This window comes from Amblyomma mixtum, chromosome 6, assembly GCF_055824585.1.
Source record: "Amblyomma mixtum isolate Tamu chromosome 6, ASM5582458v1, whole genome shotgun sequence".
Classification (NCBI taxonomy): Eukaryota; Metazoa; Arthropoda; class Arachnida; order Ixodida; family Ixodidae; genus Amblyomma; species Amblyomma mixtum.
Window position 1 is genome coordinate 11,620,760 of NC_143017.1, and position 62,590 is coordinate 11,683,349.

General features: G+C 51.4%; 2 protein-coding genes and 1 pseudogene across 3 annotated transcripts; 1 reads left to right on the forward strand and 2 right to left on the reverse strand.

The window, feature by feature from the left end:
- Window positions 1-34,771: 34,771 nt before the first annotated feature.
- On the reverse strand, window positions 34,772-39,617 carry LOC149338216 (uncharacterized; annotated as a pseudogene).
- A 1,003-nt stretch (window positions 39,618-40,620) lies between these two features.
- On the forward strand, window positions 40,621-49,577 carry LOC149338217 (uncharacterized). Of its 2 annotated transcripts, XM_089550288.1 has the most exons (6): window positions 40,621-40,813; window positions 45,421-45,491; window positions 45,635-45,731; window positions 46,101-46,195; window positions 47,757-47,979; window positions 49,459-49,577. In XM_089550288.1, exons 1-6 carry the CDS (start codon window positions 40,621-40,623, stop codon window positions 49,575-49,577), a joined length of 798 nt encoding a protein of 265 aa, XP_089406414.1. The 2 variants fall into 2 exon arrangements, with proteins under 2 accessions (XP_089406414.1, XP_089406415.1); XM_089550289.1 differs by lacking the exons at window positions 40,621-40,813; window positions 45,421-45,491; window positions 45,635-45,731 and having other exon boundaries at window positions 46,112-46,231.
- A 256-nt stretch (window positions 49,578-49,833) lies between these two features.
- LOC149338218 (uncharacterized) lies at window positions 49,834-53,218 on the reverse strand. Its single transcript, XM_089547552.1, has 2 exons — window positions 52,658-53,218; window positions 49,834-52,553 (listed from the first exon to the last, which is right to left on the reverse strand). Exon 2 carries the CDS (start codon window positions 52,168-52,170, stop codon window positions 50,908-50,910), a length of 1,263 nt encoding a protein of 420 aa, XP_089403678.1. The 5' UTR covers window positions 52,171-52,553; window positions 52,658-53,218; the 3' UTR covers window positions 49,834-50,907.
- Between the last annotated feature and the right edge of the window lie 9,372 nt (window positions 53,219-62,590).

Here is a 62,590-nt window from a genome sequence, read left to right on the forward strand (position 1 = left end):
CATGGCAACCGGTACAATCTGACCTTAATGGATTATGCAACCCGGTACCCAGAGGCCGTAGCGCTGCCGAGCGTGGAAACTGAGAGGGTCGCTGAGGCACTGGTCGAAATGTTTTCTCGATTTGGAGTCCCTAACGAAGTCCTAAGCGACCGGAGCACCAATTTCACTTCTGACTTGAAGGAGGTGGACCGACTCTCTCCATACGCCAGCTGCATACCACGCCGTACCACCCCATTGCGAACGGGATGGTCGAAAAATTCAACGGCACCCTGAAATTGATGTTGAAGAGAATGTACGCCGAAAATCCGCGAGACTGGGTCCGCTATCTGGCGCCGTTGCTCTTGGCATGCAGAGAGGTCCCACAGGCAAGTTTGGGCTTTTCGCCCTTCGAGCTTTTGTATGGGCGGCACGTGAGGGGACCCTTGGCCATTTTAAAGGAGCTCTGGACAAACCATCACCTCGACGAGGAGGCGAAGACCACATACCAGCACGTCTTTCACCTCCGTAATCGACTGGAAGACACGTGCAAGCTAGCGCACGAGGAGCTCGAAAAGGCCGGGGCGCGCTACGCAAAACTGTACAACCGGAAAACCAGAGAGAGCATGTTTGATCCGGGAGACAAGGTCCTGATTTTGCTGCCTACGGACCACAACAAGCTACTGCTTCAGTGGAAGGGGCCCTTCGAGATCAAGGAGAACAAAGGAGAGGCCGACTACGTTATCGAGACAGCCGGAGGGAGGAAGATTATTCACGCCAACCTGCTTAAAAAGTACGAAGAGCGGGAAAGCGAGCCAATAGAACGCGTGTGCCACGTGATCTGCGGCGTCACCGAATCGGACAGCGAGGGAGCCATTCCTGTTCCGGCGCTTGAAGAGTCAGAGGGCGAGCAAGATGTGAAGCTTTCTAATGATTTGACGGCGGATCAACGGAGACAGCTCCGAGAAGTGATTTCAGAACACTTTCGCATCTTCTCCGACGTCCCGGGCAAGACGGACTGGGCCGAGTGCCGGTTTGAGCTCACTACCCGCACTCCGGTCCACGTAAAACAATACCCACTTCCGTTTGCGACGAGAGAAGCCGTAGAAAGAGAGATGCAGCAGATGGAGCGACTGGGAATAATATAGAAGTCCCAGTCGCCCTACAATTCACCGGTCCTCTTGGTGAAGAAACCAGACGGCACGAACCGGCTTTGCATTGATTTCCGACGCCTGAACGACGTCCTGGTTGCCGATTCGGAGCCAATGCCCAGAGCGGACGCGGTCTTCGCTGCAGCTGGAGAGAAGAAATACTTCTCAAAGGTAGACTTTGCCAAAGGATATTGGCAAATCCCATTGACTGAGGAGTCCAAGCCTAAAACGGCGTTTTCAACGACATCGGGCCTCTTTCAATTCCGTTTTATGCCGTTCGGCATAAAAACTGCCCCGGCAGTATTTTCAAGATTGATGCAAAGAGTGGTGGAGGTAATTCCCGGAGTGTAGCACTATTATGATGATGTCATCGTTGCCAGTGCTATGTGGGAGGAGCATTTTTTCGATGAGGCAGCTGTTTGCGAGAATCGAGATGGCCGGCCTGACAGTACGACCAAGCAAATGCGAATTAGGGATGGAAAACATCGAGTTTCTCGGGCATCGCATTGGCAGAGGTGAGCTGGCACCACTCGGAAAAACGCTCGACAAGATACAGGCGGCGCGAACTCCTCGAACAAACGTCAGGTACGCGCTTTCCTTGGCTTGTCTGGGTATTACCGCGACTTCATCCCCGACTACGTAAGAATAAGCGAGCCCCTCACCCAGCTGACGAGAAAGGGAGAGAGGAACGTCGTAAGGTGGACGCGGGCCCATCAGGAAGCCTTCGAAGAGCTGAAGCGACGGGTCTCAAGGCCTCCGACACTATGGCTGCCAGACTTCTCCAAACAGTTTGTGCTGCGCACGGACGCCTCTGATACCAGCCTTGGCGCGGTACTAATGCAGCGGCATGACGGAACGCTTCACCCAGTGGCATACGCGAGCAGAAAATTGCTCCGCAAGGAAGCAGCATACAGCACAATCGAGAGGGAGTACTTAGCGTTAGTTTCGGGAATACAGAAGTTTTCCACCTACCTGTATGGGGTACCGTTCTTAGTTCAGACGGACCACCAACCACTGAGCTGCATCCAAAGAGCCAAACAGCTGAACAGCAGTCCTGCGCTGCAGCTTGCTGCTCCATGAATATCAGTTCACTTTCGAGCATATAAAGGGCAAGGACAATGTCGGTGCTGATTTCCTTAGCAGGCTGTAGGTTTGTCGCGCGGTTAATTTTCGCTATTAATTTATTCAAATATTATGGTGCATGTGCACACGCTGACTTGAATTGTGTGCTAGTTTTATATAAGTGCTTATGTCACGCGCTGTATATCTGTGCAGAGGCCTGCTCGCCGACTTCTGTGGGCCTAGAATATTATCGGATAATATTCTGAAAGTGGGGGGCCGTGTCACAGAAGTGGCGGCAGCCTGTAAATTACTTTTGTTTGTATAAAACTAATGCGTCCGCGTTTCTTTGTATGTGTCTCGGGAAGAGCAAGAATGCATGCACGCTTTTTTCAGTTAGTTAGAGAACCCCCTTGCATTGCGAAAGCGGAGGCTGCTCAAGGTCGACCCCGATACTGCCGAAGTCTGGAGCTGACCATTAGCAGGAAAGAAGTTGCGGCGTGCGTGACTGCCTTTTTGGTTGTGTTTTACTTTTTTGCGGCTCTAAGGTCACCGAATCGAGAGTCGAAGCCTAGGGCTTCTTTTTAGTTGTGCGTTAATTTTTTCCTCCTCTAAGATGGCGGCCATGCAGAGTCAAAGCGTAGGTGCCTACGTGCTCTCGTTGCGCTTTTTGGTGTTTTGTTTTTTCGACGCCGACGCTGTGGCGCCGCGAGTGCTCGCTCGCTAGCGCCCGAGGGCTGTAAAAGGGGGCCGTATGGAAACGAACTTCAGTCCGCTCGCCGGTGGAAACGCTGCCGCCGCGAACTCCCGGGTCTCCGAGCCGCCGCACAGCATCCTCGAAACCGCAAGCTGCCCTGGAAGGACGTCGCCTTCGGGGGCCGCACTGACTGCGTGTTGTGGATGGACTGCAGCCGCGCTTCCCGGTTGACTGTATGTTTGTTCACCTTCTGACTTTTGATCGACTGTATCTAATTGGCCGCCCACTTGTGTTTTGACCTGTGTAGAAATATTCAATGTATAACTTAATTCAGTGTGTTTACTGCTATGTGCTTTCCACAATTGTTTTGTAGAATGTAAATTACGAGTCTGTGAAAGCTGCCGCATTGTACAATCGAAGCTATAAACGTTGTTTTTGTTGTTGTTACCTCTTAATACGCCTCGGTCTCAATCACTATGTTTGCTTACCGGCTACGCCGGGCATCAAACGGCCACCCCCTATTTGCCCGGACTCGGTGATGATGTCGCCTAGTCGCCAAACCCGTGACAGCAGCCAATCGGGCTGTGTGAGCTAACACCAGTATACCCGCCTGTAGCCTACATTAGCCCTGCATAGAAAATATATGGGCTAGGCATGGACACAATTGCGATTCCAACATCTCCACCGCCTGTATCGTACATATCTGGTAGAAAAGGCCTAAGCGTGAGCTGCGCAGTAACAAAACATGCAGTGTGCGCAGGTAAACGGCTAGTATATATATGCCAGCAGCCTTAGTAAATCCTGCGCAGATTACTCTGTGCTTCACAGTGCAGAAACATCATGCACCATTAGCGAGTTGCCGGGCAACGCCTATCGACAGTCCCACGTACATTAGTTGTACACGGGAAGAGTTGACATTCTCACATTTAGTGTGCCTGCATATCCTACATCAGAGGTGAAAGGGTTAAGGGTGCCCAAATAGCAAGACCTTGCACGTTTCGCTATGAAGGAGAGCTGCTCTTTGAACGTCGTAATTAGAAAATAACCCGCTTCTGAGATTTGTTCGTGCTTCTTTTTCGTTTATCGCATTGCATTTTTTTCTGGTCTGCTACGGTCGCCGCGGAGAAAGCTGCCAGCATAAGGTTTCTTGCTTGTTTCAATGCACTTGAATTTCCCCAGCACTGCAGGCGCTTTCGTCGTCTCCCTGCAACATGTGGCGCATGGAATTCACGACTGGTTGATGATTATAGCGGGCCTCCGGCGACTGCGCCAGAGGCTGCAAAGGCTTGTTACTGTCGCGTTCATTGCAGCAGATTTCTTAATGTCCGCTAGCAGCAGTCTATAGGACGCATCGATCAAGACACAAAATTCTTGGTTTTCGTGCAGGCATTATTTGCGCTCCTTATTCTTCAAGTGATCGCACATTGATAACGCGGCTTGGCCAAGCGCCATCGCAAGCGGCCCCACCCTTCACCCTATCAGGAAGAGATACTAATCACAAATCGCCCAGAACATTTCTTTCGACGAACATGAAAAGGTTAACTCAACGGATCCGGCAGTTTGGGGTGTTCCCTAAAGGGCGACGATTCGGGCTAGCGAAAAGGTACAGTGCTAGAGAGAAGAAAATAAATACAAAAACTCCTGTAGAAACGTCACACGAGTAACGAGACGTTGCGGAAATTTTTTTTCAAGTTTTTTTCTTTCCTCTCGCCCCCACCTTCCCTGCGTTTCCTGGGTACGCTCGCAACAAAAAAACCTACTCAACCCTCGTTTTCTGAGTGCCTTTGTTAATTCCCCGAGGATTCCTCTGTGTCTGTCCTGTCCCTCCCAGGCCCCTTCCCCGAAACGGCGCGGAGGCGCTCAGTCTACAACCCAATACCGAACATTTTAAGCCGCCCTCCCGACCACATTCCCTGCGACGCTTCCATGAAGTGGAGAGGGGGCACCGATTCTTCTTGTTTTACTGTGTCGGGTGGCTGCGCAGTGACGTTATGCAGAAGTGCTCCACCGCCTTTCCTGCGTTTGTTTGAAACAGGTTTTTTTCCTCTCCTGCGGTTGGGTTGAGTGTGAAGCGATGAAGGTAGCTGGAAAACACGCTGGCATTCGCTAGTCCTCGCTGAATTTGTGTTATAGATTTTGTGCCTTCCCTCGTGTTGCTTGATCAATCCACGATCGAAGATGGCATCGCCTTCCATGCGTACGTCCAGCGGAAGTATGGTGGAACCCTGTCGTCCTTGTCTCAGTGTTCAATAACTTCGCTCCGAAAGACGTGAGTGGTCAACAGCAACATTTACTGACATTTGAGCGGGGGAGGCCACGGCGGTAAAGGCGGATTTTATGACGACGACGTCGTGCTGCTAGGACGTAAGTAAGCATTTGAAATCACTCTATTGTCTAAGTACTGCCGCCGTCTCGGTTATATGCTCGGTGTCAACAGAAACTTTGTAGTTGTTTAGTGTCTTTTTTTAACCAGCCATTTGTAGACTGCACAGCATAGAGGGAAAAAATACCGCAAAACTTTCTCTCAGTTAAATACCGAAATTTTTGTCCTTCATGGTAACAAGACTAAAATTAGTTTTGTGGTGTGTATTCTTTCTTTACACAGGCATATGGTGCATACGTGCGAGCGCAATCAGCGAAGAGCGTCCTGAGGGGGAGCGGCTCAAGGCCCTGAACAAACATCACGCATCGCATCGATACTGCGGAATGTGCCGTAAATAAGGGAGCATGACCAAGCAAGCATTGGAATCGTCCGAGCAGCCTGTTTGCACACAAACAATGTTACGACGCACATTTGCAAAACAATTTTGATTTAAATATGAAAGGCGTGTGGTGCATTCACAATACTGAGCATTGCCAATGCTCAGGGCCAGGCGTCATGAGACGCCTTGCTTGTCCGTGCCTTCTCTTTCGTCCTGTCTTCTTATGCGCGCATTTCCTCTCTTTAAGTAATGTGACATACAGCTTCCGCTGCGTGAGATTCTTGGTAGCTCCATTTCCTCTTTCTTCTTTTTCTTATTTCTTAGCGGTTACCAATCCACAATCGCTTTAACGATAGCGATCGTCGATTACGATCCCAATTATCACTTACCTATCATCAATCCTTATCTAGCTTACATAGCACGGAATACTACGCCACTTCTACACACACATCATCAATCCCTATCTAGCTTACAGAGCGCGACATACTACGCCACTTCTTCACATACACACCATTTGTTTCAGTACAGTGAAGCACCATAACACCCCTTTTCATTCCGTCCAATTTCGGAACGCCTAATTAGCATATTAATATTTGTTTGGCCCCGCCGCGGTGGCTCAGCGGTTACAGCGCTCGGCTGCTGACCAGAAAGACGCAGGTTCGATCCCGGCCGCGGCGGCCGAATTTCGATGAAGGCGAAATTCTAGAGGCCCGTGTACTGTGCGATGAATTTGCAAGTTAAAGAACCCTAGGTGGTCGAAATTTCCAAAGCCCTTCAGTACATCGTGCCTCATAGCCTGAGTCGCTTTGGGGCGTTAAGCCCCCATGCACCGCACCAATGTTTTTTTTTTTCATTACTGTCAGGCCAGAAAACATCCCAAACACAGATTACTATGTCATACACCCGACCACGCGTTCAATGGGTGTCCCTGAAAGGCACCTGAAACAACTACCATTCGTGGCCTACGGTCAATAAAGAACCAACAAAAAACCTTCGTGGCATACGCGTTACTTGCCCACCTGACGCAGTGGGGCTATTTTCTTTTTTCATTTACAGGAATTGGGTTTTTTTATCGACTGACGACGGGCAGAGCCGGGATTTCACATGAACGACCTACTAACGCTGTCTCTTAATACCTGCGACAGACCTATATAACTTTCCCGGAATGCATCGCAGCTCGTGTTTTTGGTTCGATGGGCAAAAGTAAGCACGCGCCGAGGTTTCTCTAACAAGGAGAAGAAATGAGGCGAGGGAGCCATCGTCCCAAGGAAAATCGGTTGAGAAGCATGTGGGTTTCTAAGTGGACACAGGCCACCAACCACCGCGGGTTCGAGCTTCGGGCGAGCCAAGGGCCCCGATCAGACGTCACCACACACACACTGGGACACCGATGCAGTGCACTCAATCTCCGCTGGGAGGAGAGCGATTCGCCACAAAGAAATAGGCCTCCAAGTTCACCAAGGAGGCGTTTATTCACGTCATCCTTCAGCAGTACACACACACTCAATCGTCACCCCGTCCCGGGGGCGCGCGAGGAGCAAGGCTCCGCTGCGCGCACGAAGCGACTCGAGCAATGCGCGCCGCTAGCACGCCGCTGCAGGAGAATGTCCCCGCGGCAGTGCTGTGATTTCCCTCTCGTGTCGACCGTTGGGCCGGTTGCAAGAGAGAGTGGGCAATCAACGCAAGGTACGCCTGTCGGAGGTCGCTGGACCCCGCTGGACAGGCTCGAGCCGCTGCAGGTCAGAGGACACGTGCGGGCGAGCTCGAGTAAGCACTGGTCCTAACGGCAAAGGCCGGCATGGACAAACAGTAGCGTACGCACCTTACGCTGTCTCGGAGGGATCTCCCTCTCTGGGCCCCGCTCGGACGGTCGCGCGGACCGCTGCCGCCAAAGCGGGTCCCGAAATCCCGCCAAAAGGCGCCAATGGCAAAGGCCGTTTGGCAGCCGGGGTGGAGCCGTGGCCAAATGACAGTGATTAGTCACCTAGCCGCCTCTCCACCGCCTGAGGCGGGAGCAAGGGAAAGAGGAGAAACAACGGGGGAAGCCGGCAGAGCCGCGCAAAGGTAACGGCGGAAAGCCACGATTCCCACATCCCCCTCTCCTTAAATGCCCTCCTTCCTATCGGCAAAGCACGCGGCCAAAATAAATAAATCAATACCCAAAAAAAATAAGCTACGCTTCAGTTCCAAAATAAAGAAATGAATACATAAAAAAAACTAGCTACACTTCAGTTCCAGCCAGAACAACGTAAGAAAACAAAGGAAAAACAAGGCAAACAACACTTGCATACGCTTCAGTAAATCAAAACAGCTTGCAGATTATATGCACGGTACACAAGGCGATGTGAATTAAACTGTACAACTATGTGACAGGTGGGGATGTGGGAATCCTGGCTTTCCGCCGTTGCCTTTGCACGGCTTTGCCGGCTTCCCGCGTTGTTTCTCCTCTTTCCCTTGCTCCCGCCTCAGGCGGTGGAGAGGCGGCTAGGTGACTAATCACTGTCATTTGGCCACGGCTCCGCCCCGGCTCCCAAACGGCCTTTGCCATTGGTGCCTTTTGGAGGGATTTCGGGACCCGCTTTGGCGGCCGTCGTCCGCGCGACCGTCCGAGCGAGGCCCAGAGAGGGAGATCCCTCCGAGACAGCGTAAGGTGCGTACGCTACTGTTTGTCCGTGCCGGCCTTTGCCGTTCGGACCGGTGTGTATACTCGAGCTCGCCCGCACGAGTCCTCTGACCTGCAGCGGCTCGAGCCTGTCCAGCGGGGTCCAGCGACCTCCGACAGGCGTACCTTGTGTGGATTGCCCACTCTCTCTCGCAAGCGGCCCAACGGTCGACACGAGAGGGAGATCACAGCACTGCCGCGGAGACATTCTCTTGCAGCGGCGTGCTAGCGACGTGCTAGCGGCGCGCATTGCTCGAGTCGCTTCGTGCGCGCAGCGGAGCCTTGCTCCTCGCGCGCCTCCGGGACGGGCTGACGATTGAGTGTGTGTTGTTGGGACTGGGGCATCCCACCGCTGCCACCACTGTTGGGACTTTGGGGCATCCCACCGCTGTCACCACTGTTGGGACTGGGAGTCCGAGCCAGGAAACGGTCGAGGCGACGGTGAGTCAAATAACTTTTATGTACAGTATGTACAAGGGCTTTAACATGATACAAGGGTCAAGAGCACCACGAGCTAGCACAAAGACGAAGAGCGGCCTCGGCGGCGAGCGTAGCTCCGGCGTGATGGCTCTTCTGCTGCCCGTCTGCTGGTCGGGTTCAGCGCGGCTCCGCTTTTAAAGCCGCTGGTAACGGTTACGGCAGCCAGCCGTTCACATCCTCCAATCAGGTCACGGCACTGGCCACCGCTCAAATTAGACCAATGGTCGAGAGGCGACGGCCGATGACGCGTCGGAGGATCCCGCACCGACGGAGAGGAGGGGAGGAGGAAGGGTCCGTGTCGGCGCCGGCCTGGCGGGATGAGTCACGCTGAACGTCGCGACATGTTCGAGAGAGTCTGGGCCAGCTTTGAGCGACGGCGGGCGCGCAGCGCTTGTTTCCAGAGAGGCCAGCCAGCGAAATGTGGGCTCCGGCACTACAGCACCACCGCCGCCAGACAATGCGCCACGAAGACGAGCTACTTCCGCGTGGCTCGGATGCCGGGCGCGCTCGTACGCCAGGCTCCTCCAAGTTCTCGTCCGGTGTTCAGCCGCAGGTAGCTCCAGGCTCCTTTGCGAGAACGGGTCCCGCTCGTCAGGACAGGATCACTGCTCCGCAGCCCTGTCGCCCAGGTGACTGGATCAGCTTCGCTCGGTCCTTCGGAAGAGCTTGCTTCTCAGCATCGGTCGTTGATCGTTGTGCATGTTGCCAAGAACCGACCGACAACAAGCAACACCCAACACGAGCAAGTGCCCTCCGCCACCCGTCAATACACCAGACTTAAAGTTCACAAAACTGCGCTAGCAATATTTCTGTCCCCTTTTCGCTCCTTCTTCAACAAGAGACACATGTGGGATACCAGAACTCTTAAAATAATAAACTCAAACAAAGTGTCAAACGCATGAAACACTCGGAATGAAATGAATGCACAATTCGCTCTCTTGAGATCGCTCGGCCAGGAAAACACTCAGCTGAGGCCACAAATCAGGAGATCAATTTTTCCCCCGATCTGCGAGCGAACTTAACAGCTGTTCGCGAAGAGACAAAATGTAGGTCACGAGGAGGCGAAGGCAGCCTTGCTTAGAACACACGGCTTAGTGCGTCCTCGTCAGCGTTTAACTCGGTTAAACGACACCCGTTACCGCGGAAGCTAATGACTCTGCCTCTTTCGCTGTAGCTGCGCTTTTCTCTCTCTCTCTACTACCGTGGAAGCTAATATCTCTGTCTCTTTCGCGGTATACACGCTTTTCTCTCTCTCTGTACTTGTCTTTCCAGTTTCTAGGGGAGGTACAGTAAGAGAGCGATTCGCTTTCACTCACTTGCGACTTGTCCCTTTCTTTGCGCTTCGCGCGCCAGTCGCGACGTCCCATAGCAAGTGCGCAGCGCTTTCGGTGGGACCGTCCTTTCTTTTTCTTTGTCTCAGGCGGTAAGCGAGACCCACGAGGCTTTAATTTCTCGCGCACCTTTTTGCATTTTCGCTCGATGCGAAGTGCGCATCTACCCGGCCTTTTGATTTTGCGCCTACTAAATGGTGTTATTTCCACTCGCGGCTTTCCATCGCGATACCTAAGCTTGGTCGAGCGCTTAGGCAGTTCCTTCTTGCCTCTCTCACTACGGCTACGTACAGTCTTTCGCTTTTTGAGCCGTCCTCGCGTTTTCCCTGTACGCGCGTGCCGCTTTCTGTGGGAGCGCGGTTTCTCCCGTGACTGCAGCGGAAAAAGAGAGCCCGCATGAGAGCACGTGCCTTTGCGCGTCTTGCTCTCTCTGTGCTCGCGGCAAGATTCACCCCTGCCTCGCTCCTTTATTTTGAGCTTCTTGAGCAGCGCTCTCTTGTATCTCGGTTTCATCCCTTGATACTCCTTCTCGCGTGAATGCTTGTATGCTTTCTTTTTGCAGTTTATTCTACTGCCCAGACCTATGTGCCCCGACACACTTATGCGCTTCGCTTTGTGCGATAGTAATGCCTCGCACATTTCTTTAGCTCTGGTTCTGACGCTAGTTTCAGGGCTGACAACGTGACTGACTTTACTGAAGTCATTTTGCCGGCGACGCTGGCGCTTCCGATGGTGGAAACCCGTTTTCGCGCGTTTGCCCTTTCTCTCTTTTCGGCGGCGCCTGTCTTTCTTATGCCTGCCTTTCATCTTTCAGCGGCACCACTCTTGCTTTTGCCTGCCTTTCATCGTCTTTCGGTGACAGCTCTCTCTCTCGAGATTGCCTTTACTGTCCTTTCGGCGGCAGCACTGTTTGTCGGCCACCTTGTGGTGATAGCTCACTTTTCGGAACTGGCTGTTACTTTCCTTCCGGTTGCAGCTTTCTTTCTCGTGCTTTCCTATCATTTTCTCGTGAGGAAGCACATGCTGCTTTCGTCGCCTAGGTTCCTGTTCTCTGACAATTCACTATGATTCTCAGCCGATTCACGTGCGCTACCAAGATCAGACCTGTCTTTGGCGCCTTCACTAAGTTCCTCAAAGCTGCGCTCTTCCTGCTCAGCGTCTCTGAGTACGCATTCGTCCTCATCTTTCTCGGACGGGCTGACGACGTCCGCCCCTATGTCGTCTGGAACGTTCTGTTCTCCACTGTCGTCCAGCACCTTAGTTTCTTCAGGCGCAGACGAACCAGTGTCTTCTACCGACTTTACTGCTGACACGCAGCTCTCGTCATGCTCCTGACGGGTTTCAGCCGATCCGGATGAGGGTCGGCTCTGCCCTCAGTCGCGATGTTGCCGCTACTGCAGCTGCTTTCTGGAATGTCGCGAAGCTCTGAGCAGTGCGAAAGCACGGGACTCGTTTCGCATCGCTCGCTGCAAACACTAGCGCACAACTCAGCGTCCGCAAACTCTACATGCGCCCGCTTCCGTTGATCGTAAGCGTCGGGTTTCTGCATCTCTGCCGAAAGCGCTGCACAAAACGGTGTGCCGTCCTCGTTTACTTCGCTTGCGTCGGCGCAGGCGTTTTCATTAATGTCCAGACGGACGTCCTCTCTGCCTTGTTCGGCAACTTCTCCTGATTTCGACACGCTAGGAGATTCGCTTTCCGGTAACTCCGCCACAATTTCAATGGGCGAGACCTCTGTACGTGCATCGTCCGATGCTGTGCCTACCTTATCCGATGGTATAGAGGCTTTCTCAGTTGGCGAATGCGAGGCAATTCCCACTGTTACAGCAGCAGTTACATCTGCCACGTACGGACTACGTTCCTCTGTGCCGCACTGGCAGCTCTGCTCTACAGCTACGCACTCTGCCTCTGTGTCACGATTTTCCGACCCTTCAGCATTTTCGAGCCACTCTAAAATGTCGGCTTTAAACTGGTAGGGAAAATCGTTAAACGATGGGGTGCTATTCTCTCGCAGGTACCTTTGGCGAAGGTCCAGCGGTGACACGTTATATTTAGCCAGTAAAAAGCTTTTCAGCTCATCGTAGTCCGCCAAGCCGCCGTCCAACAGGCGCTTCACAGCGTCATACGCTTCGCTGGAAAGCAGGGCTACCAACTTCTGTGCTCAACCATTCCGCTCAACGCGCTTTCTCTCGCAGACGCGCTCGAACTCCGCCAAATATTTCGCCATATCTCCGGCGATCACGAAGGGCTGCGGACTGTCTCTCAGCTGATGACCGTTGGTCTCATGCAGAGCGAACAATGTTCTATCTCTCTCATAGAAGATCTCGTGTGCTTCAAACTCCAGGTCCATCAGTTTCTTAGCGCGAGCACGTCGTTTATTCTGAAGCTGCCTCCGTTTTTCTGCCTCCTCGCGCTCACGGCGTTCTTTGATCTCATCCAAGGCCTCATTGGCTTCCTCAGCCGTTACATTCTCCTTTCGCATGATCTCGAGAATCGCATGCTTTCGTTTTGCGGGGCCCAAATCAATGCCCAAGTCTTCACAAATTTCGATGAGTTCCTTCACTTTGAAGTTCTCCATCGCGCACAATAGCCTCTTGTAGTTTGCCCTTTTTTTAGAATTGCCTTGCCGCTCACTACTATAGCGCTACTAGCATGACACGCGCAAGTAATTCTTTCCAACAACGCATCGTTTACTCCCTCTGCACCAGCTTTCTTTTCAAAGCGCTCCGACTTGGCTCGAAACAGCAAAGCTTCCTACAGTGCTACACACAGCCCTACTCTAAACTACAATCACGTGTGCTAGAGCAGTCTGGCGAATTGAGAAAAAACATCAGGCACTCACCGCGCCGAGGTAGCTGACGCCGGTCGATCCCGCAGCTGCCATCCACTGTTGGGACTGGGGCATCCCACCGCTGCCACCACTGTTGGGACTTTGGGGCATCCCACCGCTGTCACCACTGTTGGGACTGGGAGTCCGAGCCAGGAAACGGTCGAGGCGACGGTGAGTCAAATAACTTTTATGTACAGTATGTACAAGGGTCAAGAGCACCACGAGCTAGCACAAAGACGAAGAGCGGCCTCGGCGGCGAGCGTAGCTCCGGCGTGATGGCTCTTCTGCTGCCCGTCTGCTGGTCGGGTTCAGCGCGGCTCCGCTTTTAAAGCCGCTGGTAACGGTTACGGCAGCCAGCCGTTCAAATCCTCCAATCAGGTCACGGCACTGGCCACCGTTCAAATTAAACCAATGGTCGAGAGGCGACGGCCGATGACGCGTCGGAGGAGCCCGCACCGACGGAGAGGAGGGGAGGAGGAAGGGTCCGTGTCGGCGCCGGCCTGGCGGGATGAGTCACGCAGAACGTCGCGACATGTCCGAGAGAGTCTGGGCCTGCTTTGAGCGACGGCGGGCGCGCAGCGCTTGTTTCCAGAGAGGCCAGCCAGCGAAATGTGGGCTCCGGCACTACAGTGTGTACTGCTGAAGGACGACGTGAATAAACGTCTCCTTGGTGAACTTGGAGGCCTATTTCTTTGCGGCGAATCGCTCTCCTCCCAGCGGAGGTTGAGTGCACTGCATCGGTGTCCCAGGGTGTGTGTGGTGAAGGCTAATCGGGGCCCTTGGCTCGCGCGAAGCTCGAACCCGCGGTGGTTGGTGGCCTGTGTCCACTTAGAAACCCACAACTCTGAGATTAAGAGTCTCATGCTCTACCGACTGAGCTAGCCGGGCCACGTCACCGATTGAGTCAGTTTTGCAAAAACTTTGGAGCCACTCAGATGACCGGCCAGTGGTTCGTCCTGAGAGAATCTCAACAGTGCGCCTCTCAGACTTTTGGGGATAACCACTTTAAACGGGTCGATGGACTCGTCATCGGCGGCTATGTACTTTAGCACGAGCCCGTCATTGTCCAGCAAATATGAATCCCCGGGGTTCGCCGCGACACACGCTGGCTTCTGCCCCCCTGCGCCCGCTACAATACCAGTGGCGTCACGGCGCTCCGTCTCCCTGAGACCGTCGCTCACCTCGCGACAAAAGGGGTCATTTTGCTGGGCTTTCAGTAGCTCTTTACGGCTGAAAACGATTCCAATTATCCCAGAGGGGAGCCTGGTCTCGTCCCCACTTAGGTTTGCAGCCAAAATTTCCGTTCGCGTCGGCAACTCCGAGGTGCTCACGAAGAGCTTTGCCTCTCGTACGCTTTGCAAAGCGCTGCTTGCCTGGTTAGCGGAATGGGTTAACCCGTTTGCGGGCTCCCCCTCTTTGCCGCTCGGCGGCTCGTCCGCTGTTTCGCCCCCTCCGCTTACAGGCGTCAAGGCGCCGCTGGCGAGTGGGGCACGGGATAGCGCGTCAGCTACGACGTTCGTGCTCCCCTTTCGATACTGCACGGAAAAGTCGTAATGTTGTATCAGGAGAACCCAGGGCGCCAGCCGACCCGCAGGCTCGCGGAGCCGCATCAGCCAACTGAGCGCACTGTTGTCTGTCTGCACCACGAATTGCGTTCCATCAAGGTAGACGTCAAATTTTCGCAGTGCAAACACGATGGCGAGGCACTCCTTCTCGGTCACGGAATAATTCCTCTCCGAGGGCAGCAAGGAGCGGCTGGCAAAGGCCAGCGGTTGCAGCACGCCATCGAATTCCTGTAGGAGAACTGCTCCTAAACCCAGATCGCTCGCGTCAGTCTGGACTACGAACTGTCTGGTCAGGTCGGGTAGCCTGAGCTGCGCTGTCTCGGCAATGGCACTAGACAGGAGGCGAAAGCATCGCTCTTGCTCGCGCCCCCATCGCCACGCTGCAGTCTTTCCCAAGAGCTTGGTTAAGGGTGCCTGCACGCGGGCACAGGACGGGATGAACGACCGAAAAAAATTGGCCATTCCCAGAAAGCGGCGGAGGCCGCGTACGTCCTTGGGCGCGGGAAATTCGAGTATGGCTCAAAGTTTCTCCGCATCAGGCTCAATGGAGCCCTCGCCCAGCGTGAACCCTAGTAGCTGAACCCGGGTCCGCGCTATTTGGGCTTTCGCAGGATTCAAAGTCATCCCAGCAGCCCGTACCCTCTCGAGCACGTCGGCAATGTGGCCTAAGTGCTGATCGAAGGTTCGTGAATAAATCACGATATCGTCCAGGTAGCACATGGCGTGGGACCATTTCGCTTCCCCCAGGACGCAGTCCATGAGCCTCTGAAAAGTCGCAGGACCATTGCAGAGACCAAAGGGCATACGAGTGAACTCAAACAGCCCTCTGTGACACGTGAACGCGGTCTTAGACCGGTCAGTGTCAGCCATCTGGACCTGTAGGTAACCTTTGGAGGCATCTAGCTTGGAAAAGTACCGCGCGCTGCCCATGTTTCCTACGATTGAGCTGATCGTCGGGAGCGGATAGGCATTGTTGGCTCTGCCACCAGTTGTTGGCGAAGATGGGTCGGTTCGGGGTCGTTGCTAGCTCGCTGCTGCTGCTCCTCGCTTGACGGAACCGTGGTCAAGCTTCGACACCCTTTCCCACCACCACCAGGACAGCAGTGCCGCCAAGCCAAAGAGTTCAGGTGATGTGAGGAAGATTACAAGAGGGTTTATTTACATCTTTTTACAAGCATAAGAGACTGAAGTGAGGCTCCAGTGAGGTTCTATGGGAGGCTGCTCCGCCGCATTCGTTCTCGACATTTATAGCCTTCTCGTTCCCCAAATTCCCTAGGTTGAGGACGCCCACGCAGGGGTGGGAGGGGCCCAGAGCACAAACAACACAAACTTGTGTGCACAAACACCACTGCACTTAGGGCCACGCCCCCGTCACATGTTGAGTCTGAGAGAAAGAAGGTTTCCGTCGAAGCAGCGTCGACTGCGGTAGGTGGTGCTTTCCGGCCATCCTGCGTGTCACCGACATCTGCTGTCGCCGCTCGAGGCCGGAACGCAAGGTCACGAAAGGCCGAAAGTGGTTCCTCGTGCTTGTTCGCGAGGGTCGGAGATGATGTCCGCCGGCTTGTCGCGGTGCCTGGCACGCCAAAGAGCCACAGGAAACGAGGCCCTTTGTTCCCCGGCATGGCCACGGCAAATGGGGAAGATAACGTTCGTCTCCCCGAGGCGGCGGCGGCGTTCTACACGTGCAGGCACTTCGGAAAGGGGGCCTGGTTTTGCTTAAACTCAGCCCCTTCGTTTTGGTCCTGTACTCCGACCGGGAAAACTCCGTAATTGAAGTCAGCTGTCACCTGGGCCCTCTCTGTGCGTGTGGTCCATGGCGGCAGGCGCGAAAGTAATCACACTCAAGTTGCTCGCAGCCATACACATTAGAAACAGGTGTGCTGGCTGGCTCCAAACGAGACCCGCTGACGTCGATCTTAATAGCTCCTCCGCGGCCCGGAAAATCTCGAATGGCCAGCGTTCCCCACCGCTGGGCAGGAAGAGATGGGCTCGCGTCCACGTTGATGCCCTGGCTTGCAACATCAACTCCCAAGGGAAACCCAAAACACCAAACCACCAACAAAGGAAAGCACAGATGGGACGTTCCAAACAACAAAGCACCGCTCCACACGCAAGCGCATGGAATCCACTCAAGACCCACCAGGCTTCCTTTTAGTACCACACAAAATCCTGCTCCAGAATACTGATCTCTCAATTTTGCCCAAATTTTGGATCAAAGCGAGCTTCCGCGTCACATCTGAGGTCGCCAAAGACAGACTGCCACGTTGTACGACAAGCGGTGGTGTGTCAAAGCCTACAAATTTTGAATAGAAACTCCATTCCTTATCAATCAAGCTCTGATCCCCAATACCACCCGAATATCGAAAGTCTGCTTAAAATTTGGCCCACGCTCAGTTTAATCCTCTGGCTCTTCTCAAAGGACCTTGATCGCTCGAGACTGAGAATCAACTGCTCCAGTTAAACTCACAAAAATGCGACTGCTCATCAAAATCGGTACTCATTCCAGTACTGGCGCAAAATTTCTCTTAAACTCATTGTGTCAGGCACCATACCCTATATAGAAAGCTGCCACAGCTGTTCTCTACAAAATTCTGCAGCCACTTCAGTTGGTTAATCTCCGAATACCACAATCGGCTGACTAACCACACGCCAGTAAACAAGAGTACGCAGATATGCACAACTATGCGCACTTTCTTTGCCTTCGCAAGGCATTAGCTACACTTCCGTTAATATAGCAACAACATCTTGCTAACTCAACCAAGTCTGACACGTCTGAGTCTACTATCGATACAACAGAAACCTGTGCCAACCTTCAAACACAGCAAAACTTGAATGCTCTGAACGGTTCCAACTATGCAGACAGCACATAGTCTACTCAGGAATCTTCGCTAAATTCCTTTAAGTGCCCTTATTTCTCGGTAGCATGACAAATTGAACTCTCATTCCTAACTCAGACTTTAATCTTTCTTAAGAGAAAGAGAAAACACAGTAAGAGAAAACACAGTAACGTCCGATCAGTCTAGCTCAAAACGAAGTAGCCTTTCCCTTTTTGATTTCGCACACACAAAAAGAAAGGAACAAAAAACCAGCTACTTCGAATGGCTAAGCAGAGGTGAAAGCTGACTCACCTCCACCGCGTTGAAGGGATTAGCCCTTCAGACGCATCCGCTGGGGTCGCGCTTTGACTGATGACACTGTAGTCATTTGGTTACAAAAGGCCTCTGAAAAAAGCCATCTACGACTCCTTCTGTCGTCTCCGCGCCCCCTCGACACGCTCAGAAAGCCTTGGTAGAGCATGCAAAGTCGAGAACCGGCTCTTGGCGACGAGCAGCGGCCCGCGCGAGAAGCTACTCTTTGTTCTCTCCCCGGGCACGATGCTCGCCTACCATTTTGCCCTGCGCGCTTCCCGGAATCCAGTGCCGAAAGTGAAGGACGCATCCTTCTTTTCAACTGCGCGCGCCTATCACGCCTGCCTGCGGGGTTTCTGTTGAATCCCTGTGCTCGCATGCGCTGACGGTCGCGCAACTTAGCGCCTTCCGGTTTCTCGGGCTGCTTTGCCTTTTCCCTTGCCGCCTTTCTGTCAGGTAGGGATGGTCTGGGCTTTCCCGCAGGCCGATGCGCTTTGAAAAACCCCCCTCCTGCTCTGCTTGGAGGATGCGGTCTTCCCTTTCTGTTACTGCGGTTAGGTTTAGAACAATCCCCGCGTGTCGCCTGACCAGTAACTTTTGCCGCAAATTTTTCAGCTCCAATGCGGGAAGGTTTTTCTTTCCCTTCTGCCGCACTTCCATCTGTGCTAACACTAGCACCGGTTCGCGCACGTGAATTTAGGGCCTGACATTTGAACCGTTTCCTTTTGGTTCTTGCCCTTTTCCTTTTTCGTTTTGATCTTACCGCGTGCACCGCCTGAACCAAGTCTGTTTCCTCCAGCCCTTGACATGCATCGCGTGATCCTTCATTAGGCACAAAATTGACCTCTTTGCCTTCGCAACAGATGGTCATCTCCACAGAGCTGACAGACGGACCTTCAGCTGCCCCGGAAATGAGCAGTTCGCTCCCCTGAAGGTAGTCCTCCGCAGCTGGCTTATCGCTCTCAGTGCTTTCCTCTGAAATGCACTGCTCATCTATAATCGGGCTCTCGTCCTTTGTCTCAGCGTGGCGTTCGATACTGCGTTCTAACCCAACAGCAGCTTCACACTCTTTATTCGCCAGCTTCGCCGATGTAGCCACAACCCTGGCTTGGTCACTGGCACCGCAGTGACGCCTCAAATCTGAGTTGCAACGATTCACAATCCCTAAAGGGCTCCCCTTTGTTTCCCTTTTGAAACCTCTGCCTTTGGGGAAGTTATCCCTTTCACACCCGTGCCGGTTAATCGCCTGTACAGGCCCCTTTCTAGCGTTCTCGCGGTTAACCAAATCGGCCAAGGTTCCTACTCTCACTGCACAGCCTCTCTTCGGTGCTCTCTCTTTTCTAAACCGCGGGTGCCGGTTAGACTCCGTTTCTCTGCCCTTAATTGCAGGTTTGCGACTATCTGACTGGGCAACGGTCTGGCTAGCTAGCTTGGAAAGTCTCTCCTGGCTCGGCTTTGTCCGACGCCATTCGTGCCCTCTCCACACGTTTTCTGAACGAGCTCTAGCGGAGTTACTCCTAGCTAACTCTGAGACTGTCTCTGTAGCCTCTCTACTTTGGCCGCGCTCTGTCTTGTACCATCCATGCCGGTTTTGCGCCATTTCGCAATCCTGTATTATGGCGTCATGTCTCTCCAGCCCGGCGATGGACTGGAACGTTAAGGGCCCTGTCTGGAAGGAGATAGCGTCGCTCATTGCTACCTCGTTCCCATTAAGAACACTGAGCCTAGCGAGCCGCCTTTTCTCAGCCTCGAGTTTAAGCTCTTTTAGCTCCGCTGCTAGCTTCTCCATACGCTCCTGGTGTTATGCCTCTCGTTCCTCTCTTTCCGCTTCCTCAGCTCTTTTACGCTCCTGTTCTTTTGCCCACCGGTGCGTATTATCCCAAGCAATTTCAAAATCATCTTCTTCCGTTTCAAAACTTTTGATTGCCTGGATAATATCCGAATCTTTCGCTCTTTCCTCCACATCCACACTTAACTCATCGCACAAGAACAACAGTTCTGTCCTGGACAACCTCATCAGGTCCACGGTCGCTGCTTTTAAATATTGGCTTTCCTTGCTCATGGTGATTCTGAGCAACTACCCCTGTGCTACAGACATACAACACGCGATCAACCAGCAGTTAAAATTATTAACGCAGAATTTGAAGCCTGGACGATCGAAAGCAAAAACCAGACACTCACCCGCAGATGCAGCACCATGTCACCCGGTTCATCACACCGCTGCCAACCAGTTGTTGGCTCTGCCACCAGTTGTTAGCGAAGATGGGTCGGTTCGGGGTCGTTGCTAGCTCGCTGCTGCTGCTGCTCGCTTGACGGAACCGTGGTCAAGCTTCGACACCCGTTCCCACCACCACCAGGACAGGAGTGCCGCCAAGCCAAAGAGTTAAGGTGATGGGAGGAAGATTACAAGAGGGTTTATTTACATCTTTTTACAAGCATAAGAGACTGAAGTGAGGCTCCAGTGAGGTTCTATGGGAGGCTGCTCCGCCGCATTCGTTCTCGACATTTATAGCCTTCTCGTTCCCCAAATTCCCTAGGTTGAGGACGCCCACGCAGGGGTGGGAGGGGCCCAGAGCACAAACAACACAAACTTGTGTGCACAAACACCACTGCACTTAGGGCCCCGCCCCCGTCACATGTTGAGTCTGAGGAAAAGAAGGTTTCCGTCGAAGCAGCGTCGACTGCGGTAGGTGGTGCTTTCCGGCCATCCTGCGGGTCACCGACATCTGCTGTCGCCGCTCGAGGCCGGAACGCAAGGTCACGAAAGGCAGAAAGTGGTTCCTCGTGCTTGTTCGCGAGGGTCGGAGATGATGCCCGCCGGCTTGTCGCGGTGCCTGGCACGCCAAAGAGCCACAGGAAACGAGGCCCTTTGTTCCCCGGCATGGCCACGGCAAATGGGGAAGATAACGTTCGTCTCCCCGAGGCGGCGGCGGCGTTCTACACGTGCGGGCACTTCGGAAAGGGGGCCTGGTTTTGCTTAAACTCAGCCCCTTCGTTTTGGTCCTGTACTCCGACCGGGAAAACTCCGTAATTGAAGTCAGCTGTCACCTGGGTCCTCTCTGTGCGTGCGGTCCATGGCGGCAGGCCCGAAAGTAATCACACTCAAGTTGCTCGCAGCCATACACAGTAGAAACAGGTGTGCTGGCTGGCTCCAAACCAGACCCGCTGACGTCGATCTTAATAGCATCCTTGCGAGTCAGCGCATTTAGACGGCGATAATCCACACACAAACGGTGGCTGCCATTTTTCTTAGGCACCAACACCACCGGAGACGCCCAGGCGCTGGACGAGCGGCGGATAATGTCCGCCGACAGCATCTCATCCAGCAACCCATCAATCACCTGCCTTTTCGCAAGGCTGACGGGTCTGGGGTTGCACTTCAAAGGAAGCGCGTCTCCAGTGTGGATCTTGTGGCTTACTAAAGTGGTACAGCCAGGGTGATCCGTGAAGAGCTCATCGTACTGACGCAATAGCGCTGTCAAACGAGCCTTCTGTGTGTCATCCAATGTTACCGCACAGGCGGCCAGCGGATGTGGTGCCTGGTCGTGCCGCGCCGCTCGGTCCCAAAGGGGACGCTGAACGACGGAACGCTCGACACAATGGCGCGGCCCCGTCCGCTGAGCGTGGCACTCTCTGAACGCCTTCACTGCGCAGGCAGATACTGACGCCGGTGGGCTAATGAACGGCTTAAGCTGGGAAATTGGTCCGTCACGATAGCCGCCATTCGCAATGTCCACCACGATCCCGGTTTTCAGGAGAAAGTCCCGTCCGAGAATCATGGGCACACTGAGCCCTGGGAGATGGATGAAACGCGTGCGTCTCGTCCGCTCTCCCCACCTGATTGTCAGCCTCGCGGCGCCAGCCGAATGGGCTACGCCTTTCGCAAGGTTGGATGCCGTACGGCAGTCCCGCAAGCGCACAGAGTGATTTTGCAAGAGGCACAACACCTCTTCACCGCACAAGGAAGCGCTGGCTCCCGTATCCAGTAACGCTGAAAATTCGCGGCCAGCAATGGTGACCGGAATAAACGGCGCGTGCGCATTAGCAAGGCAGCTTGCTCTGTACGCAAAGGGAATTAGCAGAGATTGGGCCGGTGGTCCCTTTACGACCGACCCCCGCCGCCGTTTCCCTGCCTCGCAGGAGGCCTGGCTACGGTGCATTCTCTTGCTAAGTGGCCCCTCTCTTGGCAGCGGAAACAGCGCACCCCGCCGCGAGCTTGGTCGCGGGACAATGGCGCCTCCCCCTGCCTGGGTCCGCCCGCTGCACGACCAAAGGGTCGGCCGAGTCGGGTTTCCCCCTCCGCTGTGCGTTGGAGCGCTTGGCGCCCCTCAGCACGCGCTTCAGAAAACGGTGCAGCGCAGGCTGCCCGTCTCCCGTACGAGTAGGGATCGAGAGCTCTGTCGCTCAACTCCCATGCCTTGTTTTGCCCGCTAACAGCTGCAAAGGCAGGTTGTGCGGGTGGTCGCCGGTTGGGTAAGGGCAAGGGCCCTCTCCATGCACAGCGTGGCTAAAGGGCCTCGCTTGCCGGTGGTGGCGGACGATAGGCGCGCGCGGCGAGAATGTCGCCTTGAATGCGCTTTGCCTCGGGGGCCAGCTCCTCCAAATCTCGGAATCGGCCGCCGCGCAGGTAAGCCGAAAACGTCGGATGTGCCTGCCTGATCGTCCTTTCGACACGCTCCTCGTTCGAGGCTCTGGGCTCGGCGATTGAGAAAAGGTCTTCCATCGCACGAACATACTCTTGCAGCGACTCCTCCGGAGCCTGAGTACGGAGCTCTAGCTCTCGCCGCATCCTACGCTCGTAGTCAGCGGGCAGGAATTCGCGCAGGAATGCTGCACGGAACTCCCCGAGAGTCGCTGCCCGGTGGCCGGAAAGCCGATGCCGCCGAGCTGCCGTGTCAGTCAGCGCTGCGGGGATGCTGTGTGCAAGCACCACCTGCTCAGTGAGACCCATAGTTCTCTGATAATGGGTGAGGGACTCAAGGAAATCCCGGGCACTGAGTAGGTCATCATACCCGCGGTATGTTGGCATGGGCAACTTGACCGCGGGGTGAGACAACTTCGCCCTGGCCAAAAGCGTCCCAACAGCCCCTGACAGCGACTGGATCATCTGGGCAGCATTGACTAGCAGCGCCTACGCCCCGCGTCAGTGGAGGTTTGGGCGGGCTGCACGAACGAGGGAGGCAAGGCTCCTAGTTCGATGAGCGGCGTGGTTTCCACAGGGAACCGGGCCAGCGCCTCGGCGTTCCCAGAGCAGAATTGACTGCTCACGGGGCACGGCTGCTGCTGTTTGAAACTGCCGGTTGCGGCAGCGTGACACGAACTGCTTTCGCGCTGGGCGGAAAGCGTGCACAGCTGAGGCATGTGACCAGCGGATGCACCGCAGGGTGCTTCCGATACAGCTCCAATGGGAGCCGCGTGGTCGACATTTTGGGTTGTGTCGCCGTAAACCCCAACGGGGGCCGCGGCCAACCACGGTGTCTGGCTATTCGAAGGAACAGCAGCCAGCGGATCAAACGACGCTACAACTCCGTAGGGAGCCGACATGTAGCTGCCGAGTGCCCCGCTGGGGGTAGACATGGTGTGCAAGCGTGATCGGCAAGGCGACCTGCTCGGCTAATATGTCATCAAAGGCGTAAGCGCCAATGACTTAGCACGTTGGGCGCCAGTTGTGGGTTTCTAAGTGGACACAGGCCACTGTGATAACCCTCTCGTATCGACCGTTGGGCCGGTTGCGAGAGAGAGTGGGCAATCAACGCAAGGTACGCCTGTCGGAGGTCGCTGGACCCCGCTGGACAGGCTCGAGCCGCTGCAGGTCAGAGGACACGTGCGGGCGAGCTCGAGTAAGCACTGGTCCGAACGGCAAAGGCCGGCACGGACAAACAGTAGCGTACGCACCTTACGCTGTCTCGGAGGGATCTCCCTCTCTGGGCCCCGCTCGGACGGTCGCGCGGACCGCGGCCGCCAAAGCGGGTCCCGAAATCCCGCCAAAAGGCACCAATGGCAAAGGCCGTTTGGGAGCCGGGGCGGAGCCGTGGCCAAATGACAGTGATTAGTCACCTAGCCGCCTCTCCAGCGCCTGAGGCGGGAGCAAGGGAAAGAGGAGAAACAACGCGGGAAGCCGGCACAGCCGCTCAAAGGCAACGGCGGAAAGCCAGGATTCCCACAAGCGAATTGGACTGTTTTGCCTGTGGAAGAAGTGCAGATTGGGCTAATTAGTGTATATTCATAATCGCGGTTCAACAGCGCACACACTCCAAGACAAAGTAAGAGAGAGGACACACGCACCAGCGCTGAATTCAGCGCTGGTGTGTGTCCTGTCTCTTTCTTGGTCTATGTGTGTTTGCCTGTGGGGAGAACTTGGGCTAGGCCACGTGGGCCGGACTCGGGCTAGTCCATCTGGGCCGGACTTGGGCTAGCCAATGTCGGCCGAGCATGAGTTAGCCCATGTGGGTCCCCGCTGCACTGCCGCCTAAGCCCCCCTGGAGGGCCCCTCTAGAAGCCCATTGCTGCCCCTGTGGGTCCCACAAAGGAGCGAGGAAAGCCCCCTGCATCGAGTTTATGCATGCCGACCATAGGGGTCCCCTGCTGGTCCTATGTAGAAATCCACTGGGCTGCCCCTGTGGTCCCGCGCGATGCCGAGTTGCGAACGCCGCACATATCCCACATCGGGTCCCCATGGGCTGCCCGTTTCGGGCCTACGAGGGCCCGCAATTCAAAGCCCCGTTTTTGCTACTGGGGTAAAGTTGAAATTTGTTCCTGTACTAGGGAGGAGCCACGATTTGCTTTGTTTTTGAAGATACTAAGCTATAGGGGTCGAGATCTATAACGCGAGTCACAAAGACTGTGTGGAAGAGGTGGTTTGAATAAAATATGTTTGGTAAGCTCTGGATAGGGAGAGCCAGTAGTTCCAAGAGGTTCTCGTTGGGTGGGGGTGGGTGGTTGAAGGGTTCTCGCATATTCTAGGGCCATGTAGGAAAGGGGGTGGGGGTGAGTGCATGTCTCTTTCAGGGCGACGGAAATGTGTCTGTCTGTACACAGGTGCTGATACATGACTGCTTCGCTTCTCAATAGTGCGCGGGAACGTAGAGGCCGCGTGCGGCGGTCGTGCCGGCGCCCGCGTAAGTGCACTGAGTATACGAGTAATTCCCAACTGACTCCAGCGTCAGGGTGACTAATTACTCGCGCGACGGGGTCTCTGAAACTGCTCAAGATGGAGGGTTTTGTAGATGCAAAAGACACCGGCTTTTTGCCTTATACCTAATAAGACGGATTATAGCGTACACAGCCGATATACATTAATTTCGATTTCATTTCATTTTGAGGCTCTTGCCGTAAATACGTCCTTTTACCATGGGCCATAAACAAAGTCGGTAAAGTGAGAACATCTGCCATTACACAAATTTTTGCATTTTTTATTTTATATATCAATGTGCCAGCACAAAGTAAACAGCATAGCAAGCTTCATTAAAACCCATGTGCTTCTAATTTTTTTTTCGTCCTGAAACCCGTTTGAACCCGTTTGAACCGGTTCAGTATGGTCCGAACCGGTTCGAACAGGAACGGAATGTTGCTCTGGAGCCGAACCCGGAACGAAACCCGAAAGGTGTGAACCCGAACCTGAACCGAACCCGAAAAAATTCCGGTTCAACACCCTGGCTGTGATTACATCGGGGAATTCATTCTCTTTGACATTTGATCGCTCTCCCTCTCGGTCCCTGCTGCAACTCTCAGGCATGCAGCACAGTGATTTGTAGCTGGAGCTCCAACTCTTTTGCTCATCTTCACGCGACAGCCCTAAGGTGCCCTCTGACTGAAGCATCAAGTTGGCCTTCCTTGTGCTTACTATCTCGGTAGTAGCTACCCAATCAATTTCCTGAGGAAGCGACACTGTGGACTGTTCTTCTCTCTCTGTGCTTTCAATTGCAGGAACAGGCTGTTCTCCAATCTCACTCTCACTAGTGGAGCTAGTTACAACCTCTTCCGTGGTTTCCAACAAATCAGGCTCGTTAGTCTTCCATCCGGCCTATCCGGGGGTAAGCTACCCTGGCTCCCTGACGTTCCTTAAACGCTGAATTTCAGCAAGCTTCCTCTGAAGGATTGCCATCTCTCTTTCAAAAGCCCTTTCGGCTTCCTCACGTTTCTTTTGCCTCTCTTTCTCAGCGGCTTCTCTAGCGCTCTGTCTTTCTTGTTTTTTTCTGCCATTCTCTCTCTCTTCTCGAGCTCTCTCCCTTTCCTGGTCCACCCATTTTCGCAGTTCGGCTCCAGTCATCCCCATCTGGAGGCCGGCCTCTATTAGCTCCTTTAGCTCCTTAAAGCTCATATTTGGAGACCGAACTCTACATTCAAGGCAATAGATACCTCTACACGGTGAACCCCACTAACAGCTTCAGCGCGGCACCTCCCGATATCGCTCTGCTGATAACACTCGTCACGACCTTTTCGTAAACTAATTCTGACTCTTTCTCCGTTCACTGCGCTTACAAACACCAAACGTCCTGTCGCGGACGCCAGTATATATGTCACCCAACCTCGCGCACTTTCAGCGCAAAGTTCCCAACACCCTTAGAGCGTGTAAGGATAGCGGTCTCGGACTCAAAGGAGGTGCCCTCGACTTAGCGTGGCAAGCTCAGCGGAGACAAGCTACCAAGTGAAAAGATGTTTTCGGTCGTTTAGTGCCCAGCTTTCGCCGGTCGCAAGCCAGAGAATTGTCGTAGCCAAATGTTCACAAACAAAACAAAGTTTATACAGCAATGAGACGATACAGAGTGTTACGTTCTACCGGCCAAAGGCAGGCAGCAACGTCATGAAAACAGGACGATTCGCAGAGCAGAAAAGACGCCCCTTTATTTCCAGCTCGGAAATATATAGAGAAAAGAAAAGAGAGAAAGAAGGAAAGAAGGACAATCGACGCATGCGCTGAGAGGCGCACGTGGTCCCGATTGTGTTATCTGCAGCATTCCTTTCTCCTAGTAGCCGTAGCGCTCCACTGCCTTTCTGGTTCTTGTGGAACGACGTAGCTCAGAAACAGTCCCCTCGGGAAGGTCTTGAGCCTCGTAATTCGGTGTTCCTAAGGTCGTAGTAGGAGATTCTTCAGCATCAATAAGATGGCCAAGATACGTCAGTGATTGTTGACCGAACTTGCACTTGTCGCAACAAAGTTTGATACCGTTCTCGCGGAAACGCTGTAGCACCGCTTGCAGGTTTACGTTTTCAGCCTCGCTGCTCTTGGCTATCAGGACATCGTCTAGATAAGCCTGAGACCCTTTTAGTCCTTGCAACACCGATTCAATTTTCCGTTGAAATATCGCTGGCGCTGATGCGATGCCAAACGGTAACCAGTTGTAGCAAAAGAGCCCCTTTGTGTGCTTATCACTTCTAATTTCCGCGAGTCTTCATCTAGTTCGACCTGATTGTAAGCATCGCGAAGATCTATCACACTGAATTTTTTCCTCCACATAGGTTTGCGAAAATGTCGTCGATGACAGGCAAGGGGTACTGCTCAACATCGCACGCAGGGTTTAGTGTCACCTTGAAGTCCCCACAAATGCGCACTGTTCCGTCCTTCTTCAAAACTGGCACGATGGCGTTGCCCATTCAGAATGAGGGACTGGCGATATTATTCCTGCTAGAGACTAATCTGTCAAGCTCCTTAGACACTTTATCACGCAGCGCAAAAGGAACTTTCCTTGCCTTGAAGAACTTTGGGTGTTCTCCAGCCTTGATGTGCAGTCGGGCTGGCGGGCCTTTCATGAGACCAACGCCCTCATGAAGAGGTCGAAGTGTTGCTGGAGCAGCGTCGGCACGTCCTGCAAGGTTTGTCTTGCCACGGGAGCCTTTGAATAGACGCTCAGCACCTGGATGCGTTCGTGTGTTAATTTTTTCAGCAGGTCCGGACCGCAGAGACTGGGGCAATTGCAGTCTAAAACAGTCAGACCGCACTGCACTGTTGTACCTCGATATGAAACTGGCATTTTCAATGCACCGAGGAGCGGCAACTTTCCCAGATAGCATCCCAGATAGAAACTTTCCCAGGTAGCTGCGGCCATCGATGAGAGTGCAATTTGTAGATACTCTTGGGAATGACGCTAACAGGGGAGCCAGTGTCGATGTCCATCATTATTTCGATGCCATTCCACGTTAACGGTTTCCTGATGGGGGTATGAGAGAGCGCGGAGTGGTCAAGGACCAAATTTGTGACGCGCTGATATCACTCTCATCGGTTTCTGTCGTCTGTGCCGTTACTGCTAGCATTCTATTTCGCTCATTTGCCGGACACATTTAAGCTAAATGCCATGGCCGTGCACACTTGTAACATTTGCGCTTGATTAGTCGACAAGCCTTGGTCTTATGACCATGCTTACCGCAACATTTGCATTGTTGCACGCCCTGCGACTTCGCACGCGACTCGTATTGACCAGAGAGCTTTAGCAAGCTCGCTTGTTCTTGGTCCGTAACAATACCCTGCGAATCGCGCTCACCGCTCTCTGCGGCAAGGACAAGAGCCTCGGCTTCCTCAAGAGTCAGATTTTTCGTCGCTAGCAGCTGCTTTTGCACATTCTTGGACCGGACGCCGCACACAATACGGTCCCTTATCATTCTGTCCAGCGCAGTTCCAAAATTGCAATCGTGTGCCAACTGCCGTATTGCCACTATGAATGCATGTGCAGATTCTCCTTCTTGCTAGCAGCGATGGAAGAAGTTGAAACTTTCAGAAATTTCATTCGGTACCGGGTCGTAGTAGCTGTTTAGGGCCTGCACAACTTCTTTGTATGTCAGGGCGCTAGGCTTTTGCGGTGCAACCTTCCCGTTCAACATTTCTATCGTTTTGGTTGCAATCGCAGCTACGAGCAAGGGACTTTTCTTAGCATCGTCCTTCACATCATTCGCTTCGAAATAGGCTTGCACATTGACTAGGTACGCCTGCCACTTATCTTTTTCGTCTTCAAATTCCGGTAGCCTGTGTGTCATGGCTGGCGGTGGGCTCCTTCATCTTCTTTGTCGTGCTTGGGCGTATATGCTGGCTTCCTTGCTGCAGCAGAATCCTCGTCGCCACTTTTACGTTCTACCGGCCAAAGGCCGGAAGCAACGTGATGAAAACAGGCCGATTCGCCGAGCAGAAAAGACGCCCCTTTATTTCCAGCTCGGAAATATATAGAGAAAAGAAAAGGGAGAAAGAAGGAAAGAAGGACCATCGACGCATGCGCGGAGAGGCACATGTGGTCCCGATTGTGTTATCTGCAGCACAGAGGATTTCACAATCACTAGTACAAACACATACCCTTACAAAAATGGGTTTGACCTTTCAGTCACTCTTGAGTCACCCACGAGTCACCCTTGTCACCTACCTGTAGACTCGACCTTCCTGTAGACTTAGTCTGCAGAATGTCTGTAGACGCCGTGCGGATTTCAAGTAGACTAGTCTTTAATATGCGTGCCTAGTGAGTGTGCATGCGTAGGTATATATATTGTCAGTGGACAACGAAGAAGACAGTGCTGTGCTCGTGCAATGAGCGCGAAGAGGACGAAGGGTGATCTGTGCGCCGTTGGCCGGCAGTGGTTCGATTGAGCTGTTGTGAGCTACTGTCAGCATTCCTCAGTGACTACTCCTTGTGTGCCTACATTTACGTAACATCTCTTGGTGGACCCGACGAGCCGACGAGCCGATCCGTCGAGATAGCTACCGACGCGCCTGCCACGCCAACTGTCGTCCTAGCCCACCCTCGAGACCCGGACACATTCTGCGGGACCGATGGCGTGGACGTCGAAGACTGGCTCTCGCTGTACGAGCGTGTGAGCACGCACAACGGGTGGCACCCCACGATGAAGTTGGCCAACGTCATTTTCTACTTGACGGGCACTGCAAGAGTCTGGTTCGAGACACACGAGGAAGAACTGACCAGTTAGGACCTGTGCAAGCAGAAGCTTGCCGAATTGTTCGGTAAGCCATTCGGACGTCAGCTGGCTGCGAAGAAGGAGCTTGCATGCCGCGCACAATCGTCAACAGAGTCATATGTGTCTTATATTCCGGACATTTTAGCCCTCTGCATGAAAGTTGATTCCGCCATGTCAGAGAGTGAAAAAGTCGGTCACGTTCTCAAGGGAATTGCAGACGACGCCTTCAACTTGCTGGTGTACAAGGACTGTGGAACGGTTGACGCCATCTTAAAAGAATGCCGCCGGTTTGAACAAGCGAAAAGCCGCCGTATTTCCCCTCAGTTCACGCGGTTGCCGAACACGGCGGCAACGTCGTCCTGCGTAGACTCATCCTAACCGTGCTCCCTGCCAACATCCGACAGCCTGACATGACTTGTACGCCGAGAACTAGAGGCAGCGTCTCCCACAATTTCCCAATTATCGGTACCGGGCAGTGCCCTTGTAGTATCCCTTATACAGGCTGTTGTTCGACAAGAATTCGCCAATCTCGGGATCCGACCTGTATGCTCCATTAGTTGCCCAGATGCTCGTAATGTGTCTCCCGTGCTCGGTGCCCGACATCCGTACCACACACGCCGCAGCCGCAACCCGGATGATTGGAGAACACCTGACAGGCCCATCTGTTTTAACTGCTCCCGAGTTGGTCACATCTCCCGACACTGCCGAAGCCGTCCGTCCTCGACCTACCGCCGCTATCCTGATTCTTTCTATCCCCGCCGCTCGTCGTCGCCCCATGAACCACAGCTCGCAAGCTCCGACGCTCAGGCCCCTCCAACTAACCGCTCGTCGTCTCCTTACCGTCGTCGATCTCCATCGCCCCAAACTCGCCGCCCATCATCTCCTGGCCCGTATGCTCGATCCCGTTCGGAAAACTGATGTCTGCAGCGTCTGGAGGTGATGCTGCTCCGACGACCGACCTTGGAAATCCTCCTTTGACTCTACATGCCCGACGGAATATACTTAGCGTCGACGTGGACGGAGTCCCTGTTACTGCTCTCATCTACACGGGAGCGCACGTCTCCGTTATGAATGCCTGTCTACGCCGTCGCCTAAGGAAAGTACTCACTCCTGCCCGCTCCGCTGTTCGTGTCGCCGATGGCGGTACTTCCGCTGTCGTTGGAATGTGCACAGCCCGTGTGTCAATCGCCGGCCGCCATACTTCGGTTCTCTTCACTGTCCTCGAACACTGCCCTCATGACCTCATCCTTGGCCTTGACTTTCTTTCCGAACATTCTGCCCTCATTGATTGCGCCACAAGTGTCGTTCAGCTCGCCCTACCTTTTAACGAGGAGCCACCGGCTCCAGTTGTCCATCGCCTATGTACCGTGGATTTTGTCCGCCTGAACCCCGAAGCCGTTACTTACGTATCATTCTCTTCCGTCCCACCAGTTCCCGATGGCCAATACGTCGTTACTCCAGCCCTTGATGTGCCTCTCACACGGAGTGTTGCCCTCGCACATACAGTGGTCACTATGTTTGCCAATCGAGCGTCCTTTCCGATCCTCAACTTTTCATCGCACGTTCAGCCGCTTCCCCAAGGCATGTCGCTCGCCACGCTGTGCCCTGCTTCCGACTGCGTTGTATCAGCTGTCACCGGCTGTGTACCTCCCTCGCCGAAATGCCCCGAGTCCGACGTCCCACCATCTGACCAATACGCAAAAATGATTGCCCCTGACCTCTTACCAGCCCAAACTCACGACCTCAGGTGTCTTCTTTCCTCATTTCACGACATCGTTGACTTCGACAACCGCCCTTTGGCTCGGACCTCTGTGGTTACGCATCGCATTAACACCGGTGACGCCGCTCCTATCCACAGACGTCCGTATAGGGTCTCCAGTGCAGAACGGAACATCATTCAGCAGGAGGTGGACAAAATGCTTACCAAAGACATTAATAGAGCCCTCATCGAGTCCTTGGGCCTCACCAGTTGTCCTAGTTAAAAAGAAAGACGGGGGCTGGCGCTTTTGCGTTGATTATCGGCACCTTAACCGCATTACAAAAAAGGACGTGTATCCTCTCCCCAGAATTGACGACGCTTTGGATTGCCTTCACGGAGCCAAATTTTTCTCTTCCATCGACCTTCGATCCGGCTATTGGCAAATTGCTGTGGATGACCAAGACCGTGAAAAGACTGCATTCGTCACACCAGAAGGCTTATATCAGTTCAGAGTTATGCCGTTCGGTCTCTGCAATGCGCCAGCTACCTTCGAGAGAATGATGGACTCCTTGCTTCGAGGATTTAAATGGGTTACATGCCTGTGTTACCTGGACGACGTCGTGGTTTTTTCGCCCTCATTTTCCACGCACCTCGAACGACTGACGAGCATTCTTTCTGTCTTCCGTAAAGCCGGGCTGCAGCTCAACTCGTCGAAATGCCAATTCGCTCGTCGCCAACTGACCATCCTTGGACATCTAGTCGATGCCTCGGGTGTCCGCCCGGACCCTGCTAAAGTTCAAGCTGTCAAAGACTTCCCTCCTCCGCAATCGTCCAGGGACGTGCGCAGCTTTCTAAGCCTGTGCTCTTATTTCCCACGTTTCATCAAAAATTTTGCTGGCATCGCTCGTCCCCTCACTGACCTCCTTAAGAAAGACAGCCCTTTTACCTGGGGCCCTGCCCAAGAAGAGGTCTTTTCTTCTTTAATCCAACTGCTCACTTCCCCTCCTATATTGGCCCATTTCGACCCGTCGGCACCAACTGAAGTTCGCACAGACGCCAGCGGATATGGTATCGGAGCTGTGCTCGCCCAACGTCACCAAGGTCAAGACCGTGTCATTGCATACGCCAGCCGTCTTCTTTCCACCGCCGAGCGCAATTACTCCATAACGGAGCGCGAGTGCCTCGCCCTTGTTTGGGCGGTCGCTAAATTTCGACCCTACCTGTTTGGCCGCCTTTTCTCAGTTGTGACGGACCACCACGCTCTTTGCTTGCTTTCTTCGCTGAAGGACCCCACCGGCAGGCTTGGTCGTTGGGCATTGTGCCTGCAAGAGTACTCTTACACCGTTGTTTACAAGTCCGGGCGCCTACATCAAGACGCTGACTGCCTGTCTCGTCACCCTGTGGAGCCGCCAGATCCTGGAGACAATGATCTCGGCCCGTGCTTATTCGCTATCTCTGATCTGCTTAACATCGCGGCCGAGCAACGGCAAGATTCCTCCTTGCGTCCCCTTATTGACCGCCTCGCCTGTGCAAACCCCGATCCTTCGCTCCAGCTCTTTGTTCTTCAGGATGACATCCTCTATCGACGCAACCTTCGCCCTGACGGCCCTCCGCTCCTGCTCGTCGTTCCTCAACGTCCCCGCTCGTCTGTCCTCGCGGAACTACACGACCTGCCCACCGCGGGACACCTCGGTGTCTCCCGCACGTACGATCGTGTCCGACGCCGCTTCTTTTGGCCCGGCCTTTACCGTAGTGTTCGCCGTTATGTTGCCAGCTGTGACCTCTGTCAACGCAGGAAGCGGCCCTCCACTTTGCCTGCCGGCCTTCTGCAGCCTATCGACGTACCTCTGGAACCCTTTCATCGTGCCGGACTAGACCTCGGACCTTTTCCTACGTCCAGTTCCGGCAACCGTTGAATCGCCGTCGCGACTGACTACGCCACTCGGTACGCTATCACACGTGCCTTACCAACCAGTTGCGCCACAGATGTCGCCGATTTCCTGTTGCAAAATGTCATCCTTCATCACGGTGCCCCACGCCAATTGCTGACGGACCACGCTCGCTACTTTTTGTCCCGGGTAGTTGGAGACATACTCCGGTCCTGTTCCAGGCAGCATAAACTCACTACAGCGTACCATCCTCAAACGAACGGGCTTACCGAGCGCCTGAATAGGACCCTCACTGACATGCTATCTCTGTACGTCGCACCCGACCATCGTGATTGGGACATTGCCTTGCCCTATGTAACATTTGCTTACAATTCATCGCGGCATGACACCACGGGCTATTCGCCTTTCTATCTTTTGTATGGCCGGCATCCTGCGTTGCCATTGGATACACTCCTGCCGCCTTCTTCGGCCTCGACCACGGAGTACGCACGTGACGCAATCGCTCAAGCAACCTCGGCCCGCGCAATCGCCCGCAACCGTCTCACCGCCTCCTAGGCCTACCAGAAGTCAGTTTACGACCGCCGACATCGCTCGGTACACTACACGCCAGGATCACTCGTCCTCGTTTGGTATCCCTCTCGCCGTGTCGGCCTTTCAGAGAAACTCCTACATCAGTATAAGGGCCCTTATCGCGTGCTCCGTCAGGTGACCGACGTGACTTATGAGATTGCCCCCCTCGACCCTCCGTCGTCATCCACCCCCCCTACCACTGACGTTGTTCACGTGGTTCGCCTCAAGCCATACCGTGCACCTGCTCCGTCTTCCACTTAGCATCGGGACGATGCTTTCGCCGCCGGGAGTTGTGTCAGTGGACAACGAAGAAGACAGTGCTGTGCTCGTGCAATGAGCGCGAAGAGGACGAAGGGTGATCTGTGCGCCGTTGGCCGGCAGTGGTTCGATTGAGCTGCTGTGAGCTACTGTCAGCATTCTTCAGTGACTACTCCTTGTGTGCCTACATATATATATATATATATATATATATATATATATATATATATATATATATATATATATATATATATATATATATATATATGTACATTTGTATATTTTGAACCATGACACGTTTTATAATTCAATTAAATCGGTTTGACCTTTCAGTCACCTATGAGTCACTCACCAGACACCTTCATGTAGATCTAGTCTGCAGATATCCTGCAGACTAGGTCTAGATGTTCTGCAGACTAATGTGTTTAGGTATGTATGCATGTATGTATATACTGAACCAAGACAAATTTTATCCTTAGTTTTGTCTTTTTCAACTTTCCCACCGGATACACAGTCTGGGAGTGCCTGCAACCGACAGCAATTAATATTAATTGAAATAAAGTAGTGGCTATGTAATCTGCATTAAATGCAGCAGTTGTACTATGGGTCAATTCAGTGTGGATTCAAGACATAATAACGGTTATTCTGCACTCAGTCTCACGCCAGATGCTAGTTAGAAACCATGCCTGCTTGCATCTACCAAAACTTGTTTGATCAGCAGAACACTAATTAAGGTTAAACTAGGGTTGAACATGATTCTTGCTAAAACTGGAGTGCGCATTCCTGGTAAGTCCAGAGGAATGTCCAATTTAAGGCAGATTTCTATAGCTCATGGCACATCTCTTGCATGCCCATCAGCTAACCCATAGGATTCCCATAAAACAAAAATGTATGACCTGCAGAAGGTATGCAGGTTTATACTCCAACAAGCTTACAGAACCGCTTACCAGAACAGAATACAGGCCACACAGGCCTGCGATAACAAAAGGGAGTTATATATACATCACTCAATCGACCTTATTTGGCATTCATTCATTTACAAAACAAAAGCTTTGACAAGAACTAAAAGGTGCTAGTTTGCAGCTTAACGAGACTTTTGTTCTTCAAAGCAATGAAGACAGAAATAGAAGCCAACACCTGCCTGGTTCTGGTCGTACCTGGACTATTAAACCCCCTTTCAGTATAAAAAATTTTGTTGCTTCTGGCTACCTTCTGCCTCATGCAAGAACATCTTTATGTTGCTTCAAAAATGTAGTTGCTCGCAACACAGCACACAAGCGTCTTTGAAGAAGACTGCAATAACATACATTTTCGTGGATTTTCGCAAACCATCTCCACTTCTTCTGACGTCATGTAAACCTCATGTATAATGGCTCCACTCAAGTTATCGGCAACAAATCTTCTTATTACGTGAAGTTAGCGCAAATGAAAGACAACATGGCGAACACATGCACATGATCGATGTCCCTCTACACAAGTTGCCAAAATATTCTCGATCTGGCCGAATATCGCATTGATGCACACAAATGAGTTAAGGCGGCGTGACTTGTCAAGGCCTTTCGTGCAGTAGAGGAAAGAGCCAATTAGCACTCTTTTGTAGGAGATGCCACGGTTAGAAGTCTCTCCCTTCCCCCCCAAAAAAACAACACCACAAGTGCTCTCAGAGTTCTTTCGCAGATTATACCCCCTTAAAAAGTACTGCATTAGCAGGTGCTTTGAATGGGCATCTTCAAAGTGGGAACATCTGTCCCATATTATGGGAAGGTTTGATAGAAAATAAAACTTCTCAACCACTTGCCAGCCAGCATAGCGTGTGCCATTTACAAGTTGAACGAGGTGCCCATTCATACCTTCAAATGCATATGCTGAATAATTCCATAATGGGCCCCATACTTCCACTGATGCAACAAGGTGCAATAAAAGGTGGGTGTTATAAGTCATATGTGCTATTCTGTACAGATCTTGGTACTCCCTCACAAACTCGTACATTGTCCTGCCAGCTTCTTTCAGTTTTTCTACGGCGACTGTGTCAGCAAGAAGAAAGTGCATCACCTTGACAAGCTTCAACCAATTCTTGTAATACACTCTTGGCAGAATGTTCTTCAACACTACTGGAGAATAAAACAACAACCAGTTACGCCACTCTGATGCCTTCCAGTACTTCCGGACTTTAAGCGAGCGCGGCAGCCTAGAAATCTACCAGATAGGTTTCAAAAGACACAGCTTCTGGTCAATCTCATCAATTTTGCCTCCAAGACTGTATGGAAACAACATGGAGGTGTCAAACCACATGCATGCTGTGTGCCTAACAAAGCCAGCACACACAGCATGCATGTAGTCGACGACAAAACCTGCCGGAAATGAAAAAAATGCCAAATCAAACAGCACGTTTGAACCTTTGACACCACATTTGGCTTGCTGTGTTGTCTCTGCCTTAGCAGCGTTTCGCAAAAATGTCTTGTGTGTTCTAGGTGCTGGTTGAGAAGAGACAACAGGGTACACGCGAACATGACCGCTGCCTTTCCTGACAACTTGTCCCTCATGCATGCACCATGCACAGCCATAAGAACCATTAAATTGGTTCATGTTCATAACCATGGCTCTGGCCACTGTGTCGACGCAACAGGGCCCTGGAAAAATTCGCACTTTCACAGTATTTCATTTCAGGTTTGTGTACTGGAAACCACTACCGGAAAGAATGTTCATTTGTTCAAATGGCTTCAGAAAGGAACACATTTTAGGTTTTGTGGTACCAAACCACAACCCAGCTAGAAGCATGTGTTTCGTTCTCACTTTCTGGGGTAATTCATTTATTTGAAGTAGCAGCGGCCAGATGCTGTACCCAGATGACTCATAAAGAGGAACACCGTCTGTATTCCACGTTACTGACAAGTCATGCGTAGACATTGGCAGGTTGTGGTAACCTTGGCTAGTCGTCAGCTCACCTACATCATAGGACAACTGCCTAGGCAATAACTTGAAGTTTAGCTCAACGAGCGAAAGCTTGTCTTTGACTTGTTTGGCAATGTCAAATGTAAGAAAATAGCTTTCATTTTTTTAGTGTGTCGACAACAAAATCAACACCGCAGGTGGAACAGTGGAGTTCCTGTGCCTGGCTCTCACCCAGATAGAGTAAGCAAGATGGGCAATAAAACTGCAGTGTGGCATTTTCCCTAGCATTTGTAAACTGCTTAAAAAAGATGTACTTTGATGTTGGTATGGCAGCTTCCTTAGGCACGTGGGCTTCAATGAGCTTTAAAAGGCTCTCAGTTGCCTCCTTAGTGGTGTTATGCCGCAGGCAATGTCCAAGAATAAGCACCATGCTTTCACCAATGGTCAAACGTGATCCAGGGTAGAGTTGCTCATCCTGCGAAATAAGGAAAACAGTTTTGAATACTGAACTGTCATACATCACATAGCCTGTATACAGGATTACAATACATAAAAGTTGTCAGGTTGGTCAGTTTACAAGAAAACTCAGCCTTGCGAGGAAAGTGAGCAAAAAGGAAGAAAAAAACAGGAGCACATAGGCGCGAGCTATGTCAAAACAAGAATTCTCATTTACCTGTTCCTTTCCCTTCTGCTTCCATACTCAATTGCTTCGCTTGCGCTGTTTTATTCTGTGGTTATTGAGACACGGGTTGTGTTATTCAGCTAGATACCTCAGTTCAATGGCCGTAAATTCACACTCAGTAAGCACAGCACCCTTCACTGCGCAGTTCGCAACATGCTTGATGTGTGCATATTCAGAAAAAGCTGCACCAAATCATGTTCAAGTTCTTTCACAAGTCGCCATGAGTTGCACCGTGTCAAGAAGTCAAATATGTCGAAGTAATGCTACCCTAAACTAGTGGCAACAGTGCTTAGTACAGTTCAGTGATCGTTTGCGGCCTGACGGAGGAGGGATCCATTACAAGGAGTATTACGTTATGAGCACTCATTTTGACCCTGTTCCATTTTCCCTAAATGAGTGCAGGGGATGACAAGGGCTAAGACAAAGAAGGGCGGACGGTCACCTGCTTGAACAGTACAATTTTCTGTAATGACAGAATCTCTCATTTAATACTTCACGACAAGAGAGGACAGATGCGCTCTTTTTTAGTTGAATACCAAGAAAAAGGCTGCAGACAGACATGTCTGTCCATTTCCAGAACTAGACTAATTTAACGCACATAACTGCAAAACTGACAGCCAACCGCGAACGGACGCATGTTATGGGAGTCGCGGTGACTTGCAATGAACAGCTCATAAAGAGAAACAAATGTGGAATGAACAGTCCTTCATGACAAGCAGAAGTGTTATGAACAAAACTATGAAAGAATGAACCTTTCAATAATAGATTAGGTCCCAATTAAAACATTTTTCAGGAGGAGAAAAGACCCGCCCGTCCTTGCCTTACGACTCCAGTCCCCATGAGTAAGACTACTGAAAAGACTGACCAGTTCTGATCTTTGGTTGTCTGAAGGTTCATGCTGGGGCGACAAGTCCTCGTCATCACTGGAGCACGAGGATACATTATCCAGCAGGTCATATTGCAGAGCATCAGCAGGATCTTCTTCTGTAACAGAACCTGCTTCTGAATCCTGTGGAAACAGACATGTTCTGTATTTTTAAGAAGCGTGTACCAATAATGCAGGCTTAATGAGACTTGCTGTGTCATTGCACATAACTGCAGAGAATGTAAAGCAAATGCCACAACTGTAAAGAGTAACTGCATGTTGCTTGACACAATTCAAAGTGTGCAGCTGAACAGGTGCGAGAAGGTTGTAACAATTAAAAGAAAAACTTGGGCCATTTTCTAATCGCTGTCCACTCGAAAGCGGCCGATAAACAAATACTTTCGTACAGCCAAATGATTTCTGCACTAATAGGCATGTTACTTCTATAAACACTTGTTATACGTTTCTTTATAAAAATCCTTTCAAATGAACGGACATTTATTTCCTGGTAAGCTTGCAACACAAATCTAACTACAACTATCGTCATCGCACATTTGTTAGTTCATTAAACCCGACCGTGTGGCACCGACAACAGAATTTAGTGACGTTAAGAAACCAAAGGATGGAACTTAAATGGCGTTAATTTGTAATAATGTGGCACAGGCGTAAGTTCGGTAACAAAGTTAGAAATTACATACAAGCCAGAGGGGCATAATTCGGCTCGATGACAGACGTCGACGCAGGTTGCTTTCGCCACCACCGTTTTTTTTTCTCGTTTGTTTTGCGGGCACAAGTTTGCCAAATCAACTGTTCCAGTTTAATGGTGGACTTCGGCTTGTTCTCTACCTGTCTGTGCACCGGCCGCGCTACGTGCCGACACACGAAATATAAATTGAGATATGCAAACGTTCACGATGCCAGAATAGCAGATTTGTGAGTTAAAACAGGTCATGCAAAAAAGCTAGAGTAGTTTGTTCGCACTTACACTTTGTACGATATTCAGCTGCCCATCGCTTGCTTCAGGAAGCCCATCACTTATGAAGCCAAGGGACGAGTCTGCTGCAGTGTTCATTTCAGCACTGCTGTCTAGATCGTCGAGGACGCCGTCACTTGAAGATCCCTCATCATTTAAAGCGTCAGCCGGAATGCCCACTGAAGCCGCTGCATCCTCCGTTCTGTCGGGAGCTCCAAGAAGCAAACGGCCATCACTATGATCAGCTTTCTTCGCGTGTCTGAATTTTGTTGAGCGAGGTTTCGGAACGTTGTCTTTGAACAACCACTCTCTGTATCGTTTCGGCATATCTGCAGAACAAATCCGGTAAAAGGCGGTAGCTGGTAATTTCCAGCAGAAATTGTCACCTAATCGACGTACACCTGCAGTGCTTACACAAAAGACGTAACATGCCCTGCGTTGCGGAAACCACGACAGGCTTTACATCGTGGTGAGAGCCGGTAGCGCGAGAGTTTTCCCACCTTTTACTGTGCAGTCGCTACAGCCACTGGAGGTCTAAGTTCTAAATAAACGCCTGTTTTATTATTTTTATTATATTTTTAATGTTTTTAGTTTTTAATATAGCACATAGATGGCGCAACAATAAGCAAGTGCCAAACAAATTGACTTCAACGTTCAAGTACAAAATAGAAGTGCTTATTAATAACAATGCAGTCATCAACCCGTCTCGCCTCTTTCTCTATCGCTATCGATCGGACCCTTCCTGTCCCAACTGCCCCTGTATCTATGCGGATCTTGCTTATTGCCTATTCTATTGCCCGGCTGCTCAGCAGTCGGGTTCCTACCCCCCACCTTCTTTATCCATCACCACCTGGCTCGACTGGCTTGGCGCTGAAGGGGAGGAAGAACAGCGACTTCTGGTCGCCCAGGCGGTCGACATGCTCGGCCTGTAAATTTTGGCCGAATAAACGTCTTCTACTACTACTACTAATAACAAATTATATTTTTATTATCAATATTTTCGTATACTTGTACCCATTAGTTATTATTTCTTTGTGACGTGTAATTAAAAACGTCACTGCACTGCAGCGACCGCTTAGCGAACGCATTGCCGCACAACCCTGTAGCCTGGTACGACTGCAGCGCTCCTCAACTACATCAACGGAGCCAGTGGTGGCGGCGCCGCGCAACAGCTCTCAGTTCGGTAACTGACAGTAGTTGCCTTCAGCTACGCCCGGCTGTGACTTCAGTACGTTGTACTAGCCATAGCTGTAGCCTATTCAAGCCAGTTGTCGGCCTTTCTGGAGGTGCTTTTGTGTCGGTCTGTTTTGTTCTCGGCGATGTCGCATATTTTAGTTAAGTGGGTGTCAACTGAGCAGTGGGATGCATATGCAACCAGGTGCATGGTCGACGCGGCCACTGCCACCTCGATTATAAAAGATGCGACGGTGGTAGAGGCCTTAGCTGGCAAAAGCTTTAAAATCGCGTGGAAAGATGGAGACGAGCCATGTGACGCATACGTGGTGGCTGCCGGCAAGTAATGGTGAAAATCACTGCACTTTATATTTTATTTGTCCTGCTACCAGTGCAGGTAGGGTCGTCCACTTCTAGTTTGAACACGGCTCCGGGCGGCCAGCGCTCCGCGCAGCGCCTCTCTCGGTCGCCTGGGTAACTAGCGCGCAGGCGCAGTGGAATCCATAGGCGTGGCTATAGTGAACTAGAATACTCTCTAGTGGCGCGAGCGGCGAGGCGCAGGCAAGCCATTTTCCAACAGACGCCACCAGATGGCGCCACCGCAACTTTTCCTAGGCACGGGAATTCGCGGAGTGTTGAAAAGTTCGTCTGTTATCTTGTGTTTTTCAGCTCATTTACTAATTATAATCGCTCATTTATTCTTTCTTGCTGTTCTCCACCTGTTAGTTACAATGACTAGCCTTGTTAAGGATTAAAACACGTGTCCGAAAACCACGTAATTAAGCGAGGATACAACGTTCCTACTGTCGCGTCGTTGACTAAACTCCAACTTGCAGAGTGATTTTCTGGCGCGAAACGTCATCGCAGAATGCCAAGCGGTCAGCATCACATGCGGAGCAGATTATTTGCGCGACCATTACTGTGGTTTGAAGATCAAAACCCGAAAGCAATGCCATTTAGAGTGTGTACCCACCGTCATTTATTGCTCAAGCACTTTCAGAAGTAAACCGTTTAAGCTAAATTTTATGCTGCATTTTGAGCTCATATATGGTTTAGAGAAGTCAATGCGCTTGTAGATATGATCTATTTACCGCTATGATGTGAGTTTTGGTGGCGTTGTTGATTTAGTAATAATTATTAAATTAATGTATGTACACATGAACACCATATGAAGCTTTTATTTGCAACTGACTTCAGTGCAGAAATGATAACAAAAAAATCTTGTTTGTGAAAATCCACAACTTCCCTGCCATTGACTTGTTCAGCACCTATTCAATTTAAGGTGCTTTGACGCGCGGTATGTGAGGTAGCGCAAAACGGGACAAGGTACCGAGAAAGACGCACACAACACAGGCGCTAAGTCAACGCGGCGCTTTGACACGGTATGTGAGTTAGCGCAAAACGGGACAAGGACGCACACAACATAGACGCCTGCTGTCGCTGGCTCCGTTAATGCTCTTCGTGAAGAAATGCAGACGAGTTGTGAGGTAAAATGCAGTTATTTCTGCAGCTATGGTTTGAGCGTGCTCATCCAAGCAACGAACTTTCGCGCGACGTAACCAGCAATTTAAAAGGTTAGCCTGCTGTCGCTTGATGCCTCAACAACGGAAAAATGGTCAGGCACAGCTTTTGTGAGCAGTGCGTCGGCTGCGTTCAAGTTTCCGGCATCGAGAAATATGTCAATCAGTTTCTCCCTCCCAGAGCAAGTGTCCTGCTCACCAGCATCTGCATTCAAGAGTGAACTTAGAACAGCGGGCTCGCAGTTTCCTCTTGACACAGAGTGCGCAAGGTTGCTGAAGCTGACACAGTTCACTGTAGCAATGAATTGCTGAAGTGTAGGATGAGTACTGCATCCTGATGACTGCCTGACGATGCCAAAAAGATGTTCCACGGGGTCCTGGCTCACCCTGCTTGTCATTACTTGACTACTTCAACAGCGATAAGGTACTGCATGGTGTTACACGCAGTCCATTTACTGCGGACTGACTTAGAAAGCCTCGCTGCCCATTTGTGTGGCGTTCCCACTCTGACAGAAACGACAGAAAAGAATTCAACTTCTCGGCTCATGCAGATGAGGCAATGCTTCAGCTGGAAAGCTTGATGTCATGACTTGAATAACACCATGAATGAATGGTCTTGCAAGACCAATTTTACCATGAGATGCATGTACAGCTAAGAACCATTCAAAGTGTTACGTTAATACAAGATTTAGCTAAACAACAAAGTGGCAGTGGTTTAATCATGGTTCAACCGAGATAGATGAGCGATAGCTCGGTTTTGCGTGGTTTTCATTTGTTTTTTGGATTCTACTCGTTGAGCCCTTTTAAACGATATGAGTTGCTGCTGTATCGCGAATTTGTTTTAGTCATAATTAACTAATGGAACTTAATTAGGACCTGCAATTAGCGTACTTCAATCGTACTCGAAATAAGCTTTCCATCGATATATATGTCTTGAAACTGCAGCATGAAGTTCAATATCGAATCACAAGTAACTTTTTATTGGCAGCTAATTAAGACTTAAATTTGCCCAATGCAATGATACTCAACCGAAGCTATCCGACATATATTGGTCCGGCAAATAATGATGCTTTTGCCGCGCCCGGACAGCCGGTGCGGGCAGCCTGGCGCAAAACAGTGGGAATCAGTTCTTCTTATCGCCATAGCTTCGTCAAATTCCCTGTCATTGGTGCAACAAAGTTCCTGCTCACTGCTGTCACTACTTAGCAGCAAGATACGAACGCTGAAGTGAAATTATCTGCGCGACAGCGCGCGCGCAAAGCGAGCTAAACCACACACCGCATTGCCATGTCCTGCCAACGCGCGCTCCGGAAGCTAGGAAAAGGCGCAGCAGCGCCCCTGCCGGCCGTCAGTGTCAATTCGCTTCACCCGAGCTGGCCCCAGCAGCCGCCGGTCGCGCCACTAGAAAGTATTCTAGTTCACTATAGGCGTGGCTTTCGCAGCGTCGTCTGCTACAGCGCGCCAGCGTCGCCGGGTGAATCTCGCCTTGCAGTGAAGAGCACTTTCGCACTGAGCGCGGAATGCGCCCGGATGATTACTGTTTTCGACGCAGCAGCTTAGAAGCACAGCACCTGCGCGTGGTCGAGAGCTTCATCCCCGGTGGCTAGGGATTTTCCTTATCGTTTCTTCTTGCAATCAACACGTATCATTAAGCTGATACGGTGAAAGACATCGCCCAAGTGGGAGTTTAAGTGGTTTACTCTGAGGCCACCACCATTACTTAGCTTCAATATTTTACCATTTGAAGCTATTCGTCCACAGCAGCCAGAAAAAGCCAGCGGCTCACGGGTGCTTCCATCCGCTCATGTGCCGCACTGCAGTACGTTGCCAGTGCTAAATTATGTTTACTGACAATACAAGTGCAGGTTAGGGGAAATTTTCTTATTTGGTTCTTTAGCTTAACACAGAAGGGGCTAAGTTGCTAGGGATTTTCCGGAAGTAACGCCTGAACATTTCGTCTCGAAATGACTGTCTCTACACAGGCCTTGGTTGCTGCTCATGTGCAACCCCGCTTCTGGGCATATCAGCAAAACATTAGGGCCATGTTTTTCATTCGTTCATTCTTTTTCACGATTCCTACCCTGCAGTGCTGGTGTTCCTACTGGTTTTGTATTAATATCCCTCCACGGTAGTGCGCCATACGTATAGTACTGACATTGCAGAATGACAATTTGAGTGGATGAAAGCACCCGTGGGCCGCCGGCTTATTCTGGCTGCTGTGGACGAATAGCTTAAAATGGTAAAATATTGCAGCTAAGTAATGGTGGTGGCCTCAGAGTAAACCGCTTAATCTCCCACTTGGACGATGTCTTTCACCGTATCAGCTTAATGATACGTGTTGATTGCAAGAAGGAAAGATAAGGAAAATCCCTAGCCACCGGGGATGAAGCTCTCGACCACGCGCAGGTGCTGTGCTTCTAAGCTGCTGCGTCGAAAACAGTAATCATCCGGGCGCATCATTCCGCGCTCAGTGCGAAAGTGCTCTTCACTGCAAGGCGACATTAACCCGGCGACGCTGACGCGCTGTAGCAGAGGACGCGGCGAAAGCCACGCCGATGGATTCCAGCGCGCCTGCGCGCTAGTTACCCAGGCGACCGAGAGAGGCGCTGCGCGGAGCGCCGGCCGCCCGGAGCCGTGTTCAAACTAGAAGTGGACGACCGGTACTTGAGCTATACATCGGCGCTTCCTTCCGAGTCTGCGCTACTGTCATGGAGGTACGCTAAGTGTGCATCCGCGAGCTTTCGTTATTTCGCTCAACTTTAGTGGGAACCACACGAGCGCGATTCACCGAGCGATGACGGGACGAAACGCTTATCGCTTTGGGAACTTCCGGGCGCTCTTGAATTCTAGAGCTGAGCGATAATGTGCGCGATGGCGATAAATCTGCGCGGGTGACAGCCGAACTTCTCGCTCATCGATGTGGTTTGGCCTTTCGCGCTTGAAATCGCGGACGTGTGGTTCAGCCTTTACGAAATGCGTCTCCTTCCAGCTGGGCGAATACTGCGCACGGCGCTATATCGCCTGCTCGTGCGTGCGTACCCAGTGTACAGTATGTATCTTTTTACCAAACATAAGCACCCTGCTTTCGTAATCTTGAGCCATGCGGAAGGTAACACTGCATGCGGAAGGCTGTACCCGTTGCTGTCAAGTGTTCATATACCCTGTAACAGTGTCTGCACGACCATACCGTGCTGTACTTTGCGTAAAACAATTAGCCACCTCACAATGCTTCGGATTGCATCGAGTGAACGGTCATGTCGGCGAGTCAAAGCCGACATGACCGGGCTTCTATGGGTGCATTTCGAGGGTCTCAAAACCAAAAGTGGAGTATGGAAGTGTGGCACTAGTACAAGTTGCCCAGCGCCTGCATTTTGGGCTCAGAGGCATGTGTATCCAATGTGCATCCTAGGTGCATTATATCCGCAGGTGAGGCAGACAAAATGGAGAGGAAGAGGTCAAAGCTAGCAGCACGCGCAGTACGTGACGCTGTGGCAAAGGTAAGGGCAGAACATCCAATCGATAATGGAGTGCAAACATCCTCAGCTTGCACAATGGCAACAGCAACTGTCGCGAGGTCCCCAGGCATCTGTTTTAATGACAGCTGCATGCCATTGCCTACAATTCAGCAATTTTTTCCCAGAAAAAGCCATGCTGTGACCACCGATCAGAAGTGGAAGCCCTGAAGCAAGAAAGTGCAGATTTAAAAAAGCAGCTTCAGGAGCAAAAAGATTTAGTTGGCACGTGCTTTTTGATTAGTCACCATCACCAGTGGCCAAAATACCTTGTCGTGCTTTCTTTATCACATTCTAATTCTATAGAAGTGTTTCAGAATGAAATTCATAATATCCGAGTGTCTACCGCTGAAGCAGACGATTAACATTAATGGACACTGAGAAGCGGCAAGTAATATAAAATGCAAAGGTTCGTAGCTGCCGCTTAAGCAGACAACTGACTGGGCACGTAGTCATGTGCGGTGTCGTGACCTGTATAGAAGTTTCGAAGCTGCCTATTATGGAATTAAAAGCTGTTTCTAGTTGGTGCTCCAGTGCATCTTACTGCGTGGTAGAAACGCTCGCTCTTAAGCTTCTTAAACCGTCTTCTTCCAGACACTGCCAAAATGTTGAAAAGGCTGCAGAGGGCAGTCAATCAGCTGACATCAGCTGCTGAGGGAGCAAAGCCTTCCGAACCTGAAGGGAACACGGTAAGAGTTGTACTCCAAAAAATTGCTCAGTGTATGGTGTGTAGCACTTGTCTATCAATTTCTCAGCACCAGTTTAAATAATGCTTAAACAGAGGGACCCACAAACTATTGTGAAAAGTTCACTAAATAGTAAAGGGAAGTGCCCTACCATTGAGGACACAAATGGTCTGTGTTAACCATGTGATTTTTGCATGTTTAGATTCACATGCACATAAATTGCCATTACTGGCAATTTGCATGTGGCGCCGCAATAAGCTCTTTTTTTCGGACCCTGCTTCTTTGATGTAGATAATGCGACATCACAACAACACAGGCTTAAAATTAGTTCCAAACTTCCAAATAATAGCGAAATGTTACTTCGCTGCAAAAAACAAGGCAAATAATGATTGTCAGTTACCACAGTAACGACATGCTTTCGGGTATCAAGAGGAATCGGGCGGGCTAGGTTGTGTTGCGTAGGTGTTGTTTTCATCAACTTCTATGAAGCTTTGAAAAGAACTTAAGCTTGACGGCCTCTTTCGAGGTATAAAAACGTGCAAAAAGGTAACTTGGACATGTTTTTCACTGTGACACCTCATAAACTGAACTGGCCCTGGAAGGTAATGATTTTTCAGAGGCATTTGGCAAAAGTTGCTCGACGCTTTCTTGCAAGCTAAACTAAAACTACTAATCACTGAAAACCAGACTGTGGTAAAATCCTGAGACGTCATAGCAAAGTTAGCACAGCATAAGTTAGCTCTTGTTTCTTTTCTGTCCTGCTTGTTCTGCACTGTGTTGTCACAAATGAATAACCTATAGGTGTTTGCAGCGCACACGAAACACGGACGGACAGAAAAGGGAACGAAACACAGCGCTGTGTTTCGTTCCCTTTTCTGTCCGTCCGTGTTTCGTGTGCGCTGCAAACACCTACAACATGAAAAACCAACTAGCCCAAGAAAAGACGATGATGAATAACCTACATGCCCTAGATGCTGTCCAGGAGGAGGACATCGAGGCACGACTCCCTCCATCACGCAACTGCGGGCCCGAACCTTTAGAGGGTGTTGGCCCGAAGCGTGCATTGGTGTCTCAAATGACGTGCCCTTATGCGGTAGCCAATCAAGTTACTTGTTTTGTTTTGCGTCTTCGTCTGTTTCTACTGGCTCGCTCGTTCACGGCGAAGGTGCAGTCTTTCAGGTTTCACGCCAACGGCTCGTCAAGATAGATAAAGAGATGCTCGTCAAACTGACGGTTAGTTTTTACGGTGTGGGGCAGAGCAGGCAGCTATAAGACACACAAGTTGAAGAGGAACAACACAGACTGACCCGGCAGAGAAGGAGAGCAGTGTTTACTGGCATGTTGCTACTTTAATTGTGAACATAATAAGAAAAGTTTACCTCAAAAGGGTCACTTCCCCCCCCCCCCCCAATACTCCCTGCCTCATCACTGTCCTGAAACTGAAATAAGCCATTGCAGGGTCTTCTTAAGGTAGTTTTTGTGTTAGGTTGTTCACGTTTTGTACTTCAGCCATGCAGTTATGGTTTGTGTGCATACTCCTATGTTGTGGTCTTCTTTATTGCAGCACCAAGATACCGGGGGAGGTGTCATGGTCTCCGAAGCCACTTCAACAAGACTTGAGGAGAGCTACCCTGATGCTCCTTGCAAGTTTGCGAGGGCATCAATGAGGGTAGTGTTCAGCGATGAGGAATTAACAAACAAGACACTTTTTGGCCGGCAGGCAAACAGGCACAAGGACAACCCCGTCAAACCTGCATTGAACCAAAAGAGGGTATCTGCAGTCCTTGGTATGCCACTTTTTTATAACATGAAACAACCATTATAAGTGATTCTCATGTAGAAAAAAACAAGTGGAGGAATATTTGCGCATAAGCAGTAATGCAAGGAAGAGTAAGGTTACTTAGGCTAAATTTCAATTCAGTAAGCACAAACTTTGAGGTTGTGTTGTTAGTCTTCTGCAAAATGCACTGGTGACCAAGTTACCCCTCATTTTCTGTAGGAGGAGGACAGTGATTGGTGCACCATGCTTTCTGCCGCACATTTTGAATGTAGTGCTGGCTATACAGAATCACCTCTGTATAAAGATGTCTTGCATATCAATGACCATAATTCTGATGTGGCCGTGTGTGCCCACATCGCATCTCAAAGCAATTAACACACATCTGTAAACTGCCAAATCTTGTGCAGTGGTTTGCTGCATACATAATGTTGGGCTTTGTTCAACTGCTGAGGCAGTATGTTAATATCTGAAACAGCAGATTTTTAGAAATTTTATTGAAAATAATAAAAGAAAATGATGGCGGTTTAAGTGCAGTCTATGCCTACAGGTTTCCTATTTACAGCCTTTCGTATCTATTTTTTTCCTTGCATTCTATGCCTTGCTTCCAAGCGCTATTACATGCCCGGATCAACTGTACCACTTTTTGCTCACATTGAGACACCATTTAGCTGGCTGCTTTTTTTTTCTGTGCTGCATACAGCTCTTTCTCTCGCTAAATATCACCTGACCAACTCTATTATTGCATTTAAAGTCAACACTCTCGCTCACTCTTTCTATAGTTTTATGCGCCTGGATGTCACTGCATCTTACTGGCTCTTCATGGTTTGTTGTTACCGTTACACTGCTGCATTCTTCACCTAATGTTTCACCTTGAGACAAGTGGATAGGCCTTATTATGGTCTACGCAGTGTTTTCCTAAGTGGTTGGACGTTCGCGTTGATATTGTTCATTGCTACAAATGAATGTGGTAAGGAGTTAGGAAAAAACCTTGCTGCTGTAAATATCTTACACACTTGCTTCTGGTGGGCATTACATTGCACTCGCCACAGGATACTAAAAATGACCTAGCTGGATGCAACTAGGTTATTTTTTCATGAACAGGAAAGCTGCGGTGTGTGGCGCAACCTACAATGTCTTGCTGCCCTTTCACATGCATTGTTGCCACCGCAGACTGGAGTGAACCCATTGTTCTTAGTGCAGAATCCCGGCATATAGTTACCCCTCTGTTGATGTCAGCAGCACTAGCAAGTCTTACCGCACTGACCGGCATTATATTGACTGCAATATGGCACAGTGGATTCCAGTTCATCTCAATTCCAATTCATCTTGGCTGACTGATCAAAATTCAGGAAATAGTTCAAGCAGCATGACCTCTTTGTTTTGCCAGTATATGGCAAGACATTGCTTCTCATATTGTTTCGGGGTTGTATTTCTCCAGATATGTCCCTAAATAATGTCTCTAACATTCATTTCTATTCTTTTACAGAATACACATGCTGCAAGTTTAGGTGCGCAGACCTAAAAGTGAAGAGAAGTTTAGGCTCCATGTTGCAAAAAATGGGAACCAAGAGTGACAGCTCTTCCAAGGAGTCAAATGGCGAGTAAGGATCCCTACTACTTCATCGTTCATTGTGCTGTGATGGGCATGCCGATAGAGTTAGTGGAAACAAAAATAAAACGCACAAGTTAAGCCAAAGCTTTCATTACCGTATTTACCAACATAATTTGCGCACTTTTTATTCAGAAATTAGGGCTCCATGAAGTGGGTGCACAAATTACGGTGGGATATCGCGAGCGCGACTTAAAAAACAAACCACAAAGGTCACAACGCGCAATATAGGAGTAAATTTCCACAGGTTCTTTCGTCTTCCTTATTGCACCAGCGGTGCCCCCGCCAGAGACGGGTTTGATTAACTCGAAGACTGAAGCTCTTCGCACCAGCGGTGCCCCGTCAGAGACGGTCTCTCGATGATTCGAGACGCAGGGATAAAGGGAAAACTTATGTACAGTTTATGTACAGCAATTTACAATAGATACAAGTTCAGGCACTAGAGACAAATTAACGGCACAAAGAGACAAAACAACAACAAAAAGGTGGATCTGGCTAATACTAGGGGAGGCCCCTACTCGGCGTTGCCGAAGATGTGTTGCATCTCACCTTAGCGCAGAACCCTGCTTCCGGCTCCGGGGCCCAGTTTTAAAGCCCTAAAGGCCCAGCCCACATTCGGTAACTTCCAATCATGTTGCGCTCTTAACATGGTTGGTTCATCCAGGGCATGGCCAGCCCTCCAGCTTCCGTAAGGTAGAGCGCTCTCTCCACCACAAAATAAAACAAAAACAGAAATATACATTCGTGCCAGAACGTGCTCGAATCGGTTCCGCGGGGCGGGTGGACACCCGTACTTCCCGGCGCGTTCGCGAGCGGCCGCGTTCCAAGAAAGGAGACGCTTCGCTTTGAGCACCCCCGGCCGCGTTCCGATGACCCCCGCGAACGCTACCGAACCCTTACACGCCTTCCCAAGATTCTACAAAGGGCTCAAATGCCACTTTTAGAATTATAACGAGAAGGGATCGGTACGGGTCACAAAACCACCCTGTGGGTGACATACCGCAGCTACACCAGCGCTGGCACCAACAAAACCAAAAACAAAATGCAAAATGCACACACAACATCGGCAAATTCCACAAATTCACACGGTGGCATGCCTGCCGTGCGCCGTAACACAGCGTCCAAGTTGGTGCGTTGCACCCAGTTCACCAGCATGCACACCCGCGTCCTGCTCGACACACACACACCGACACTCGCAACTGGAGCGTTCAGTAGCACTGATACGGGCCACGTGAGCCTCCTTAGTCGCACCGAGCGTCCCTGTGCGCGTTCGAGCCCACACGTGCCTCATTCGACACGATTAACACCTAATGGCCACTATGCTCGTCAGGCTGGTGCCACAGCGGGGCGTGAACTGAAAAGAAGGTGACCTCCAGGATCAAATACGTCCTGGTCATCGATAGGTGAAAATCTCTGACCATGCGACGCACTTGAGAGCACTCTCTCTCCGGCGCACCAGTACGACACGCGTGGTGCGTAAAGAGCATAGCCCCTGGCCCGTCCAAATATAGCAGTACAGTCAGTCTCGCTACACTTGATATGCCGACCTCTAGCACGGAACATACTGTTCCTCGCGTCGACTTTCTGCGTGAAAGCCACGCACCTGCCTCCTGCCACTCCACCTCGCCCGGGGCCATCTGCACCTTTACTGCACGAGCAAACTTTGAAACCGCCGCTCCGTGCTTGATCAGCACCCGCTGGCCCCGTGGCATAGTCTGTCTCCGAGGCTCCATGAGCTCCCTGACAGTCACTTGACCCGGGCTTGCCTTGCGGCAAGTCGCCACTCATTTCCGGGTCCTCAACTGACCTGGTCGGGCACACACCGGGTGCGTTCAACTGCGCGGCGTTCTGCCCGGTCGGCCCAACAGGCCCACCTCCGCTCTTTGCCTCGGATGAAGGGCTCTTGCCACCAGAAACGCTACGGGGCACTTCATGCTCCATACCCGACACAGTGTGCGGTTGCGGCAACGCCAGATTTTCACTGGCTGTTACTAGCTCCGCGTCAGAGGTCACAATCTTAGTTATAGAGCCTACAGGAATTCCACCGCTGTCCTGTTTGTTATCGGACACCTTGGTCACGATTGGCCCTAGATCACTAGAATTGGGCTGCTCCTGTTCTTTGCTAGCCGCCCGCGGTGGCGGAAAAGCTGTGGTATTTCCGCGTCCTTCAGGAATCCTGTTTTCACTTCTTGAACCTTTCGCGGCGTTTCCTAAGAAAGATGCGTTCCCGCATACCGGCTGATTGCTTTCAGCGTCCTCACTGCTTCTTCCCTGACCTGTGCATGACAAGCATAATCCTTTGTCTTCCAGCACAGGCTGCCTCACCTCTCGGGACTCGGAGTAGTTGTCCCTCGCTAGTCCACTAGCTTTCCTAGACTCCTTGAGCTCAGCGAGCTCCAGCGCTAGCTGCTGGCGCTTTGCTTCTAATTCCTCCAAGACGCACTTAACATCCTGAGGTTTCTCCTCGCACAGCGGCGCCTTTCCTCCATTCACTTTCGCAAGTTCAGCCTGAAAGTACGCTAAGCGCGCCTTCGCTAATTCCACTTGGTACCTCACATCGAGTGAGGGCCGGCCTGGATAGCTTTCCATACCGCCTTCCGTACCCCTCAGCTGTCCTACCGGCTCGAACACAGGGACGTGAACAATGCGACCAAGGAAACTCACGGTTTCGATGCGTCGATCCGCATTGCCAGCTCCTTGGCGTCGGAGTCCACCGCCACTCTCCCCGGACGCTGCGATGAGCTGTCGCACGCCGCTGGTCCGCCGCCGGTGACCGTCAAGTTATCGACGCGCTGCTTTTTTTGACCGGACGCAGTCCCGCGTCGCTGGACTACTGCCGTGGTCCTTACGTCCTTGCCGCCGTGTCTCCGCAGGTCCGTTCACGAACGCTGACCTGTCGCCTTGTCGTCACCTTTCTCCCTGCCTTGTCTTCTTCCTGCGCCGTCTTCCGATGGCCGCAGGATCCTCGTCGACTGCGCCAGTAAATTTCCACAGGTTCTTTCGTCTTCCTTATTGCACGAGCGGTGCCCCCGCCAGAGACGGGTTTGATTAACTCGAAGACTGAAGCTCTTCGCACCAGCGGTGCCCCGTCAGAGACGGTCTCTCGATGATTCGAGACGCAGGGATAAAGGGAAAACTTATGTACAGTTTATGTACAGCAATTTACAATAGATACAAGTTCAGGCACTAGAGACAAATTAACGGCACAAAGAGACAAAACAACAACAAAAAGGTGGATCTGGCTAATACTAGGGGAGGCCCCTACTCGGCGTTGCCGAAGATGTGTTGCATCTCACCTTAGCGCAGAACCCTGCTTCCGGCTCCGGGGCCCAGTTTTAAAGCCCTAAAGGCCCAGCCCACATTCAGTAACTTCCAATCATGTTGCGCTCTTAACATGGTTGGTTCATCCAGGGCATGGCCAGCCCTCCAGCTTCCGTAAGGTAGAGCGCTCTCTCCACCACAAAATAAAACAAAAACACAAATATACATTCGTGCCAGAACGTGCTCGAATCGGTTCCGCGGGGCGGGTGGACACCCGTACTTCCCGGCGCGTTCGCGAGCGGCCGCGTTCCAAGAAAGGAGACGCTTCGCTTTGAGCACCCCCGGCCGCGTTCCGATGACCCCCGCGAACGCTACCGAACCCTTACAATAGGTATAGTGTATTGCTGCGTATACGTCAGCACCCGGACCCGCACCCCACGCTGGTCACCCCCCAAAAAGAGTTCATTCTAAACGAAAGGCCGCGCACCCCCTCTCCTTTCTTTGCGGGATGGCATGAAGGTGCATGCACAAAGCTCAATAAGACACTAAAACAGCGTCATCGCTTACTGTCCAGCCAATTGTTCGGTAGTTCAGGATTCCGTAAGTTTGCTTTCGTAACTTCGTCCGGGAAAGCAGCTGTAAATCAATAATCACACCACACACAATATGTACAACCCGCCGACAGTACCATGCGAGCATCGACCAAACTGCTTGTCAGCGTCTTTTCACGGTGCAGAGCGGCGAAGCGATCGAGAATAGCCACGCGCACAAGTTTGTCGACACAATGTTTGTCATCTATGGGCAAACTTGTGCGCGCGCAGTTATTCTCACTGGCTTCGCGCCATGATAAGGCGCTAACAAGTAGTTTCAAACTTGCCATATAGTTGATATCCCATCGCAATAGACTACCGAACAACAAAACACAAGCCATCAGAGCCACCAAGAAAAACCACAGTAGGTCGTAAGCCAAACAAACAGCGATGTCGGCTCTTCTGTCGGCTGCCGATGTGTTTCTTTTTCCACTAACTTCGTGTTTCACAGTGCCTGTCACAGCACAATGAATGATGAAGCTGTATACACTAAGGCCTCTGCTTTGTTCCTTACTCACTACTTCATTCCTTGGAAGAGATTTGTAAGGTGCAAACAATGAGACGAAGAAATAAAAAATCCTTGTGTCTTATTACGTTGCCTGTGTGCATGCATGCCAGCTCCCGATAGGTGGGCTGCACAGATTCTCTCAAATGTCTCCTTATATGCTGCATCCTGTGACCACAGTCTCTACAGACTTTCTGCGGACAAGCTGCATCCTGCGGCTACACAGGCTCAGCAGACTTTCTGCAGAAAGCGTGTACCAATTGACCGCTGGGAGGTGACAGGGGGTGACAGAAAGTCTGTCACCAGTCTTCACATATTCTGCATCCTTAGTGAATCAAGGTCTACAAGACTTCTGCAGAAATACTGCAATTTTTTTGGTAAGGGTAGAAAGTGATTAATAAAACAATGCAACTCGTACAAATTGAAACTGGAGAGAGAATATAATACAAAGGCAATATTGCACCTAAAGTGCACTAACACAAGAGAGAGAGGTAAACAAACAAAACAATTTGTTCACCGGGCACTGCAACAGTCCGACAACCAGAGGTCCACGACAATGCCGTCCCGCAGACTGGCGCACGTTGCCTCCTTGGTCCGTGGCTGGCCGCGCGGTCGAACGGGCGCGCTGCGGTGAAGCTTAAACGCCGGTTCGGACTAACTGACAGCGGTCAACCCCTTCTTATATAGGCTTGGTCCGCGACTGCTTGTTCTACGCGCCAAATTAGGCTCGCACATACACGCAGTGTCGGCCGTGCAGTCTCCCTTCATTTCTGGCGCCGGCGGCGCGTCCTCATTGGTCAAAAACCGGGAGTCGCTTCGTGTAGCTTCTCGTAATTTCTGGCGCCGCCGCTGACGGGCGACGGGGATATGTCTTAGCGCATGAAAGGCTACGGCTAGCAGTAGAAGTGCCTCCGTCGTTCTAAATAAATCGGGGGCATGAATGGCTCGCAGGTCAGAGGACACGTGCGGGCGAGCTCGAGTAAGCACTGGTCCGAACGGCAAAGGCCGGCACGGACAAACAGTAGCGTACGCACCTTACGCTGTCTCGGAGGGATCTCCCTCTCTGGGCCCCGCTCGGACGGTCGCGCGGACCGCGGCCGCCAAAGCGGGTCCCGAAATCCCGCCAAAAGGCACCAATGGCAAAGGCCGTTTGGGAGCCGGGGCGGAGCCGTGGCCAAATGACAGTGATTAGTCACCTAGCCGCCTCTCCAGCGCCTGAGGCGGGAGCAAGGGAAAGAGGAGAAACAACGCGGGAAGCCGGCACAGCCGCTCAAAGGCAACGGCGGAAAGCCAGGATTCCCACAAGCGAATTGGACTGTTTTGCCTGTGGAAGAAGTGCAGATTGGGCTAATTAGTGTATATTCATAATCGCGGTTCAACAGCGCACACACTCCAAGACAAAGTAAGAGAGAGGACACACGCACCAGCGCTGAATTCAGCGCTGGTGTGTGTCCTGTCTCTTTCTTGGTCTATGTGTGTTTGCCTGTGGGGAGAACTTGGGCTAGGCCACGTGGGCCGGACTCGGGCTAGTCCATCTGGGCCGGACTTGGGCTAGCCAATGTCGGCCGAGCATGAGTTAGCCCATGTGGGTCCCCGCTGCACTGCCGCCTAAGCCCCCCTGGAGGGCCCCTCTAGAAGCCCATTGCTGCCCCTGTGGGTCCCACAAAGGAGCGAGGAAAGCCCCCTGCATCGAGTTTATGCATGCCGACCATAGGGGTCCCCTGCTGGTCCTATGTAGAAATCCACTGGGCTGCCCCTGTGGTCCCGCGCGATGCCGAGTTGCGAACGCCGCACATATCCCACATCGGGTCCCCATGGGCTGCCCGTTTCGGGCCTACGAGGGCCCGCAATTCAAAGCCCCGTTTTTGCTACTAGGGTAAAGTTGAAATTTGTTCCTGTACTAGGGAGGAGCCACGATTTGCTTTGTTTTTGAAGATACTAAGCTATAGGGGTCGAGATCTATAACGCGAGTCACAAAGACTGTGTGGAAGAGGTGGTTTGAATAAAATATGTTTGGTAAGCTCTGGATAGGGAGAGCCAGTAGTTCCAAGAGGTTCTCGTTGGGTGGGGGTGGGTGGTTGAAGGGTTCTCGCATATTCTAGGGCCATGTAGGAAAGGGGGTGGGGGTGAGTGCATGTCTCTTTCAGGGCGACGGAAATGTGTCTGTCTGTACACAGGTGCTGATACATGACTGCTTCGCTTCTCAATAGTGCGCGGGAACGTAGAGGCCGCGTGCGGCGGTCGTGCCGGCGCCCGCGTAAGTGCACTGAGTATACGAGTAATTCCCAACTGACTCCAGCGTCAGGGTGACTAATTACTCGCGCGACGGGGTCTCTGAAACTGCTCAAGATGGAGGGTTTTGTAGATGCAAAAGACACCGGCTTTTTGCCTTATACCTAATAAGACGGATTATAGCGTACACAGCCGATATACATTAATTTCGATTTCATTTCATTTTGAGGCTCTTGCCGTAAATACGTCCTTTTACCATGGGCCATAAACAAAGTCGGTAAAGTGAGAACATCTGCCATTACACAAATTTTTGCATTTTTTATTTTATATATCAATGTGCCAGCACAAAGTAAACAGCATAGCAAGCTTCATTAAAACCCATGTGCTTCTAATTTTTTTTTCGTCCTGAAACCCGTTTGAACCCGTTTGAACCGGTTCAGTATGGTCCGAACCGGTTCGAACAGGAACGGAATGTTGCTCTGGAGCCGAACCCGGAACGAAACCCGAAAGGTGTGAACCCGAACCTGAACCGAACCCGAAAAAATTCCGGTTCAACACCCTGGCTGTGATTACATCGGGGAATTCATTCTCTTTGACATTTGATCGCTCTCCCTCTCGGTCCCTGCTGCAACTCTCAGGCATGCAGCACAGTGATTTGTAGCTGGAGCTCCAACTCTTTTGCTCATCTTCACGCGACAGCCCTAAGGTGCCCTCTGACTGAAGCATCAAGTTGGCCTTCCTTGTGCTTACTATCTCGGTAGTAGCTACCCAATCAATTTCCTGAGGAAGCGACACTGTGGACTGTTCTTCTCTCTCTGTGCTTTCAATTGCAGGAACAGGCTGTTCTCCAATCTCACTCTCACTAGTGGAGCTAGTTACAACCTCTTCCGTGGTTTCCAACAAATCAGGCTCGTTAGTCTTCCATCCGGCCTATCCGGGGGTAAGCTACCCTGGCTCCCTGACGTTCCTTAAACGCTGAATTTCAGCAAGCTTCCTCTGAAGGATTGCCATCTCTCTTTCAAAAGCCCTTTCGGCTTCCTCACGTTTCTTTTGCCTCTCTTTCTCAGCGGCTTCTCTAGCGCTCTGTCTTTCTTGTTTTTTTCTGCCATTCTCTCTCTCTTCTCGAGCTCTCTCCCTTTCCTGGTCCACCCATTTTCGCAGTTCGGCTCCAGTCATCCCCATCTGGAGGCCGGCCTCTATTAGCTCCTTTAGCTCCTTAAAGCTCATATTTGGAGACCGAACTCTACATTCAAGGCAATAGATACCTCTACACGGTGAACCCCACTAACAGCTTCAGCGCGGCACCTCCCGATATCGCTCTGCTGATAACACTCGTCACGACCTTTTCGTAAACTAATTCTGACTCTTTCTCCGTTCACTGCGCTTACAAACACCAAACGTCCTGTCGCGGACGCCAGTATATATGTCACCCAACCTCGCGCACTTTCAGCGCAAAGTTCCCAACACCCTTAGAGCGTGTAAGGATAGCGGTCTCGGACTCAAAGGAGGTGCCCTCGACTTAGCGTGGCAAGCTCAGCGGAGACAAGCTACCAAGTGAAAAGATGTTTTCGGTCGTTTAGTGCCCAGCTTTCGCCGGTCGCAAGCCAGAGAATTGTCGTAGCCAAATGTTCACAAACAAAACAAAGTTTATACAGCAATGAGACGATACAGAGTGTTACGTTCTACCGGCCAAAGGCAGGCAGCAACGTCATGAAAACAGGACGATTCGCAGAGCAGAAAAGACGCCCCTTTATTTCCAGCTCGGAAATATATAGAGAAAAGAAAAGAGAGAAAGAAGGAAAGAAGGACAATCGACGCATGCGCTGAGAGGCGCACGTGGTCCCGATTGTGTTATCTGCAGCATTCCTTTCTCCTAGTAGCCGTAGCGCTCCACTGCCTTTCTGGTTCTTGTGGAACGACGTAGCTCAGAAACAGTCCCCTCGGGAAGGTCTTGAGCCTCGTAATTCGGTGTTCCTAAGGTCGTAGTAGGAGATTCTTCAGCATCAATAAGATGGCCAAGATACGTCAGTGATTGTTGACCGAACTTGCACTTGTCGCAACAAAGTTTGATACCGTTCTCGCGGAAACGCTGTAGCACCGCTTGCAGGTTTACGTTTTCAGCCTCGCTGCTCTTGGCTATCAGGACATCGTCTAGATAAGCCTGAGACCCTTTTAGTCCTTGCAACACCGATTCAATTTTCCGTTGAAATATCGCTGGCGCTGATGCGATGCCAAACGGTAACCAGTTGTAGCAAAAGAGCCCCTTTGTGTGCTTATCACTTCTAATTTCCGCGAGTCTTCATCTAGTTCGACCTGATTGTAAGCATCGCGAAGATCTATCACACTGAATTTTTTCCTCCACATAGGTTTGCGAAAATGTCGTCGATGACAGGCAAGGGGTACTGCTCAACATCGCACGCAGGGTTTAGTGTCACCTTGAAGTCCCCACAAATGCGCACTGTTCCGTCCTTCTTCAAAACTGGCACGATGGCGTTGCCCATTCAGAATGAGGGACTGGCGATATTATTCCTGCTAGAGACTAATCTGTCAAGCTCCTTAGACACTTTATCACGCAGCGCAAAAGGAACTTTCCTTGCCTTGAAGAACTTTGGGTGTTCTCCAGCCTTGATGTGCAGTCGGGCTGGCGGGCCTTTCATGAGACCAACGCCCTCATGAAGAGGTCGAAGTGTTGCTGGAGCAGCGTCGGCACGTCCTGCAAGGTTTGTCTTGCCACGGGAGCCTTTGAATAGACGCTCAGCACCTGGATGCGTTCGTGTGTTAATTTTTTCAGCAGGTCCGGACCGCAGAGACTGGGGCAATTGCAGTCTAAAACAGTCAGACCGCACTGCACTGTTGTACCTCGATATGAAACTGGCATTTTCAATGCACCGAGGAGCGGCAACTTTCCCAGATAGCATCCCAGATAGAAACTTTCCCAGGTAGCTGCGGCCATCGATGAGAGTGCAATTTGTAGATACTCTTGGGAATGACGCTAACAGGGGAGCCAGTGTCGATGTCCATCATTATTTCGATGCCATTCCACGTTAACGGTTTCCTGATGGGGGTATGAGAGAGCGCGGAGTGGTCAAGGACCAAATTTGTGACGCGCTGATATCACTCTCATCGGTTTCTGTCGTCTGTGCCGTTACTGCTAGCATTCTATTTCGCTCATTTGCCGGACACATTTAAGCTAAATGCCATGGCCGTGCACACTTGTAACATTTGCGCTTGATTAGTCGACAAGCCTTGGTCTTATGACCATGCTTACCGCAACATTTGCATTGTTGCACGCCCTGCGACTTCGCACGCGACTCGTATTGACCAGAGAGCTTTAGCAAGCTCGCTTGTTCTTGGTCCGTAACAATACCCTGCGAATCGCGCTCACCGCTCTCTGCGGCAAGGACAAGAGCCTCGGCTTCCTCAAGAGTCAGATTTTTCGTCGCTAGCAGCTGCTTTTGCACATTCTTGGACCGGACGCCGCACACAATACGGTCCCTTATCATTCTGTCCAGCGCAGTTCCAAAATTGCAATCGTGTGCCAACTGCCGTATTGCCACTATGAATGCATGTGCAGATTCTCCTTCTTGCTAGCAGCGATGGAAGAAGTTGAAACTTTCAGAAATTTCATTCGGTACCGGGTCGTAGTAGCTGTTTAGGGCCTGCACAACTTCTTTGTATGTCAGGGCGCTAGGCTTTTGCGGTGCAACCTTCCCGTTCAACATTTCTATCGTTTTGGTTGCAATCGCAGCTACGAGCAAGGGACTTTTCTTAGCATCGTCCTTCACATCATTCGCTTCGAAATAGGCTTGCACATTGACTAGGTACGCCTGCCACTTATCTTTTTCGTCTTCAAATTCCGGTAGCCTGTGTGTCATGGCTGGCGGTGGGCTCCTTCATCTTCTTTGTCGTGCTTGGGCGTATATGCTGGCTTCCTTGCTGCAGCAGAATCCTCGTCGCCACTTTTACGTTCTACCGGCCAAAGGCCGGAAGCAACGTGATGAAAACAGGCCGATTCGCCGAGCAGAAAAGACGCCCCTTTATTTCCAGCTCGGAAATATATAGAGAAAAGAAAAGAGAGAAAGAAGGAAAGAAGGACCATCGACGCATGCGCGGAGAGGCACATGTGGTCCCGATTGTGTTATCTGCAGCACAGAGGATTTCACAATCACTAGTACAAACACATACCCTTACAAAAATGGGTTTGACCTTTCAGTCACTCTTGAGTCACCCACGAGTCACCCTTGTCACCTACCTGTAGACTCGACCTTCCTGTAGACTTAGTCTGCAGAATGTCTGTAGACGCCGTGCGGATTTCAAGTAGACTAGTCTTTAATATGCGTGCCTAGTGAGTGTGCATGCGTAGGTATATATATTGTCAGTGGACAACGAAGAAGACAGTGCTGTGCTCGTGCAATGAGCGCGAAGAGGACGAAGGGTGATCTGTGCGCCGTTGGCCGGCAGTGGTTCGATTGAGCTGTTGTGAACTACTGTCAGCATTCCTCAGTGACTACTCCTTGTGTGCCTACATTTACGTAACATCTCTTGGTGGACCCGACGAGCCGACGAGCCGATCCGTCGAGATAGCTACCGACGCGCCTGCCACGCCAACTGTCGTCCTAGCCCACCCTCGAGACCCGGACACATTCTGCGGGACCGATGGCGTGGACGTCGAAGACTGGCTCTCGCTGTACGAGCGTGTGAGCACGCACAACGGGTGGCACCCCACGATGAAGTTGGCCAACGTCATTTTCTACTTGACGGGCACTGCAAGAGTCTGGTTCGAGACACACGAGGAAGAACTGACCAGTTAGGACCTGTGCAAGCAGAAGCTTGCCGAATTGTTCGGTAAGCCATTCGGACGTCAGCTGGCTGCGAAGAAGGAGCTTGCATGCCGCGCACAATCGTCAACAGAGTCATATGTGTCTTATATTCCGGACATTTTAGCCCTCTGCATGAAAGTTGATTCCGCCATGTCAGAGAGTGAAAAAGTCGGTCACGTTCTCAAGGGAATTGCAGACGACGCCTTCAACTTGCTGGTGTACAAGGACTGTGGAACGGTTGACGCCATCTTAAAAGAATGCCGCCGGTTTGAACAAGCGAAAAGCCGCCGTATTTCCCCTCAGTTCACGCGGTTGCCGAACACGGCGGCAACGTCGTCCTGCGTAGACTCATCCTAACCGTGCTCCCTGCCAACATCCGACAGCCTGACATGACTTGTACGCCGAGAACTAGAGGCAGCGTCTCCCACAATTTCCCAATTATCGGTACCGGGCAGTGCCCTTGTAGTATCCCTTATACAGGCTGTTGTTCGACAAGAATTCGCCAATCTCGGGATCCGACCTGTATGCTCCATTAGTTGCCCAGATGCTCGTAATGTGTCTCCCGTGCTCGGTGCCCGACATCCGTACCACACACGCCGCAGCCGCAACCCGGATGATTGGAGAACACCTGACAGGCCCATCTGTTTTAACTGCTCCCGAGTTGGTCACATCTCCCGACACTGCCGAAGCCGTCCGTCCTCGACCTACCGCCGCTATCCTGATTCTTTCTATCCCCGCCGCTCGTCGTCGCCCCATGAACCACAGCTCGCAAGCTCCGACGCTCAGGCCCCTCCAACTAACCGCTCGTCGTCTCCTTACCGTCGTCGATCTCCATCGCCCCAAACTCGCCGCCCATCATCTCCTGGCCCGTATGCTCGATCCCGTTCGGAAAACTGATGTCTGCAGCGTCTGGAGGTGATGCTGCTCCGACGACCGACCTTGGAAATCCTCCTTTGACTCTACATGCCCGACGGAATATACTTAGCGTCGACGTGGACGGAGTCCCTGTTACTGCTCTCATCTACACGGGAGCGCACGTCTCCGTTATGAATGCCTGTCTACGCCGTCGCCTAAGGAAAGTACTCACTCCTGCCCGCTCCGCTGTTCGTGTCGCCGATGGCGGTACTTCCGCTGTCGTTGGAATGTGCACAGCCCGTGTGTCAATCGCCGGCCGCCATACTTCGGTTCTCTTCACTGTCCTCGAACACTGCCCTCATGACCTCATCCTTGGCCTTGACTTTCTTTCCGAACATTCTGCCCTCATTGATTGCGCCACAAGTGTCGTTCAGCTCGCCCTACCTTTTAACGAGGAGCCACCGGCTCCAGTTGTCCATCGCCTATGTACCGTGGATTTTGTCCGCCTGAACCCCGAAGCCGTTACTTACGTATCATTCTCTTCCGTCCCACCAGTTCCCGATGGCCAATACGTCGTTACTCCAGCCCTTGATGTGCCTCTCACACGGAGTGTTGCCCTCGCACATACAGTGGTCACTATGTTTGCCAATCGAGCGTCCTTTCCGATCCTCAACTTTTCATCGCACGTTCAGCCGCTTCCCCAAGGCATGTCGCTCGCCACGCTGTGCCCTGCTTCCGACTGCGTT

Excerpts from the sequence above, each read along its gene's own strand:
- LOC149338217 (XM_089550288.1), top strand. The coding sequence starts at position 40,621 with ATGTCGCATATTTTAGTTAAGTGGGTGTCAACTGAGCAGTGGGATGCA. Across the intron at positions 45,732-46,100 it reads GGAGCAAAAAGATTTAGTTG|ACACTGCCAAAATGTTGAAA; the intron begins GCACGTGCTTTT and ends GTCTTCTTCCAG. Across the intron at positions 47,980-49,458 it reads GAGGGTATCTGCAGTCCTTG|AATACACATGCTGCAAGTTT; the intron begins GTATGCCACTTT and ends ATTCTTTTACAG.
- LOC149338218 (XM_089547552.1), bottom strand. The coding sequence starts at position 52,170 with ATGGAAAGCTATCCAGGCCGGCCCTCACTCGATGTGAGGTACCAAGTG.